The sequence below is a fragment of the Oryx dammah genome, unplaced genomic scaffold (genome assembly GCF_014754425.2).
Source record: "Oryx dammah isolate SB20612 unplaced genomic scaffold, SCBI_Odam_1.1 HiC_scaffold_2, whole genome shotgun sequence".
NCBI lineage: Eukaryota > Metazoa > Chordata > Mammalia > Artiodactyla > Bovidae > Oryx > Oryx dammah.
Genome location: NW_024070186.1, coordinates 79,623,302 through 79,695,390, shown reverse-complemented (window position 1 = coordinate 79,695,390; position 72,089 = coordinate 79,623,302). Strand labels below are relative to the sequence as shown.

Genomic DNA, 72,089 nt, shown 5'->3' with positions numbered 1-72,089 from the left:
GGTATGCATCTAACAGAAGCAGAAGATATTAAGAAGAGGTGGCAAGAATACACAGAAGAACTACTAAAAAAGATCTTCATGACCCAGATAGCCAGGATGGTATGATCACTCACCTAGAGCCAGACATCCTGGAATGCAAAGTCAAGTGGGCCTTAGGAAGTATCACTACAAAAAAACCTAGTGGAGGTGATGGAATTCCAGGTGAGCTATTTCTAATCCTAAAAGATTCTGTGAAAGTGCTGTACTCAATATGTCAGCAAACTTGGAAAACTCAGTGGTAGCCACAGGACTGGAAACAATCTGTTTACATTCCAATCCCAAAGAAAGGCAATGCCAAAGATTGCTCAAACTACCGCACAATTGCACTCATCTCACACATTAGCAAAGTAATGCTCAAAATTCTCCAAGCCAGGTTTCAACAGTATGTGAATTGTGAACTTCCAGATGTTCAAGGTGGATTTAGAAAAGGCAGAAGAACCAGAGATTAAATTGTCAACATTCACTGGATCATCAAAAAAGCAAAAGAGTTCCAGGAAAACATCTGCTTTATTGACTGTGCCAAAGCCTTTGACTGTGTGGATCACAACAAACTGTGGAAAATTCTGAAAGAGATGGGAATACCAGACCACCTGATCTGCCTCCTGAGAAATCTGTATGCAGGTCAAGAAACAATAGTTAAAACTGGACATGGAACCACAGACTGGTTCCAAATCGGGAAAGGGATAAGTCAAGGCTGTATTTTGTCACCCTACTTATTTAACTTATATGCAGAGTACATCATGAGAAATTCTGGGCTGGATGAAGCACTAGCTGGAATCAGGACTGCCGAGAGAAATATCAATAACCTCAGATATGTAGATGACACCACCCTTATGGCAGAAAGCAAAGAACTAAAGAGCCTCTTGATGAACGTGAAACTGGAGAGTGACAAAGTTGGCTTAAAGCTCAACATTCAGAAAACTAAAATCATGGCATCCAGTCCCATCACTTCATGGCAAAAGATGGGGAAACAATGGAAACAGTGAGAGACTTTATTTTTAGGGGTCCAAAATCACTGTAGATGGTGACTGCAGCCATGAAATTAAAAGATGCTTACTCCTTGGAAGAAAAGCTTTGACCAACCTAGACAGCATATTAAAAAGCAGAGACATTACTTTGCCAACAAAGGTCCGTCTAGTCAAGGCTATGGTTTTTCCAGTAGTCATGTTTGGATGTGAGAGTTGGACTATAAAGAAAGCTAAGTGCCGAAGAACTGATGCTTTTCAACTGTGGTGTTGGAGAAGACTCTTGAGAGTCCCTTGGACTGCAAGGAGATCCACCCAGTCAATCCTAAAGAAGTCAGTCCTGAGTATTCATTGGAAGGACTGATGCTGAAGCTGAAACTCTAATACTTTGGCCACCTGATGTGAAGAACTGACTCACTGGAAAAGACCCTGATGCTGGGAAAGATTGAAGGCAGGAGGAGATGAGGATGACAGAGGATGAGATGGTTGAAAGACATCACGAACTTGATGGACATGAGTTTGAGCAGGCTCCGGGATTTGGTGATGGACAGGGAAGCCTGGCATGCTGCAGTCCATGGGGTCACCAAGAGACAGACAGGACTGAGCGGCTGAACTGAACTGAACTGAGTGCATATGATTAAGAGGGTGGGAGGGGGGAGTTGAAATTTCTTCACTACAATATTTCAATTTTTCCCTTAATTTGATAGCTAACTGGTGTAAGCATGCCAATGAACTAATCCCATCATACATTTTCAACCAGTTATTCCCATTTAATTTGGATCCTCCAAGTCCTGGCCTCCAGCATTTATCCACATCACAGTCACATTCTTTGAACTGGAATGTACTGCAGTACCCTACTCACAATTCCCCTCCATCATCCATCCCTTACTCTTCAGAGTAACATTGTTAAAAACATTATCAAACAAACTGGACCAGGTCTCGCTCCTGCTTAAAACCTTGTCATGTCTTGCTATTGTCCTCAAGAAAAAAACCCAAATAATCCCAAGTAAAATTAATCATTCACATCTATATATTCATTGGAAGTAATCATTAATACCTATTCTTCCTCATCAATTCTCCCTTTCCGAAATCCTATTCCTCTACAACAAGCAGAGTTGCAATTTACAGTTTACAGTCATGCATAATATAATTGTCCTTGAAAATCTCTTAGGAAGGAGCCATAGTAAAGACTTATTCTGTGTCAATCCAAAATGTTCAGCTTCTCCTCCATCTTTGAAATGATTAAAACTTAGGAAATCAGAGTTCTGTTTCCCATTGAATGCTAGGACATATATAATATTTCTGCCCTGTGTTGATGGATAAAACCATCCAGCATTTTCAAAAATTATCACTCTTGGCTCAGCATAAACATTTTAAATCACATAAAGGCATACAAGATTCATTTCAACTCATCACTGGCAGGTACACACTACTTTCTGCCTCCCAAGTTGCTGTTTTTGACACTGACCAAACTCTCTCACCAACCTATTCTTGCACTATTTCCACAGCCTTTCATTAACTGACTTCTATCTCTGGCTTCTGCAGCCCAGAAAAATCTTTCTAAAATACAAATCTGCTCAAGTCTGTGATTAAAATTCTGTGACTGCTTCTGATTGCCTAGGATATGATAAACCCCACATTCCTTAGCATACAAGTCCTGTCAGTTCAGCTACTTAGTACATGTACTTCCTATGTGCACACTGGCATCAAGAGCCTACAGTATCCAGAGAAGTAACATAAACATATGAAGAAAGAATAGCAGACATTGTGGAGAAATAGGAAACCAGAGAGCCTATCTAGAGCTATGCAGTATGGCCATCTCTTTTTGATCAGACTCTAGACTTTTTAAAGAGGAATCTTCTAATTTCTCAAAGTTAAAACAAATTTAATTTTTGGAAAAGTCCTAGGCACTTCAAAAAAAAAAAGATCCACAACTTTTGTTTCAGGCCAAATCTGAAATGCTGCTCACCATTCTGTAACTCTGCTCTACATTTTGGCATAAATTCTTGGGAATTTAGTTCAAATATTTAGTTCAGCCTGATAAAGTCAGCCTACCACTCTATTCTTTGGCCTTGGGACATTCACCAAGGTTTTTACAATATAGCTGTCATTGATTAAATGTTGTCCACATTCTGGGTACAGGGCTCAGCATACAATAGACACAATCTCAATCAATCTGTTTCCTTTCCACAACTCTCTGCTTTACCTCTATTTATTTTATTTTACATATGGGAAAGAATAAGCATGGAGAGACAAACTAACTTATCTAGTGTTATGTCTAATGAAGAAAGAAAGCAGTCTCACATTAATTTAGTCTTATCCCAAAGACTAAGGTATTAAAAATTACAATCTTTATCACATTGCAATTTCTTTTTGTTTTGATCTCCCACCAACACCACGAAAAATCTGGATCTCTTCAAGAGTCAAAACTGATTTTACTCACCATTGCATGGTAATGCTTCGGATCCCTAATCATCAGGATCACAGATCCTTCCTCCATCAGTCTGTTCATCTGTTCATTCACTTACTTAATTATCCAACACTTTCTGAGCACCAACAATTCACTCTGATATGACTTTGACTTGGAGACTTGTTGAGGGCTCAGTCTGTGGATGTCCCTGTATGGGTGGCTGGAAGAGTCACAAAAGAGATAAATATAAACATGTGCTTCAGGTTAATGCAGGCCACCGCCTAAGCCCTCTGCCTCAGAAGCCAGATCTACTGAGTTTGGATGCCAATTCTGCCCTTACCAGCTGTGTAACTTGGGGCAAACTATTTTGCTTATCTGGGCCTCAGTTTCCTTATCTGTTGTGATCAAAACTTAACTTACTGGCTTTTTTGAGTACTAAGTGAGTTCAAACAAATAAAGCTCTTAGGATCCAAATAAATTAGTAAGTATTATTTAGTGTGATGATTAACCTTATGTCTCCACATGGCTAGACTGTAGCGGCCAGTTGTTTGGTCAAGTACCAGTATAGATGTTGATGTTAAGGTCTTTTTTAAAGATGTGAAAGTCATTCAGTCATGTTCTGACTCTTTGAGAACCCATGGGTTATAGTGTGCCAGGCTCCTCTGTCCATGGAATTCTCCAGGCCACAATATTGGAGTGGGTAGTCATTCCCATCTCCAGGGGATCTTTCCAACTCAGGAATCGAACCCAGGTCTCCCACATTACAAGCAGATTCTTTATTGTCTGAGCCACCAGGGAAACACAAGAATACTGGAGTGGGTAGCCTATCCCTTCTACAGTGGATCTTCCCAACCCAGGGATTGGACTGGGATCTCCTGCATTGCAGGCAGATTCTTTACCAGCTGAGCTACCAGGGGAGCTCCTTTTTAGAAACGACTGAGCGACTTCATTTTCACTTTTCACTTTCATGCGTTGGAGAAGGAAATGGCAACCCACTCCAGTGTTCTTGCCTGAAGAATTCCAGGGATGGGGGAGCCTGGTGGACTGCCGTCTATGGGGTAGCACAGAGTCGGACACGACTGAAGTGACTTAGCAGCAGCAGCAGCAGAGAGACTGAACTGAACTGAACATTTAAATCACTAAACTTTGAGTAAAGCAGATTGCTCTCTATAATGTGGGCAGGCCTCATCTAATCAGTTGAAAGCCTTCAGAACAGAACTGATGTTTCAGGGGATAAAAAAGGAATCCTCAAGACTGCAAGATTTTGAACTCAAGAATTCAACATCAACTTTTATCTGAGTCTCCAGTTTGCTGGCCTAACTCTACAAATTTTGGTCTTGGCAGCTTTCACAGTTTCAGGAGTCACCTCTAAAATAAAGAATAATTAGAATGAATAAAGGATAAATAAATAATTATTTTAAATACATCTATCCTTATCTCTATATATACATATAATATTATAATATATATAAGATATTATTAATATCTTGCCTGCTTCCAAGTTAGAACAGTTGGTAAAGAATCCACCTGCCAACGCAGGAGACACAAGAGACACAACTTCAATCCTTGGATCGGGAAGATCCATCCCCTGGAGAAGGAAATGGCAATCCACTCCAGTATTCTTGCCTGGAAAATTCCATAGATAGAAGAGCCTGATGGGCTACCGTCCACAGGGTCACAAAGAGTCAGATACAAGTCAACACACATGAGCATGTTATAACTTGTCAAACGTTATGTTCAATATAAGGATAGTCTATCTACCTATATCTATATTTCCTATCGATTCTGTTTCTCTGGAGAACATTGCCTTATACAGTTAGTGTTACATTAAAGAGATTTAAAGTACAATATCACAATTTGACCTTGATTGTTGATTATCAAACTAGGGGGTTATTTCTAACATCCCTGATGTTTAAAAGGAAACCTTCCCCCAAACAGAACATAAACAAAATAAAGTAAGTGAACAGTCCTTCACCAACTTGCTTCAAAGTAAGTTTTTTATGATTCAAAAAGTCAATTTTATAGCAGAATTCCATCTTTTTTTCACTCTCCCTCTCTTTTTCTCTAAGGAGATAGATCTTTGAGGCTGGGAGCTTATGGGGGAAACTAAGAAAGAAATTTAAGTCCGCATAACAAGACAAAGACTTGTTACAACTCACAAACTAAGGATTTTCCCACTTAACTCTTGAAGAACTATGCTGATCTGCAGTAATTTGGTACCATGACTCCATCCTCCCACTGCTCCTGGCTCACCCCATTGTAGAAAAAGCCCCTTGGCCTTTAGTACTTGCCAAGGACTTGGAGGTGAAAACTGTCCAGGGCCACGAGACGGAGCTTAGACATCTCATCTAAAATCCCCAGCCCTCTCATTGTTGCCTTTTCAACTTCTGAACATAAAATTATATCTGCCTGCTAGAAACAGTTCATATCCTGTCACCATGACTCAACTATGAATGACATTAAGTGAGATTCTAATAGAATGAAGGCAAGAAAAAGAGTCTTTCTTAACAAATGTATCATTTGTAAGTGGCTGGGTTAATAAATATATCTGTTCTACCTGATATAATAACCATCATTCCATGTGCTTACTATGTACTAACTACTGTCAGAAGTAATGTATACATATTAGCTTACTTGACATCACAACACAATAAAGTTTTACTTCTTCATCTGAAAGAGGAAAAATTTAATGCTCAAACATGTTGCCTAAATTTTCTGAAGTTACTCTGCTCCTAAGTGATAGAACTAGGATTCAAATGTTTGTGTTTTAAACCATACACCTTGCTACCTCCTCTAAAACCCCAAGGGGATTCAAAGGACTGTTTTAAGTAGTGGTTATGACAGGAAAGCACCAACATTCTTAGTATTGGTAACCTTCATGTTCCAATACTACAATTCATGTTAAACTTTCACACTTGTGCTCTGATTCTTCTCATGAGTCCTAAATAATTCTACAGTCAATTGTTTACTTAGAAATATGTTCATCCACTTTGCTTTTATGATCTGAGAAGCCCTGAAAAGTCAATAGTAACACACATTGTCCCTAAGTGAAACAATTACCTTCCAACAACTTTTGCATTTCTCATCATTCACCATTTCTGGGATGCTACCTCTTGGGATTGTGTTTCTTTGTCTCTTCTATCACCCATAGTCTCACCTTTACTTCCATCTCTCTGTGTATGTCTTGTACGAATTCCTGTTCTCAGGATCATGGTTGAGCTCAAGTACTAGTCATATATGGAGTAAACCAGCAGACTACTTACTGTTTTCACTCATATTTCCCTCTTTGACAGCAACACTCTCCCCACATGCTTCCAGATCCCCAAAGTGGAGAATCTAAAGTGGGCAGCAGGAGAGATTAAGAAGAGACAGGAAGAAGCAGGAAGTCAGTCACAGTTGGGAGAAAAACACATGATAAGGATGCCTAATCCTTAAAAGCCAAGGACCCTTAGTTGATTTGATTGACAAGGGAACTCCTGTAGGACAGTGTTTAAAGGTGCAAGCTTTAGGGTCAAAGTGTATAGTCTGGAACCCCAGCATTTACCAAATCCAGTCCTGGGAACATGATCTGACATCTCTTTGTCTCCGTCACCTCACATCGGTTCAGTTCAGTCGCTCAGTCGTGTCTGACTCTTTGTGACCCCATGAACCACAGCACGCCAGGCCTCCCTGTCCATCACCAACTCCTAGACTCACCCAAACCCATGTCCATCGAGTTGGTGATACCATCCAACCATCTCATCCTCTGTCATCCCCTTCTCCTCCTGCCCCCAATCTTTCCCAGTATCAGGGTCTTTTCAAATGAGTCAGTTCTTCCCATGAGGTGGCCAAAGTATTGGAGTTTCAGCTTTAGCATCAGTCCTTCCAGTGAGCACCCAGGACTGATCTCCTTTAGGATGGACTGGTTGGATCTCCTTGCAGGCCAAGAGACTCTCAAGAGTCTTCTCCAACACCACAGTTCAAAAACATCAGTTCTTCGGTGCTCAGCCTTCTTCACAGTACAACTCTCACATCCATACATGACCACTGGAAAAACCATAGCCTTGACTAGACGGACCTTTGTCGGCAAAGTAATGTCTCTGCTTTTTAATATGCTATCTAGGTTGGTCATAACTTCCTTCCAAGGAGTAAGCATCTTTTAATTACATGGCTGCAGTCACCATCTGCAGTGATTTTGGAGCCCAGAAAAATAAGGTCTGACACTGTTTCCACTCTTTCCCCATCTATTTCCCATGAAGTGATGGGACTGGATGCCATTCTCTTCATTTTCTGAATGTTAAGCTTTAAGCCAACTTCTTCACTCTCCTCTTTCACTTTCATCAAGAGGCTCTTTAGTTCTTCTCCACTTTCTGCCTTAAGGGTGGTGTCATCTGCATATCTGAGGTTATTGATATTTCTCTCGGCAGTCCTGATTCCAGCTAGTGCTTCATCCAGCCCAGCATTTCTCATGATGTACTCTGTATATAAGTTAAATAAGCAGGGTGACAATATACAGCCTTGACATAATCCTTTTCCTATTTGGAACCAGTCTGTTGTTCCATATCCAGTGCTAACTGTTGCTTCCTGACCTGCATACAGATTTCTCAAGAGCCAGGTCAGGTGGTCTGGTATTCCCATCTCTCTCAGAATTTTCCACAGTTTATTGTGATCCACACAAAGGCTTTGGCATAGTCAATAAAGCAGAAATAGATGTTTTTCTGGAACTCTCTTGCTTTTTCGATGAACCAACGAATGTTGGCAATTTGCCCTCTGGTTCCTCTGCCTTTTCTAAAACCAGCTTGAACATCTGGAAATTCGCAGTTCACGTATTGCTGAAGCCTGGCTTGGAGAGTTTTAAGCATTACTTTACTAGCATGTGAGATGAGTGCAATTGTGTGGTAGTTTGATCCTTCTTTGGCATTGCCTTTCTTTGGGATTGGAATGAAAATTGACCTTTTCCAGTCCTGTGGCCACTGCTGAGTTTTCAAAATTTGTTGGCATATTGAGTGCAGCACTTTCACAGCGTCATCTTTCAGAATTTGAAATAGCTCAACGGGAATTCCATCACCTCCACTAGCTTTGTTTGTAGTGATGCTTCCTAAGGCCCACTTGACTTCACATTCTAGGATGTCTGGCTCTAGGTGAGTGATCACACCATCGTGATTATCTTGGTCGTGAAGATCTTTTTTGTATAGTTCTTCTGTGTATTCTTGCCACCTCTTCTTAATATCTTCTGCTTCTGTTAGGTCCCTCCCATTTTTGTCCTTTATTGAGCCCATCTTTGCATGAAATATTCCCTTGGTATCTCTAATTTTCTTGAAGAGATCTCTAGTCTTTCCCATTCTATTGTTTTCTTCTATTTCTTTTCATTGATCACTGAAAAAGGCTTTCTTATCTCTCCTTGCTATTCTTTGGAACTCTGCATTCAGATGCCTGTATCTTTCCTTTTCTCCTTTGCTTTTCACTTCCTTCTTTTCACAGCTATTTGTAAGGCCTCCTTAGACAGCCATTTTGCTCTTTTGCATTTCTTTTTTTGGGGATGGTCTTGACCCCTGTATCCTGTACAATGTCACGAACCTCCATCCATAGTTCATCAGGCACTCTATCAGATCTAGTCCCTTAAATCTATTTCTCACTTCCACTGTATAGTCATTAGGGATTTGATTTAGGTCATACCTGAATGGTCACCTCACATAGGAGATGGTATATATAAACCTCTGTTTATACTTCATATTTAAAGACCAATGTCTGTAAGTTGTTTTCCTCTTTAAGTTGATGGATTTCTGGTGAACCATTATCTCACTATCTGCTCTGAGGGAAGGACAAAAAAACTAGACAGGATTAGATATGCCAGAGATGGCATGGATCACAGTGGAGTAAACAGCATCAACCACAGCCTCACAAATATGCCGTGGGTAATGAAGTAATCAGTCTAACACAGACCTGGACTAAAAAAACAAAAAACATGGGGCCTACTGACCACAGAGTTCATCCCTCTAATTCCCTGACAACTGTAGGTTGATAAAAACAGGTCCTAATGTACATTAAAAGCCTGTGGACAAATACATTCACTGAATTAAAATCATGTCTTTATTACTCTAATCTAAAAAACAAAGACAAAAATTTAATAGTCTTAATTCTGAATTGACTGGAACAAAAAGATAAGACTATTTGATTCACATGATGGTGGTCTAGTCCTAAGCAAAGTCTGAGAACCTCCTCTGAGCTTAACAGTCCTGGGGAATAAATAAATCAAATGTGATTGATATCTCTTACAGGACCCTACAGAACATTCATCTGGGTATAGAAAGAATTAATAACTGTGGGCCCAGACTCTGAGGACTTAGCCTGGATGTGGTCCTGCACTACAGGTCAGCCTGAGAGCCTTCCCAGGGTCTGAGGAGGCTTTTAGATAAGGAGGGACACCACTTGCTTAATTCCTGCTTATCCCAAATTAAATCTCTTCATCTAGCTTATGCGTTACCCTTTTCATTGGTGGTGGTGGTGGTTTAGTTGCTAAGTTGTGTCCAATCCTACTGAGACCCCAAGGACTGTAGCCTACCAAGCTCCTCTGTCCATGTGATTTACCAGGCAAGAATACTGTAATGGGTTGCCATTTCCTTCTCCAAGGGATCTGCCCGACCCAGGGATCAAACCTGCATTTCCTACATTGCAAGATGATTCTTTACTACTAAGCCACCAAGGAAGTCCGCCCTCTTCATTGCTAGTCCTTAAATCTCCATGCAGACTTGTCTTTTGGATTTAAACCTTCCTAAGGTATGTGACGATAGCCAGGTGAAAATGAGGGTGGTGGAGCTTGGGGGTTTTTGCTTTTCTATATTTTTTTTTTTTGAGTGTAGTTTTAGTCTCACAGCAAAATTGAGCAGAAGGTGCAGAGATTCGCATATTCTGTCTCACCTCACACACGCATAGCTTCCCCTCCTGCACCACCAACATTCCCCCAAGTGGCAGAGTTCTCTTCACCCCTCTCAATCACACTATGAAAAATTTTTTAACTCCCTCTTTAATGCAAACTGGCAGTTGCCATAGGAAATATTGAAACATATCTTGTTTTCTCTTTTGCAAGTTTATTTTTGCCTGGGAGGTGCTTCTGTTTTTATTAAAACCATAAAAGTTTCTCCTCCCACCACACTGGCACCACACACACAAAGAGGTTGGGAAAACATTTTAATTATTCCAAACCACAGCATCTGAGGGACACTTCTGAGTAACTACAAAGAAGGAAGCTTTAGAGATCCACAGAGCAAGACTAAAGGCTGACTAAACTAAAATCTGAGATTCTGGCCACAGACAGTCACACTGCAAAAGCCAGAACTTGGACTTCTAATCCCAGGACAGGTCTCTTTCTACATGGGGGGGATTTTTTAGATGTTGTCACCTCTGATGAATAACATCCAAGAAACACCCTTTGGAGGGGCAGGGGCCGGGGTGGCCAGGTCCCTCTGAGAATGAATCACTGCTCTAAGACAAAGTGCTGTGAGAAAGAGGGTGATGATGATGATGTGTGTGTGTGTTCAAGTGTAGGAATGGTGGAAGGTAGGCTGGGTGTGGGTGTGGGTGTGTACAAGTGTAGGGGTAGGGGAGGGTAGGCTGTATTTCCATAAGGATGGGTGTGTGTGTTCAGTCAAGTCCTACTCACTGAGGTACTTTTTGAGACCCCATAGACTGTAACTAACTCAGCTCCTCTGTCCATACAATTTCCCAAGCAAGAAAGCCGGAGTGAGTTGCCATTTCCTTCTCCAGGGGATCTTCCAGACCCAGGGACTGAACCCGTGCCTCTTGCCTTTCTTGCATTGCCAGGCTCAAAGGACGTATATTTCGGTCAAGCTGAGATGCAGTTGGGCAGAGTGGGCTGAGAGCCAGAGTACTACATATGCTACCAACTTGCTGTATGGTCTTAACGGAAATCACGTTTCCTCTCTGGTCTCAGTTTCCTAATAAATAAAGTATCAACATTTCTTTTATGATTCTAAGAGAGATCTCGAAGGGAAGAAAGGGCATTGGGAGGAAAGGAAAATGGGGAGGAGGCTGAACGGAAAGGGAGGAAAGTGTGTGAGGGAGGTTAGAGGGGTGGTGAGCCATAGAAATGTCTTTTAATCAGCGAGGAAAAAGTCGAAAATGAAACTGTGCGTCTCTTGAGGTCTTACTTTTTCATCTTGGCATTTTTTAGTGTTTAGTCATCCGTAGTCATTTTTGGATAAATGTGGATTGAATGAACGGAAAGCCTGGGAAGGCTCACAGAGGAAACGGGCAAGAGGAGAAAAGAGAGGATACGAGCAGCACCGGGACACGATGCGTACCTGATCCTCCTCGTGTCCCCACTTGGCTGGCAGGACCTTCCCACCAGAGTTCGGGCCCCATCTCGGGCTCCCGCGCTCCCTCTCGCTTTCCAGCAACCCGCCCGGAAACCGCCAGAGGGCGCTGCGCGGAGGCCGGGTCAGGCCAGGGGCGGAGCTGCTTTAAATCGCGGCGCCCAGCGGGTCTGCATCTCAGTCGCGGTCTGGGAGCAGCCTTAGCTTCTCGCCTCCGAACCGCAGCGCCGACCAAGACCCGGACCCGGACCCGGACCCGGTCCCAGAGCTTCTCCGACGTCAGCGCAGGGGGCAGGATTCCCTGCAATAACTTCCTCCGCTAGGCTCCGTCACCCCCGGGAGTCCCGGGTGAGCACCTGCAAACTCCGCCTTGTGCACCTGCTGCCCCTGAGCCAGCGCGGGCGCCCGAGCGAGTCATGGCCAACGCGGGGTTGCAGCTGCTGGGCTTCATCCTGGCGTTTCTGGGCTGGATCGGCTCCATCGTCAGCACGGCGCTGCCCCAGTGGAAGGTTTACTCCTATGCTAGTGACAACATCGTGACGGCCCAGGCCATCTACGAGGGGCTGTGGATGTCCTGCGTGTCGCAGAGCACCGGGCAGATCCAGTGCAAAGTCTTCGACTCCTTGCTGAATCTGAACAGTGAGTGCCTTCCCCACTCCCCAGATGTGACTCAGGGTGGGGTAATGTTAATCGTTCAGTCGTGTCCGACTCTTTGCAACCCCACAGACTGTAGCCCGCTAGGTTCCTCTGTCCATGGGTTTCTCCAGGCAAGAATACTGGAGTGCGTCGCCATTTCCTCCTCCAGGGGATCTTCCCGACCCAGAGATCGAACCCGGGCCTCCTTCATTGCCGGTAGATTCTTTACTCTCTGAGCTACAGGGACCCAACCCCAAATGGCCCCCTTTTGGAGTAGTAGCTATCAAAAGGTCCTGCTGTGTGATTACATGTCTGTCAACCTTCAGTGGATCGAGTCTTCCGATCATGTGCCCCGCCATAAGGTAGTAGAGGGAACCCTGGTTTGGGGAAAGGGACAACCAGACCTAAGCTCTGTTTCCTCTAACTCCCTAGGTGACACTGTTCTCAAGGTGTGAGTTTCATCTTACATACCCATGAGTGGGGTGGCAATTGAGCGAGAGGGAGCCAAGCTCGAATTTGAGCTCTTAGGCCTTTCCTGGACATCCTCAGATTCTGTGAAAATTGAAGAACTGTAGGGTTAGGACAAGAAAATGATGTGCCTTGAAAAGTCTGGAGTCTGAAAGCTTCTCCAGTTTCTAAAATTAAATAGATAATGCCAGTTATTAGATAAAACTTTTTTCTCTATCTTTACTATGAGTTATCATGAGAAGAAATCAGAGTCCTACACAGACTGTCTCAACCTAGTGTCTTCTCACACTTGAGTTTGAATCTTCTGATTCTGTTGACTTCTAAGATCCAGTTAGTGTGAAGGGGGCTTCCCCAGTGGCTCAGTGGTAAAGAATCCGCCTGCAATGCAGGAGACCTGGGTTCTATCCCCAGGTCAGGAAGATCCTCTGGAGAAGGAAATGGCAACCCACTCCAGTATTCTTGCCTGGAGAATCCCATGGACAGAGGAGCCTGGCAGCCTACAGTCCATGGGGATGCAGACTCTCAGATATGACTGAGGGACTAAACAAGTGTGAGGAAGTCTTTCCCTCCAGTGACTCCTTGAAGAAGTAAGTCTCTAAACATTCCCCAGAAGTTTAGCTCTCAGACCAGGAGTCTTCAGAGGAGGAGATTGTATAGTCTTATTTTGGAAAGTGAGGGTGGGTGGCAGGTGGAAAAAGGATGGGAAGAAAGAGAAGTTCAAAATTACCTCCCGCCATTATATAAAGGGGAAAATGAAGCTACTAAGGAGATACAGCTGATGAATGCAGAGATTGGGAGAGAGAGGGCGGGTCTTCTCTGAGTTTCTGTCTTCCACAGAGGAATTTCTATGTAACAAATGTTGGCTTCTTTCTTTCATAAGTTTGGACAGGGTTATGTAGAGAGAAATAGTCCTAGATATGGTGGAGAGAAGAGTGACAGGATGGATTTTTTTTTAATTGTTTTTTAAAACAAAAACTTCTGAGTGTTTTGTCAGAAATTCATTAAATTCCTGCTTACTTAGGTAATAACAATTCATGGCTAGAGTAGCTTCCTTGAGATATGACATTAGTTGTCCTGAACTTGTGTCTGTCATGCACTTGAACTAACTTGAATAAAAGCTTCCTTAGCCTTTGCCTAGACAAACAAGCCTGCCCACCAGTCCCCTTTGTGTGCTGACGGTAAGCAGTGTTCAAGTCGTCGCTCAAGTTTACTTCAGTTGCTTTGTCCACCTCCTGTGTGTGGTTTTGTCAAAAGCCATGCCCTTTAGAGTTGTTCACTCTGTTTCGAATCTGTTTAAAACTCTCAAGTACCTGTGGAATTTGTGAGTCAGTGTACACATGGCGGTTTTTAGTGTTGCCATTTCAGCTTCTCAGAGTTCCCATATTAGGATTCTTTTATGCCAAATATAAGGAGTACATTAAGTATATGACTTTATATAATCATTGAATCTCCTCATGGATGGATAAATACGTGTAAGGAATTGTATGGCATTTGGCATGTCAAATTGAAGCACTGGCAGATGGAAATGGTTGTAAGGACAATTCCAGATAGATCTCTGATTCCTCTGATCAAAATGATTCATTTTCTTATTTTTAAGTATCTTTCAAATTATGTTCATTCAGTTGCCCTGGATCTCAGTTGTGCCACTCAGGATCTTCAGTCTTTTGGGGGGTATCTTGGATCTTTTACTTGTGGTATGCGGAATCTAGTTCCCTGACCAGGAATCGAACCTGGCTCCCCTGCACTGGGAGTGCAGAGTCTTGGCCACTGGACCACCAGGGAAATACTAGTAGTTCATTTTCAACATGTGCAAATAGACTTTCTTTTACCTTCCTTAAACAGCCAAATGAAATCAGATCAATCCATGCTGTAAATACCAAAATAGGTTATTCCTACACATGAAGATGTATTAAAATGTTTTATTTTCATTTATACCTAACATAACTGTTATGATTTTTAAAGCTATGGTGGAAGATCTGAACACTACCTTTCCTCTACCCATTTTGGAGATTCCTTTCTGATGATTTTTTTTTTTTTAACTCCATGTCTGTTCCTATTTTCCTTTTGGTTAATGCCAGAGTTTATCAAAGGTGGGGCTGAGGCCTTTCTCTCAAAACTGACTCTCAGAAGAGAGAGCCTTGACTCACAGGTATACTTCCCAACCTGCCAGTGACTCACTAGATGCCTTTGGATGGAGCCCAGAGAACCTACCTGTCTCTGTTTCTCCACCTGGACAGTTGTGCTCGCGCTCACCTGATGTAGAGACCTGGGAGGTGATTCATTGGCTGTTTTTGGTTTAGTACCGTGATATCCAGAGGTGAACAGGCTTATCTGTGCTTATAATTAGTGTTCCTTGAAACAAGTTGCACTCCACAAAGTGCTTTTAGGTGAAAAAGTTAGAAGTTGCTTAAAATTGTAGCTTGTCTCTTTGCCAGTGGAGCCCACTTGGCAATTTAGGGCTCAGATTCTGGGATTATAAAGGTTATAGCACTAGATGTGTTAAAATCCCTGGTTCCCCTTCTCTAACTAGTATCAGCTGCAAAGAGCTCATGGCAGTGTCTAAAAGGATACAGTGCACGTAAGGCAATGTCAAAAGTGAGATGCAGCAAGGCTTCTTTACATGGTTCTTGCAAAGCAGTTTATGAAAATGTAACTGGGGAACTTCCTGGGTAAACAAATAATACACCGTGGATTGTGGTTTTACTATGGCTAAGACAGTTTCACTTCCATCCAAGAATGGATGTTTATTGACTCTGATGACTGATAGTTGGAATATGCAAAAGAGAGTGCCAGACAGAGTTGATTTTCTTGATTAAACTGTACGTCTTGCCTTGTTTTGATTTATTTTTCAAACTTTTGGCAAGCTAGTTCCTATTTCATGCGCTTAGTTAATTGCTTCTCCTGGCTTGACTTTAATAGCTAGAGCTGTCCAAAGACTGGGTTGCCCCAGGAGGTTGCATGGTGGGAGGTGTGCAGGCAGAGGAATAAATAAGTATTTTGCAGGAATGCTGTAGGGAAAATCCAAGTCCCAGACAAATGGGAGGTTAGCCTAGACTCTCTGTAAGTCTCATCTAACCTTAGGATTCTGTAATTTGTTTATAAGCTCCTCTGGCCTGTTCAACTTGCTTTACATGAATCCACATGTGTGTAGGTGTGCTTTAATGAGTATTGGTTGTCGGTGAAGTTTCCCAGAACTCTCACCATGATGTCAGGCTCAATCAAAGAATAAAATCACTGACTTGGACGGTCTTTGACGCAGAGGCAGAGATGAGGGCACCTCCTTACACTTCTCTAGACTGCATTAGGCCTGCTGAACCACTAGTGTTTAAGGGGCCATTTGTGTTCAGATCTGTTTTGAGAATTAGTTCTGATTTTTGGAATGATGAAAGTCAAAACCCAAACGCAAAGTTGAATACTCAGTTCTACACTAACTAGCCATGTTTATAATGGTGAGCCACTTGATCTCTCTGGACTGTAGTTTCCCCACTTGCAAAGTAGGGCAGAGTGGGTGGAACAGGGAGATGAATCCATGACTCATTCATCCATTCAACCAGCATGAGCCAGGCCCTATCCTTGTTCCTAGAAATGCAGCTAAGATGATTGATAATGTGCAAATGTTGATTCCTTTCAGTGCCAACAGTCTTTTTTACTAACTGCAGTGATGCAAAGGACATAGGCAAGTGGCAGAGTTTAGGCTTCCTTGATTGGAGTGATGACTAAGTGGCACAGAAGTAACAGAGAAGTGTACATTTAATCATGAGACAATTTGTCTTAAGAAACAAAGATAGCAAAAATGTTTGGAACATCCTGAAAAGCGGTTAAGTCCTGCCTTATCCCAGACCACAGTTATTGACTGTGCTGGAGTCTTGAGATCACACCCAGTGGCCACCAGTTCATGTATCAATCAAATGGAAATGCTAACAGTGAAGACTCTTGAGAAAATTTGAACTTGACTAAAAGTGAACAATTTAATAAGTGAAGATGTCATGGTAGTATAGCTCTGTGACAGTCTGTGATGAGTTCATTTAATTGCAGAAGAGAAAAGAGGGTTTTTGTTCTAGTCATCCAGTGGTCAGTTTATCTGCTTAATACTTAAGCAACTACTGATGCTAAGAGGGACTGCATGAAGATAGAGATATAATTAAAATCTTCTTTATTTATGACATATAATAGCATAATAATATAGTAATATGGCTAGTAAATAGCATGAACAATGACAGGTATTTAAAGAAGTTCTGCTGCTTGTGTAGTAAGACATTAGAAATGCTTTAGGAAAAAAAAATTCCACTGACTTGTCTCTGCTTGTCTTTCTATGCTTATGTTGATTAACCTCACTGTAGTAGATCAGTAACTTCTAACGCATTTCTTGTCTCGTAAGTAGAGATCTTTGTAAGTATGTTTTCAAATTATACTTTCAGGTTGCAAGTGTTAAGAACTCCTTAGGGAGTCTTTAATCTCAAGATTATCAGTCTGGCTAAGTGTAATTAAAAGACCGCCTTCTCCGTGTACTGCTGAATAATTATGAGAAACAATAAACAGTGTACCTTTTTGAATGTTTGCTAACCATTTTCTCCAAAGACAGCTTTAATCGGTGGTAATAATATTGTAGAGGCAAATTTAATGGGCCAGAAAGGAACATATTTGCTTCAGATTGTGGAGCCACTCAGGTCAACTCAGAGTTAATAGTTCAGGACTTTATCTCTCTGGCCTAAAATATTTGGTGGCTTTCAAATATTTCTCAACTTCTCTGCCCTGCTGGCCATTGTTCCACCAGAAAAAAACTTCATCTTGGAAGCTCATTAGATGCATAATTTAGAAAAAAATTTTTCAATTAGATTTGGTTAAACAAAAAGTATGATTTTTTTCTCTGTAGGTGAATTTCTAGCTTTTAATAATCTAAACTAGAGCTGCCTTTATGTAGCAAGATTTTAGTATCTTGAGGCTTTCTAAGAGGTGTTTCTCAGTGTAATTTCAAAAATTAAGCTTAACACAAAAGGTATTTTTACCAATTATATATGAATTTTTAAAAGATAAAGACATATTCAAATTTAAATTAATTGATTCCAGATTGAATAATCCATGAAACTTGCCAGGTACTAAGTGCTTTGAATAGAAATATGAACAAATATTTGGCCAAGTTATCAAGGAGCCCACAATTACATATTTTAGCTCTCTGACTTAAAAGACTTTTTCTCTCAAAGACGTTAATTTGAAGGATTCATCTGGTTCCAGCTTAAAACTGTGCAATTTAGATTCTATCTGCATGTAAAACCCTCATAACTTGTAACGCTTGCTTACTTTGATTTCTAATCCACTATTACATGTGCCCAACTAGTGAGTTTTGATGCTGTTATGATTCTCAGCCTTTTTTCCCTATGTTTACATTTCTCCCCACATATCACTATAGTTAAGAATTCGTCCAAATATCTCCAGTGATGCAAGATGAGATTTTGTGTTTGATGCCCATCTAGTATTATAAAATACAGACATTTCCTAAGCCAGTGGATGTCAGGACATAAATGAAAAAATACTGCTTCACGAAATAACACTATTGCTTTATCAGATTTTTAAAAATGAAACATGATCTCCTTGCAATATATGGTTTATATGATTCCTGAGTATAGGTTTTCCCCCATTTTCTCTGTTATTTTTGTGCATTATGCATATAATTCTTTATACTGTAAGACTTACTAGGGTTTGTAGCACACAGAACAAAATATCTGTTCCTTTCCCCTTAGAATTTTGTAAAGTAGTGGAAAGAATAAAATGGGGTGTGAATTAAATGTGTTTTCTTTGAGAACTGAAAGAACAAACTCAGAGATGAAGACTATGGAAACGAGATAATCCCAGGCAAGTGCAGGTGGAGTCCGGAAGTGGTTGATCCATGTACGCTCTCTGCCTGGGTGGTTTTATATACAGGCCTGACTCAGGAGCTTGAGGCCTAGCAGACTCCTCGGAAGAGTACCTTGTGATCCAAATGCTCAGACCTGCTGGGCTGGTGGCCTGCTGTTTATACATGAAGTACAGATCAGAATGATTATAGAAACTGGATCTGGTTTGAAGCCCTACAACTCAAAGTAGAAAACTTAAGACATCAGAGAAAGCAACCAAAGTGGTGAATAAAGGTTGGAAAATTGAGCTTAATGGACAGATACAGCAAAAGGTGGTTGAGAGAAGTAAAACACTGTACATATTTGAAGGGCTGTCAGAGGAAGACAGAGGGTAAAAAATCTTTTCATTCCTCCTTTAAGACCCTAAATGGCTTCTGCTACATTTAGAATAAACTCCAAACCCCTTTCCCTAGCTTGCAAAATCATACATGATAAATGCCTTCTGCTTACCTTGCTAACCCTTTTCATTTTACTTTCCACATCCAAACATCCTCCAATAGTGGCTAGCTTTCCCAGTTTGTCCAGGATTGAAGACCTTCTCAGAAGGCAGGACTTGTAGTTTTAAAACCTAGGGAGTCAGGCAAAATGGATGAGTGGTCACCCTGTCCTCCATGTGAATCATCTCTGTGACTTTCAGCATCTCCTTTTCCAGTGTTCCTTTGATTGAAACGCTTTCTTTCTGAGTGGCACTTAGGACCAGATCAGAAATCTCTGTTATGTAGAACAGGTTATTTATTTTATTTTTTATTTTCCTTCTGAGCATGATTGCCTTTGCAAAACGGTTGGCAAACCAGAAGGAAGGACACACCATAATTTATGGAGTCCTTGGTACTTTTCTCTTCATACCACAGTATAATTTGTGATTCCAAGGGAGGTTTCACAATAATCTTATAAGCAGGTATAGTTCCTGGACATGGAACAACAGACTGGTTCCAAATAGGGAAAGGAGTACGTCAAGGCTGTATATTGTCACCCTGCTTATTTAACTTATATACAGAGTACATCATGAGAAACGCTGGGCTGGAAGAAGCACAAGCTGGAATCAAGAGTGCTGGGAGAAATATCAAGAACCTCAGATATGCAGATGACACCACCCTTATGGCAGAAAGTGAAGAGGAACTCAAAAGCCTCTTGATGAAAGTGAAAGAGGAGAGTGAAAAAGTTGGCTTAAAGCTCAACATTCAGAAAACTAAGATCATGGTATCCAGTCCCATCACTTCATGGCAAATAAATGGGGAAACAGTGGAAACAGTGGCTGACTTTATTTTTCTGGGCTCCAAAATCACTGCAGATGGTGATTGCTGCCATGAAATTAAAACATGCTTACTCCTTGGAAGGAAAGTTATGACCAACCTAGACAGCATATGAAAAAGCAGAGACATTACTTTGCCAACAAAGGTCCGTCTAGTCAAGGCTATGGTTTTTCCAGTGGTCATGTATGGATGTGAGAGTTGGACTATAAAGAAAGCTGAGCATAGAAGAATTGATGCTTCTGAACTGTGGTGTTGGAGAAGACTCTTGAGAGTTTCTTGGCCTGCAAGGAGATCCAACCAGTCCATCCTAAAGGAGATCAGTTCTGGGTGTTCTTTGGAAGAACTGATGCTAAAGCTGAAACTCCAATCCTTTGGCCCCCTGATGTGAGGGGCTGATTTATTTGAAAAGACCCTGATGCTGGGAAAGATTGAGGGCAGGAGGAGAAGGGGACGACAGAGGATGAGATGGTTAGATGGCATCATGGACTCGATGGACATGGGTTTGGGTGGACTCCAGGAGTTGGTGATGGACAGGGAGGCCTGGCATGCTGCGGTTCATGGGGTCACAAAGATTCAGACAAGACTTGAGCTACTGAACTGAACTGAGCTGATAGTTCCTGGTAACCCATGATCCATGAAACATGTTTTGATTCAGAAGTTCTTGGGCCAACCTTCAATCTTCAAATAAGTGTATAAGTTGGGTACATACTTGCCCACATGCATTCATGGGGAAGTGAATCTATGAGGGGAGCATGAGAGTGCCTTTGGTTTGCTTTGTAATTAAATCAAGTAAAAAGTTATCTTGGCTTCCCAAATATCTCTCATATACAGTCAGAAAATGTCTTTAATACTTTCAGAAAGAGATCACTATGATTTTATCATAGATTACCTGGTTACGGCAAGGATGGAAATATTTAAAAAATTAAATAAATTGATGTTTTAAAAATCTTTAGTGTTAATTATGACTTGTAGCCTAAATTCTCAACCCTAAAAATACTGACACTGAGCCTAAGTCTAAATTAGATACTGAGATATAAAACCTTTCTATCATGTCATCCAGTTTTGAGACCATTAGGAAGTCAGTTGTTCCAACTTCCTGGTTACAGATATCATCATTCATACTTTACATAATAAAAACATGATCCCAAAGAACAGTAACTGGCTTACCCATAAGATAGCACACTTTGTTATTATAATATAAATAATTTTTATATTTGCAAAAAGACATCATATGTTAACATTGTCAAAGAGATAATGATCTTTATTTGATGGATGAAATAAATCTAAAGTCAAACTCATCTAACCAGTGTAGTTACAACTCACTTTTCTTTGAGAATCTGCCTCAGATATTTTTGAGAATTTCTTTGAGAATTTATGCCGTAGGGATAGCATCACGTTTTTACTCTTTAATATACTTACTGGCATATCTCAAACCTAGCCCTATATATTTGATCATGACTTAGTATACCAATGACAAGAACAAGAAATTAGAAAATTAGTGGAATCCTAAGAAGTGCTACATCGAATTTTCAGCCATTTTACAATGTAGTAATTTAAATAGTTTTAAACACCAGTGATATTTCTGAATATAAACCTACTATGTTCCAAAATCAAAGGCTATTATGTTTTGTTCTGAAAAAATGGTTTTCAGATCCCCACCCCACCCCCATCACTGGATTTATGTGTTGCTTATCCAGCCAAGACAATCTATGAGAAATTCATTTCTTGTCTTCCAAATTCACCCACCCAATTTTCCCCAGCTTGATGACTGGAGTATAAAGCTGTTGACTGCTACCAAGATATATTGTAAACCATTTAAAGTATAAATGGTTTAACATTAAGGATAACGTGTGATTGTTATTTCAGAATTAACATTCTCCAATAGTAAGAATTAACAATGTGTTATAAGCCTATTCAACCAGATCATTAATTATTTTTCAGCAGATTTTGAATTTAATGTTAGAAACATAAACTGTTAGAGCTGGAGGAATTCTTATTCATCATTCAGCCAGATATTTGTTTTTCTGGAGGAGAAACTATGTTGGGTTCCTGCAAAGGCATCACTAGGACTGGGGTCTCCTGACTCCTGGTTATGTTTTCTGTCTTCCATACAACATTGAAATGTACTTGGTCTTCCACCACTCTTCTCTCATTGGTCTAGGCATGATTGTTACATGTTATAAAATGGTTTTTGTCAGGCACTCTGCAAGCAACCCGTGCCTTGATGGTGATTGGCATCCTGCTGGGACTAATAGCCATCTTTGTGGCCACCGTTGGCATGAAGTGTATGAAGTGCATGGAAGACAACGAGGCACAGAAGATGCGGATGGCTGTCTTTGGGGGCGTGATCTTTCTTATTTCAGGTAAGAGAGGCCCTGTCCTTCTTAGACCTTATTAAACTCTTTCTGACATTTTTTAAGGTCTAGTTTTTTGCTTCCTTAGATCATGTTGGTTTTATTGCTCTTGAATCAATTGAATTCAGTTCCTTTAAAATATGAAGCATAGAAACTTTAAACCCAATTGACTTCACTTTCTCAAATGGGAACTGAATAAAAATCTGAGATCTATGTTCACAGTTGACAGGTCTATTCCCTGAGGTTTCAGGTGCCAACTGATTCATTAGAAACAGTCTCCTCAAGTGAAGGGAGATATTTTTTCTATCTAGCAAATACTGAGGACCAATTCTGTGTAATTCAGAAAATTTCTGTGGTGTCTCTACTGATACTACATGGGAAAGATGGGGAATGGTGAGAGAGAACATGAGGAAGGTGTAATCATACAGTTATAAATGAATGGAATGAATAGGGCTGGGATTATTGGAGGAAGAGGAGGACATTATTCCATGTAAGCAGTACTGATTCTGGAATGAACAGGTTTTACCCATAGATCAATGAAGAGAAAGGGCATTTGGAGTTCAGGTGGAATGTTGGAATGGTAGGAAATGAGAAAAAATGAGTTAAAAAAAGAAAATAATACAGAAAAGTCTTGGAATAAAAACCTTGACGAAAGAGTAAGATTACATTCTCCATAGAAAATAAATATGTATTTATTGCTTTATTCAAATCTTATGTGACCTTTGAGAAAATGAGAGTCAGAAGAGGACAAGGACAGTTCATTTGTAAAGTCTTATAATAAAGTTAATATTAAATAAGATAATGTCTCACATACAGGGTTATCATTATCATCTTTCTAAATTCCATATATATCCGTTAGTATACTGTAATGGTGTTTCTGGATGCCTGGGGCTGGTGCACTGAGACAACCCAGAGGGATGGTACGGAGAGGGAGGAGGGAGGGAGTTTGAGGAGGGAGGGGGGTTCAGGATGCGGAACACGTGTATACCTGTGGCAGATTCGTGTTGATGTATGGCAAAACCAATACAATATTGTAAAGTAATTAACCCCGAATTAAAATAAATAAATTAAAAAATAAATAAGATAATATGTGCATATAAAAATGTGTATGTATATAAAATAATAGACTATTATATGTCATATATTGTAGGTGTCTATTGTTTTGAAATAGACTATTACATACGCTTTCCTGATGGCCAAATGATAAAGAAGCTGCTTGCCAATGCAGGAGATATGGATTTGATCCCTGGGATGAGAAGATTGCTTGGAGAAGGAAATGGAAACCCACTCCAGTATTCTTGCCTGGGAAATCCCATGGACAGGGGAGCTTGACAAGCTACAGTCCATGGGGTCACAAAGAGTCAGACATGACTTAGAGACTAAACAGCAACAATAAGACTATTACATAAACTATATATGGTAGTCTATTGTTTTTGGAAATGACATTAGTAGTATAATCTACCACTAGGAAAAACTAGAATTAGATTTTTTCCTCATTTTCTCTTTAAGAAAAGTATGTGGATTTCATGAACAATGAAGGAAGAATGCCTGTGGCTTTACTAAACATTTGGTTACAGATTATTCAAATTACTACTGCAGAGCATTTTATTCCCAATACTTAGGTTTTACACCAAAGGCTAAGAATACCCTTACTGAGTAGAACCTGTCCTCTGCTGATCTTCTAGTAACTCCCGTCCATCACTCCTGCAGTCTCACGGACTTCTAAGAGTGAGGGTTGCAAGTTCCAGAGTATTCATATTTTCTACTTGAGCAGCCAAAAGCCACAGTGTTTTCTTTCAAGTATTAGAGGCAGTTAGGTTGGACCACTTTTTTTGTAGGAGGAAGAGGGCAATGGGTATAGCATAGAAATATTAATCTGTCTAAATTGATGAATTTTTAGACTGACTGTGTGCTAAGTCACTTCAGTCATGTCTGACTCTTTGCAACCCTATATACTATAACTTGCCAGGCTCCTCTGTGCATGGGATTCTCCAGGCAAGAATACTGGAGTGGGTTGCCATGCCCTCCTCCAGGGGTTCTTCCTGACCCAGGGATCGAAACCTGTGTCTCTTACATCTCCTACACTGGCAGGCATTTTCCTTAACACTAGTGCCACCTAAGCCCAGACTATAAAAAGAAATTATTTAAGTTCTTTGGATAAGAAAAATTGAGGTACTATGTACTTATTTTAATAAATGATAGAGTAGATTATTTTGACTAAGTGGTTTCTGTGGGGCTGCCCAGGTGTCTCAATGGTAGAGAATCCACCTGCTAATACAGGACATGCAGGTTCAATTACTGGGTCTGGAAGATCTCCTAGAGGAGGAAATGGCAACCCACTCCAGTATTCTTGCCTGGAAAATCCCATGGATAGAGGAACCTGCAGGCTACAGTCCAGTCAAAGACTGAGCATGCACACATGCACTGAAATGCGAGAGGCATGAGAAACTGAGAGCGCGCTGCATACAGTGATCTGATGTGGCGCCTCAGAGGATCGCATGGCCAGACCGGGAACATCCGGCCAATAGGGGGTAGGGATTTAGGTGATAGGTGTACCCTGAGCCAGGTCCAATGTGTTCCTGCTATCTAGCTATTTACATTCATTTTGATCCTTCAGAAATGTGAATTTCGCATTTTGGCCAAGAAGAATGTAGAAGAGTTTTCATCTTCCCTTTTTTAAGTGACAAGCTTTACTAATAAGGACTTTGGTTTTATCAAAAGTAGTCTAGCACACTAATTTATAACAATCTATTTTAAAGAGATCTTAAATGACATGAATCTCCTGAATGTTTCCAAAAGAATGTTATTTGTGCCAGGGACCTTAAACTGTAAGTGAATAAGATGACATGAACAGTCATGTGCCTAACTCCAACCTAGTATTTTTGTCTGTCTTAAGAGAACACTTATACAAAATCATGTTTGAACCTCTATTCATCCTAAATTAATGTCGTCTGAATTAAAAGAGACTAAATTTAAAATGTCAGCATTATTGATGAAAGTTCATTCTTGTAAAATACTTATAAATTTAATGAGCCATGCATTTATGCTCAGTGTTCCATGGTGATTAACAGTGTTTTGGTTTGAATTTCCATAGGTTTGGCTATTTTAGTTGCCACAGCATGGTATGGCAATAGAATTGTTCAAGAATTCTATGACCCCATGACCCCAGTCAATGCCAGGTAATGATAGTCACATATAAACTTGTTTGTTTTCTGAGAAAATACCCTTTCATGTTCTGCAAAGTCCAGTTAGTATGGTGACTTCCCAGACTTGCTATCCAGAATTTTATGGAATTTTCGCCAAAATTGAAAATAACTTCAATGGCCTGTGACATGTTAAAAATAGTTCGATAATTACTTTAACAGCATGTATTGATGACAAAATAAACTTCAAAGTAGAAAAGCTGTATACTTTCCAAATGTATGCTGGACCTTTTTTCATTTTTTTTTAATTTTTTTAATATTAATAAAGATACCAATATATTTGAAATTTCATTTTTAAAGTATATTCTGATACAATACTTGTGATTATTCGTAACTAAACACAGTTTATGACTGATCAAAAAAACAGTTCTATTGTAGAGGTTAATCACCTCTAACAGAAACTTCATTCCTAATAATTTTCTTTATGGAAAAACTACTTTATTTATGAAAAGGATGAGTTACCACTATGAATTTTGTGTTTCATCACATCCATAAAATAATTTTAGAAAGATCATCCTTCTTAATATTGCAAGTTTTGGAAGTTAAAGAGCTGACTCTTGGCTCTCATGTAATGACACCCTTTGATCAGAGACAAGGTTCTTTGTCTCACTGTGTTCACTTCTTTAAAGCCTAATAACTATATTCAGAGTTGGGATGTTAAGATGTAATTATTGTTTGTTGAGTGCGAAGATGAATGGATGAAAAATGCTAGTGGTTGCGAGATACGGTGTGCTTCTTTGTTTATAGTCACCCATGTATAAGAAAACACATATTGCCATGATGTTGTTGGAACCTATCCCATAAAACTACAAAGTAGGGACAGAAACTGCTGGAGGTCAATAGGCTAAAATTTTACCAGTAATGGATATGAAAGCACTTTATAAATTGCCGGGCACTGTATACTTACTTACACTGTCTCACATGATCCTAAAAGCAGTACAGTGAGGAAGATGGGATCATTGTGCTTTAAGAGAAGCAGCCTCTGAGATTGAGACATGGAGTTCATGGCCCACAGTTCAGCAGCTGAGAGTTTGCATCAGAATTCAAACTCAGGCCTTATCATTCTAGATCCAACCCTTCTCTTTCCTTATTGTCGACCATCAGTCACAGATCTTCTCCCAGAAGTACGGCTTAATACATCCACCTGGATCAACTTAACCTAGAACAATCTATGGGTTGTTTAGGAGTTTTTTCCGCAAAACCATAGATCAGATTTCAGTGTTTATCAGGGGTTAACTGTTGAAAAGTCTAATAGTCTCCAAAACACTCTGGCAGTCTTTTTGTTTTGTTTTGTTTTTTTTATAGAATACTGTTGTTACTTGGTGATAGCATGGCTTGTTAAGTTCTAGTCTAGGAACCATATTCCAAACCTGACTTTTAAGGTATGTAGCATACTTTAAAAGTCTCCTACACATGGAAAAGTCTTTGGAAATATTTGTATAATTAACCTGGTGTTACATGCCACATTGCCTGATCTACCGTTGCAAATTGTCAACAACTGCAATGTGAACGTTTCCGTGCGTGTGTCCACAAACCTTAAAGTACTTCATAAAACTTAAAGGGATCACAGGGGATTTTTTTCCAGTGGAAACTAATATGAGTATGATATCGATTTCATTCTTTAGTTACATTAGAGAAGTTTCCATTGGTTCATTGATTAAGCAAATGAATCACCTTTTCTTTTTTAGGTATGAATTTGGTCAGGCTCTCTTCATTGGCTGGGCTGCTGCTTCTCTCTGCCTTCTGGGAGGCGCCCTGCTGTGCTGCTCCTGTCCCCGGAAAACAACATCTTACCCAACACCCAGGCCCTATCCCAAGCCAGCACCTTCCAGTGGGAAAGACTATGTGTGACATAGAAGCGAAAGCTGACAACGCTGTTGGAACCAACAAGAAATGGACATTGAAATACTGGCATTGACCTTAAGATCTTAGCTTTTGACTCTTGCAGTCTGAACTGTGGTATTACAGCAAAAACATATATTTTTTAAAATATCCATTGCTAAAAATGACTTAGCCTTATCTCCTCTCCTCAATACAGAAGGGAAGCCTTTTCCATTTGTATTACTGCTTCCCACTGAGTAATCATCTCAAATGAGAGGAGAGAGCATTCCTTAAATACATATAGATATGTACATAAACATGTTTTTTTCTATAAAAAAATTAGTAAGAATCCTAATTCCCATTGTATTGGTACCAGCATTCTTAAAATATATCTAAAAAGTGAAAAAAATATTTAATTCTTTATTAAGTCATTTATTTGGTATTTTTCAAATTCTTCTTTCTTTATGTATACATATATAATAGGTCAAGTATCATTTACCCTCCTTCATCAGCTTCTAGGGTCTTCCACAGAAGACCTGACCTGCTTTACCAAGTATGAATTATTTCAGTTCTTCACATGTGCCCTCTTTAAATGTTTGTATCATATTTTTTTTTATTACCATGATCTTTTAGCACTTGCTGTTTCAGCATTCAGTCATTCTTCATGCCTTTGTTTTTTGTGAGGTTGAGCTTAACTCTTGAATCTGATAATACATTTTATATGCCTATAGTTTAATTCCTAAAGTCAATAAGAGTCTCTTGCAGACCAGAGCTTTGGGAGCAAATCTTTCTGTGTGTGGCTGGATGATATGTTCCTGTTGACCTTCCCATACACCTCCTGTACCCTGACCTCTAACACACTTATTTGCTTTGAAAATATTTGTCCCATTGAGGAACTGTGCACTGCTTTTCCAAGTATTGTAACACAATTCCATTGATTAAATTTTTCGAGCTACTTATTCACAGTTATATACCCTCCCAAACTACCTTATTCTTGTCCCCTTCCTTAACTGTATTGTTTTCTTATATAGCTTACCTCTTCCCAGAGAGGAACAGACTGTTTGAATGAAGTACTCGAATTTCTATAGTGATACTCTGATGACATATATTCTCTCTGTAGCTTATAGGCAGGTCACTTAATCTTTCTCCTCTTTTCCCATCTGTCAAATTGAGATAATGCTACTTAACCAGTTGGTAGAGTGGTATAAATATTAATTAGTTGATATTATGCTCATTCTTTGAACATGAAACATGCCTAAGTAGTGTTTCTATTTGCTAAATTGGCTGTTAAGAAGTCACTGAACCAAACCTACACACAGGCCTTCTCGTGGTTAGGCACCTTCCTCTCTCCTCAGGCCTGTTTCCTTCCTTTCAGCGGTGGCCACCATTTTGTTGGCACTCTGTTCCATTTTAACAATTGCTCTTAGTTTTCCAGTTTGTGGAAAATAACTCCTTCACTTCAGCAAGATGTTGTAATGGAAAGGGTGTTGACTCAGTGTCTGGAGACTTGATTTGAGTCTTGGTGCTATCAATTACAGTGTGAGTTTGGGCAAGGCACAGGTTGCCCTAGATTTATTGCTTCATTTCTAAAGAGAGGATTGTAATGCCTGACCTGCCTACCTCACAGGGCTATTGAGGGGATCCAGTGAGACAGGATACACATAAATGTGATTTTGTAAGGTGAAAAGTATTGTACTAGGGGAAAGAATCAAGGAATTTAAGTACATAGCTTTTAGACTATTTTTCAAATGACTGAAAAGAGAAATTTTAAGAAATGGATTTCCTGTCTTAACCAACCTCTCAAGTGAGGAGGCAAGTGAATTTCAGCTTGCTAAGTGAAAAAAAAAAAAAAATTAAGGAAGTCAGTTTTCTTTGATCAGTGTGGCCTAATGCTATTTGTGTGGCTAAGATTTTCTCCTTTCAGGAATGCAGACTTGACCTAGCACAAGTTTGTAGATGTAATGGGTAAAACGGAAGTGTTAAGTGTTGAAGATTTTTTGAGTTTTAATAACTTGTAAGGGTATACAAGATGGATATTGGTTAGGTGATGTCATCAGAGGTATCGCTACTAGCTGGCAGCTAACATGGCTAGGATAGGTAGTTTAGAAATGTAACTCATAGTGAAACCACGTAGGGGAAGTTATCCAAAGGACTGAATCATAGGACTTGAACCTAGTAAATTTTAGTGTGTCTTTCAAACCTGAAAGTCTGAGCTCCTAGAATGTATAATTCAAAGAATCTCTGCTACCTTCATAGATCCTAATGATGGGCAAGTATTAATACATGTGGTTACTAGTTGGTAAACTCTGAAAAGAAATCCATAGTACAAAATGGCCAACAGAATTGTGACACCAGAATCTGTCTGACTTTGATATTTTTGTACTCTACTACCTTACTTGGAAATGGATAGATATTTCAGGGGTTTGTAATGGGAATTTGTATAAAGCATTACTCTTTTTCAATAAATTGTTTTTTTAATATAAATCTTTAGTCAGTTTATTATTTTTTTAATCATTTATTTCAAGATTGCCTTGCATGGAAGATGAGATGGCTCAGGATAGGATCCAACTTACCATATATTCCTGGGAAATAGCTATGGTGCCTCTGGGCCACTTGTCAAGTATTTGAGTGACTCCACCCACTGGAATGCCCTATTGCTCTCCAACTGTGCTTCTTCTTCATCAAGGGTGGTGATAGAAGAGAATGTCAGGAGAGATAACTTCATTTCTCTCATCCATAGGAAGGAGACATACTACAATAAATGACTAAGTGATAAAGTAGTCAACTGTAAAGCACTGTGAAAACTTAAGTTGGTTGTGTTTCCTACAAGTTGGCAGAGTGAAAGACAGCTAGAAATCCATTATTGTTTTTGTAATAATTTCCAGGTGGTACAATGGTAAAGAATCTGCCTGCCAGTGAAGGAAATATAGAAGATGTAGGTTCAATCCCTGGGCTAGGAGGATCCCCTGGAGGCGAAAATAGTAACCCACTCCAGTATTCTTGCTGGGGAAATCCCATGAACAGAGAAGTCTGTCGGACTACAGACCATAGGGCTGCAGAGAGTTGGATAGGATTGAGCACATGAACATGCACACATTACCAAAACTACTTCTTAGGAAAGTAAGTGATGAAACTTATTCACTCACTATCTAAAAATATCAATGATTGATACAGCCTTAGTTGTAACCACTTCTTAAGCAATTTACATAGTACAGAGACAGGCTAGTCAACAAAGGATTGAGCTCTATGTGGAGCTCTATGGGGACATTAGCCTTAAGGGTGAGAGATGAAGATTATTGTCAGTCTCTTTAAATTACACAGATGTGTCAGATCTCCACTCTTTCTACAGAATTGAAATCTTCTCCTGGATGGGTCTAGGCCCATGAAATTTGAGAGGAAATAAAATCCCTAAGTGCTGATAAGAACTCTGAAGAGAAAAGCTGGGTTGTCAATCATACCAAGTAGACACCGCCTCTGTGTAGGCTCCTCCTTCTGGATGCCACTGTCCTGCAAACCAAGCTGTCTCTCCTCCTCATCAACTAGTACTTTCTATGTGGATCTGTGTCCAAGTCCAGGAAAAACTCCATGCCATCCCCAGATTCCCACCTTTGAAAGCCTGCTGTTGGTCCTAGTAAACTCTGGTAATGGATTTTTCATTTTTATTTTTCCTTCTTTTTGAGTGTGGCTCAGGTGTAAGATTTCTGTGGTCTCCTTTGCAACCCCAGATATACCCTTAGGTATCCCCAACCTGCCCTAAAATCTCTACAATTAGCTGGTACCATGGAAACTGGCAGAAGTCACTGCAGTTTCCAGGGTTATGTAGGGACAGCTTGTTGGATTTAAAAACACAATAAGAAACATTCTCAATGCTCTGAAACTCTGGGGAACTCATGGTATTTTGAATATTCATCTTCCATTTACAGGTTTTTCCCATATGGCCAGTATCAGTAATTAGCAAGAGCTATGGATTTATTCAACTAATATTTATTAAACACCTACCATAGACTAGTGCCATTAAATGCAGACAAGGCTAAAGGGTATAGAAAATAAATAAGACTCTTTCCTAGGCCCCAGCAGGGTGAAAAGTGTTAAGTCGGAAGAAAAATGAACTTGAAATCTAGCAGTGGTTCTGCCAATAATCAGCCTCAGTGAGCTATAGAGATCTCTATTCACTATTTTTTCATTTGTAAAAGGAAGAGCTTGGCCCCACTCAGTGGTTCTTATCCATAACAACGTGGAAGCTTTTGACCATTAGAGGCTTTTGAAACCTCTGACTTCCAAGGACTTAAATCCAGATTAAGGGAATCTGAATTTCTGAGAAAAGTGTATTAGGTATGAGTTTCCCAGGGGATTCCAATGCACATTCTGAATTGCAAACCACTGGGCTATGTTATCTCTCAAGGCCAAGTGTGCTAAAAAAATTTTCTGTGTAAACACACATCCAGGCACTTAGTAGATGACAGAGTTGTTCATTTACCTTTTCTCTCAGGTCACGGTTCTATTTCATGATTCTAGGTGTTTTTGTTTGTTCTGGTGAGAGTATTCGTGCAAGTTCAGTAAGGTCAGACAAGCTGAAACATCAGAGTTTGGAGCAGAGCATGTTTTATTGTAGGGCCATGCGAGGGTGACTCCTGTCCTAAAAAACCTGAGTTCCCTGAAGGGCTTCAGCAAAGCACTTTTAAAAGCCAGATGAGGGACTAGGGGTCACAGGGTATGTGATCAGCTTGTACACAATTCTCTGATTGGCTGATGGTGGGGTAACAGGGTGGTGTAATAGAGGTTAATATTGACAGTCTTTAGGCTTCAGAAGGCCTGGGGTTATTATGTGCTTTTGGTCATCTAGTAATTAACATTTTCTATTTGGTGAGGGGTTTTCTCATCTGCAAAACAACTCCAGAAATCACATCAAAAACTAGGTTCTTCAGAGAGGAGCTAAAGCAGAGGGTATGGGGAAGGACCTGTCCCTGTCCCCCACAAGGCCCCAAGGGGTCCTGCTCACTTAAGAAGGGAAGGAGTTAAAAGGAGGTAGTTTTCAGAAGCTATTGTCATATTTCTTTGGTAAATAACCTTCTTTCTTGTCATTTTCTATTATTTTTAAATCATTCACCATAATAGTCATTCAGTTCAGTCACTCAGTCATGTCCGACTCTTTGTGACCCCATGAATTGCAGCACGCCAGGCCTCCCTGTCCATCACCAACTTCTGGAGTTTACTCAAACTCATATAATAGTCATTAATGCAAAGCAAATTCTCGTTTAAAGAAAACCTTCTGTTTAACGAATAATATTAGTTCAAGGAGGTAAGTGTTTATTGCATTATAATCACTGAGTTATTTTCCTTTGTTATATGAAAATTTCAGAAAAGCCCTTAGCCTAAGCATAATCTTGCTACAATTATTTTTAATTGTATAACATTTCTGTGGCTTTATTTATGTCATAATTTCTTTAACTTATTGTTTTGATTGTCTGTTTCCCCCAAAAGAAAAAAGTAAACACACACACAAACCAATTGCAGGAAGAAAGTTTGAAAACTGTACAAATATTTCTTAAATGAGATGTCCTGAACTAGAGTACTTTCTTCTCCCAAAGGGGCGTTTTCTTCTTTTAATCGTTTTGTCCATTAACTTTCCTGTTTCCATTAATGTTATGGTTTCCTCAGGTAGTTACTGATGCTGCTTAATTAAAAAAAAAATCCAATAACCTAAGAGAGATCTGAAACAAGCAGACATCTGAAACAAGGGTCGGGGTAGCAGAGAACATTTCCTTCTAGATGAGAGTGGAATACAAGTAGAAAAATGACCTCTGATAGAGTGAGGACAAATGAATTATTTTGAGGATTATTTTCACCACAAAATTTATTTTTCCTGATAATAAAATTAAAACTAATACAAATTAAAACTAATACTAATAATAAAGTAGAAAAATATAGAAAGGTAGAAATAATTATCTTAAATATTGTAATAGCCATACTGTGCTGTGCTACTCAAAAGCAAAATTATTAATAATTTGATGCAATCTTCTCTAATCATATTTTCTTTCCCAGAGATAAGCTTTGGAGGTTGTTATCTTTTCACTGTTTTCATAGTATCACAAAGTAAAAATAATTTTGATTTCTTTTTCTTCTTCCATTCAAGTGTATGGTAATATACTGTTACCATACAGAGTTCATAAACATTCATTCACTCATTCTGATAATAATTTTAAGAAGCCAAGTATTTTCTGCCACAAAAGAAACAGTGGACCTGGATTTGTACAATGTAACCAACCATGAATAAAATAGACAAAAACAAACCTTTACTTCTAGAACTTACATTCTATACGGGGAATACAGACAATAAGATAAACATGCTAAAGATATGGTATAAGAAATGGTAATAGACTATATAGATAAAAACTAAAGTCGGCAAGAACTGGGAAGCTTGGACAAGTGTTACAAATATTCAGAGGGCTCATGCAGCTTAATATCAGAAAAACAAACAACCCAATGAATAAACGGACAAAAAGACCTTTAGAAATTTCTCCAAAGAAGACATACAGATGGCCAGCAAACACAAGAAAAGATGCTCAGAATCACTAATTTTTAGAGAAATGCAAATCAAAACTACAGTGAGGTACCACCTCACACTGGTCAGAATGACTCTGATCAAAAAGTCTACAAATAAATGCTGAAGAGGGTGTGGAAAGAAGGGAACACTCCTATACTGTTGGTGGGAATGTAAATCGGAACAGCCTTTGTGGAGAACAGTATGGAGGTTCCTCAAAACACTAAAAATAAAACTGCCATATAGCCCAGCAATCCCACTCTGGGCATATACCCAGTTCAGTTCAGTTTAGTTCAGTTCAGTCTCTCAGTCGTGTCCGACTCTTTGTGACCCCATGAATCGCAGCACGCCAGACCTCCCTGTCCATCACCATCTCCCGGAGTTCACTCAGACTCACGTCCATCGACTCCGTGATGCCATCCAGCCATCTCATCCTCGGTCGTCCCCATCTCCTCCTGTCCCCAATCCCTCCCAGCATCAGAGTTTTTTCCAATGAGTCAATACTTCACATGAAGTGGCCAAAGTACTGGAGTTTCAGCTTTAGCATCATTCCTTCCAAAGAAATCCCAGGGTTGATCTCCTTCAGAATGGACTGGTTGGATCTCCTTGCAGTCCAAGGGACTCTCAAGAGTCTTCTCCAACACCGCAGTTCAAAAGCATCAATTCTTCGGTGCTCAGTCTTCTTCACAGTCCAACTCTCACATCCATACATGACCACTGGGAAAACCATAGCCTTGACTAGACGGACCTTAGTTGGCAAAGTAATGTCTCTGCTTTTGAATATGCTATCTAGGTTGGTCATAACTTTTCTTCCAAGGAGTAAGCATCTTTTAATTTCATGGCTGCAGTCACCATCTGCAGTGATTTTGGACCCCCAAAAAATAAAGCCTGACACTGTTTCCACTGTTTCCCCATCTATTTCCCATGAAGTGATGGGACCGGATGCCATGATCTTCGTTTTCTGAATGTTGAGCTTTAAGGCAACTTTTTCGCTCCCCTCTTTCACTTTTCTCAAGAGGCTTTTTAGTTCCTCTTCACTTTCTGCCATAAGGGTGGTGTCATCTGCATATCTGAGGTTATTGATATTTCTCCCGGCAATCTTGATTCCAGCTTGTGTTTCTTCCAGTCCAGCTTTTCTCATGATATACTCTGCATATAAGTTAAATAAGCAGGGTGACAATATACAGCCTTGATGTACTCCTTTTCCTATTTGGAACCAGTCTGTTGTTCCATGTCCAGTTCTAACTGTTGCTTCCTGACCTGCATACAGATTTCTCAAGAAGCAAGTCAGGTGGTCTGGTATTCCCATCTCTCTCAGAATTTTCCACAGTTTATTGTGATCTACACAGCCAAAGCTTTGGCATAGTCAATAAAGTAGAAGCAGATGTTTTTCTGGAACTCTCTTGCTTCTTCAATGATCCAGCAGATGTTGGCAATTTGATCTCTGGTTCCTCTGCCTTTTCTAAAACCAGCTTGAACATCAGAAAGTTCACGGTTCACTTATTGCTATACCCAGAGAAAACCATAATTCAAAAGGATACATGCACCCCAGTGTTCACTGCAGCACTAGTTACAATAGCCAGAACATGGAAGTAACCTAAAAATCTCATCAATAGAGGAATGGATAAAGAAGATGTGATACATACATACAGTGGGATATCCCTCAGTCATTAAAAGGAACAAAACAGTGCCATTTTCAGAGACATAGATAGACCTAGAGACTGCCTCGCAGAGTGAAATAAGTCAGGAAGAGAAATACAAACACTGTATAATATCACTTATATGTGGAATTTATAAAAATGATACAGATTAACTTATTTGCAAAGCTGAAATAGAAACACAGATGTAGAGAACAAACTTATGGACACCAAGGGAGGAAGAGGAAGTGGAATGAATTGGAAGATTGGGATTGACATATATACACAGTGCTAAGTCCCTGCAGTTGAGTCCGACTCTTTGCAACCCTATGGACTGTATCCCATCAGGCTCCTCTGTCCATAGGATTCTCCAGGCAAGAATATTGGAGTGGGTTGCCATGCTACTCACTACTGGTATGTACACTACTATGTGTAAAATAGATAACTAATGGAAGCCTGCTGTATAGCACAAGGACCTCTATTCAATGCTCCGTGGTGACCTAAATGGGAAGGAAATCTAAAAGAAGTGGGGACATATGTATATGTATAGATGATTCACTTTTCTATATAGCAGAAGCGCAACATTGTAAAGCAACTATACTCCAATAAATCTTTTTTGAAATAAAATAATTAAAGTCACAGAAGTCCTCAATGAAAAGGTTATTTTTAAGAAACAATATATAGGAGAATAAGAAAAAAATCAATTATATAGGGGAAAGATCTTTCCATTTGAATGCTCTAAGTTGGTGCTGTTCTTACTCACTCAGTTGTTTCCAACTCTTTGTGACCCCATGGACTGCAGCTGGCCAGGCTCCTCTGTCCATGGGGATTCTCCAGGCAAAAATACTGGGGTGGGTTGCCATGCCCTCCTCAAGGGGATCTTCCCAACCAGGGATTGAACCCAGGCAAATTCTTTACCAATTGAGCTACCAGGGATGAAAGAATAAGGACACCACTGTAGTCTGAATGCTTTAAGCTAGGAAGAGACTGATAGGAGACGAAGGCTTGAAGGGAAGGGGAATTTAAACTATAGGGCATGGTGGACTACTATAAGGACTTCATCTGTCATTAAATAAAAGGAAGGGATAATGTTAGGTTTTGAGCAGAGAAGACATGAGATCTAAAATAAGATGTATCTTTTTTTTCTATTGTGTTGAGAATAAGGAGGGTAAGGAGAAAAGCATGAGTTCAGATAGAAAGTTATTACCAATAATCCTGCAAGATATGGCTTGGTGATAGCCATGTAGTAAGAAGTGATTATAATCTGGATAATATTTGAAAGTAGAGCCAGCTGGTTTTGCTAATTGACTGAATGTGAGATGGCAAGTTTAAATCAGAGTTAAAAATGACTCCAAGATTTTTGGCCTGGGCAACTGATAGGATGGAGCTGCTAAAAATCAGAGATGGGAGGCTGCAGGAAAGCAGATTTGGAAGAGAATATGAGACGTTTTATTTTGGACATGTTAAGATTATGATGCCTATTGCACATTCAAGTAGAGATGATCAGGAGGCAGTGGGAGAAGGCAGGGGTGTGGAACTCTAAAATGAAGAAAGGACTTTAAAAAGAAGAGTGTGATCAATCATTATTTTCATATGACTTAACAAGTTGAAAATATGCCCCAAACTTTAGACACTTAAGTTGATACCTATAATCACTAGGTTTAAAAGTCAACAAAAGTAGAAACCAAATCTATTTTACCTATTATTGAATCCGTTATTACCTTCTAAATATTTCATTCTAGTATTCTCAAAAGTATCCTCGTGGAAGTCTGGTGTATTAGAATCATAGGACTGCCCTGGATTTTAGTCCCAATTTTGCCCTTTACTAATCTTTTTAATGATTACATTTTAATAATTTCATGTAGTAGCAAAGACTAATTGTTTCAGTGTAAGTATTCTGGGGAGCAAGATGTCAAGATGGAGTTAGAATTGCAAGAGATGGAATGTTAATTCCTGTTGGAAAGGGTAAAGAAAGCACGAAAAGACAGGAAAGGCTTTACAGGGGCAGGCAATCTTTCTGTAAAGATCCAGATAGTAAATATTTTAGGCTTTATGGGATACATATATTCTCTGTCACATATTCTTCCTTGTTTTTTTTTTCTTTTTTTAACTGTCTACAATGCAAAAACTATTCTTTGCTTATAGACCATAGAGATTTAAAAAAAAAAAAAAAAGGCTGTGGTCCAAATTTGGTCCCTGGACCATAACTAGTCAACACAGCCTGGTCTAACACCGATGAAAGAGGAACATTAAGGGGAAATTCTGTAGGAAAAGCCTCAATCTCCTGTGTAGCTTTGAGAAAGCCTTGGAGCCAGCCCTTGGGGAGCTGTGGTTTAAAGGAAGTCCATAGAAGAGTCTTGAATTGGGCAGAAACGGCCAGGCTCTAGTACCCCTGCTGCACTTAGTCTTCATCTGAGAGCTGTCCAGCAAGAGTCTGGCTTCAACTGGAAGGAAGCAGCAGATCCCAATGGCACTGCAGCTGAAAGCTGTTGGCAAACTGTTCCCACTAGGGCAAATTCCTATTTGAAGAGAAATATAAATAGTGCATCTCCTGGATTTCACATCAAAATACAGAGAGTTAACCAAATAGAGTTTTGTTCATCTCATGTAACAAGTCATCAGAAGTAGATAATCCCAGGATGGCTTGACGAATATGTAATATAGCCAAATAACCATGAATATTCTGTCTTTTTATCATTCTTAGCATGTGGCTTCCATTCTCATAGCTACTTTATGGCTTCAAGAATGCCTCTCTTCTTTCATCCTTATTACCGTATTCAACATACACAGATGAAGAAGAAAAAGAGGAAGAAATCAGAAAGAAGAAACAATAGCAAGCATATTAGAAAACTAAAACTTTCTCAGAAATCCCCACTACAAGGAGCAACTGACTAGTGGGATGGGAATAATGGGATGAATAGTCCAATAGAGTCCAAGCATATAAAAAACGGAACTGTGATATAAGACACGGAGGTATAGCAGATCAGTGAAGAAATGAGAGATTCTACAATAATATGTTGTGGAGAAACTGCGTATCCACATGGAGGGATGAATTACGGCAATTTTTCTTATTAGATAAAACACAAACAAACCATATTTTTTAAAAAGGATGTATATAACTACTTTAAATGCCAGTCTATGTCTGATGCAGGATATGACACGCTTGGGGCTGACGCGCGGGGATGACCCAGAGAGATGTTGTGGGGAGGGGGGTGGGAGGGGGGTTCATGTTTGGGAACGCATGTACACCTGTGGTGGATTCATGTCAATCTATGCCAAAACCAATACAGAATTGTAAAGTAAAAATTAAAAATAAATAAATAAATTAAAAAAAATAAAAATAAAAAAAAAATAAAATGAAGAATATCTGTTCATCAAAGACATAATAAAAATATGAAAAGACAATCTATAATGGGGAGGAGATAACCATCATGTAGTATATAATAAGCAAGGATGTAATATCCCGAATATAAAAAGAACCCCAATAAATCAATCAAAAACTACAACCTAATAGAAATAGAAAAATAGAAAAATAAGCAAAAATCATGCAAAGTTGTTTCAAAAAGATAAATATTACAATGTCTCTTAAGTATGAAAATATGCTTAATTTTATTAATGACCTAAAGTATGAAATATGCTTAATCTTATTAATGACCTTAATAATAAAAGATTGTTAATAAAATTAATAAAAATGCAAATTTAGACCCAACCATATTTCCTAGATTGGCAACATTTAAGAAGTCTGATAATACCAGTGTTGAAGGGAATGTGGATCAATGGTGGCAGGTTTCTTTCAATTTCTCCAACAAATTTTGAAATAATGCATTATCCTGTAAACATCCAAATTCATATAAAAATTCACTACTGGAGAAACTCTTACACACATACAAGGAAAACAACTGAGAACAATGGAATCATTTCAAATGTCTGTTGGTAGGGGAATGGTAAATAATCTGGTGTATTCACACGCTGGAATATCTTATGACTATAAAATTAACAGAATATAGTTACACATAAAATGAATGTTTTAAGAAATGATTTTGAGTGAAAGTCTCAGAAAAACACATTAAGCATAACATTATTTTTATAAAAATCAAAGCTAGCAAAACTGTAATATATTGTTAAGGCATTAAATCTAAGAAAGAAAACTATGGAAAAAGAAAACCAGAAATGATAAACACAAAATTCAATATAATGTTACTTCTGGAAGAAGACAAGCAGTGGAATGGATGAAGAACTTACAGGTAATTGGAGGTTGTTGGTTATACTCTAATCTTTGAATTACGTAGTGAGCAGTTTCATTACATAATTATTATTCCTGTTGGAGAAGACTCTTGAGAGTCCCTTGGACTGCAAGGAGATCCAACCAGTCCATTCTGAAGGAGATCAACCCTGGGATTTCTTTGGAAGGAATGATGCTAAAGCTGAAACTCCAGTACTTTGGCCACCTCATGCGAAGAGTTGACTCATTGGAAAAGATTTTGATGCTGGGAGGGAATGGGGGCAGGAGGAGAAGGGGACGACCCAGGATGAGATGGCTGGATGGCATCACCGACTAGATGGACGCGAGTCTGAGTGAACTCCGGGAGTTGGTGATGGACAGGGAGGCCTGGCGTGCTGCGATTCATGGAGTCGCAAAGAGTCAGACACGACTGAGAGACTGAACTGAACTGAACTGAAAACTTACATATATTGCATATGTATTCTTTGGATTGTAACAAATAGTGCTTTAGAAAATATAATAAATAAATATACTATAAAATAAATAAATCCTTGCCAATTTCCATTTTTATGTCTCATTGGATTAAAGTGATGTTTCTATGGTCACATCCAGCAACCAGTGAAGTCAAGATATTTATTTTCACAGGTAGGCACACTCCTGCCCATGAAAACCAGATTTTGCATGCCTCATTAACTACATCACTCTGACCAAGTTGCTAACATCTCTTCAGTTCAGTCCAGTTCAGTCGCTCAGTCGTATCTGACTCTTTGCAACCCCATGAACTGCAGCACGCCAGGCCTCCCTGTCCATCACCAACTCCCAGAGTCCACTCAAACTCATGTTCATTGAGTCAGTGATGCCATCCAACCATCTCATCCTCTGTCGTCCCCTTCTCCTCCTGCCCTCAATCTTTCCTAGCATCAGGGTCTTTTTCAAATGAGTCAGCTCTTCACATCAGGTGGCCAAAGTATTGGAGTTTCAGCTTCAACAGCAATCCTTCCAATGAAAACCCAGGACTGATCTCCTTTAGGATGGACTGGTTGGATCTCCTTGCAGTCCAAGGAACTCTCAAGAGTCTTCTCCAACACCTCAGTTCAAAAGCATCAATTCTTCGGTGCTCAGCTTTCTTTATAGTCCAACTCTCACATCCATACATGACCACTGGAAAAACCATAGCCTTGACTAGATGGACCTTTGTTGGCAAAGTAATGTCCCTGCTTTTTAATATGCTGTCTTAACTTGGTCTTAACTCTCCTTCCAAGGAGTAAGCATCTTTAACATCTCTTAGGCTCAGTAATATGAATCCCCCTTAACCTTTTTCATTTTAGTGTATCCAATACACTAAACTTGAATTAGATACACTATCCAATTGGATACACTATCCATAAATATACATGAATGTTTTGTAAACTAAAAATACTAAAAAAAAAAATGTAAAGGACTATGATCCTCAAGCATAATTGTTTTGGGAAAATGAAAATCTTAATCTTGATAATTTCAAGTACACAGTTGATTGGGTAGAGTCTCTGATTTCATATATGAACCTATCTCAGTGTTTGTCTTCCAGAATAATATAGAGACTCAACATTGAGAACTCCATATTATAGAATTAAGAAGGCAGTTTATTATAATGCATCATGAGTGTGTGCATGATAAGTCTCTTCATTTATGTCTGATTGTGCAACTTTATGGACTGTAGCCTGTCAGGCTACTCTGTCCATGGGATTCTTCAGGCAAGAATACTGGAGTGGGTTGCCCTGACCTACTCCAGGGGATCTTCCCAACCAAGGGATCAAACCCCTATGTCTCCTGCAATCGCAGGTGGGTTCTTTACCAGGAGCGTGACCTGGAAAGCTCAACACATCATACAGACAAGCACATTTTCTGATAATGTGCCTTAAAAATAAATAAATAAATAAAACAGAAAAAAATAGATACAATAAAAATAATGTCTAGATGCAGTCACATTACTACATATTTTGTTGGAATCAAAGTAATTGTGCCGAAATGTTCAGTGAAACTATTCTTTACTCAATTCAACATTTATTTAGCGCCTAGTCTATGCCAAATTCTGACCTAAACAGAACTGTTTAGAGATAAGTAAAATATTGTCTTTGCTCAGGGCCAACTTTTTGCAGAAACCCAAACTGTAACCAGGGTAGTTTGCATAAATGATGCCCCCTGTGGGCAGTGCCTACACACAGGGACCTTAAAAACAGAAATAATGAAAAAAAATAAAGTAAGGAAGAAACATAAGTCAAATAGGATACAAATCAGGATTGTGAGAAGAACCTTGAATGACCACTCAAGAGGAAAATCATTCATTTCATATTCTTTGGATTGGAAAAAGTCTTAAAATCTACATGCCAAGATTTGGCTTGGATACAAACAAGGGGTTCTCACCCTCATTTAAAAGAGTAACTTGCTAAATCACTTTAGAGAGCCAATTTTAAAATATCTAGTAAAAGCGGATCCTTCCACTGTGATTCAGCAATGTCAACCTGAGATCTATATCCTTGAGAAACTAATGCACGTGCATAATATGATCATGTATAACAGAGGTGAAACTATTGATACTGAAGTGCTAAGGGGAGCCCAGAGGAGGGAGGAGCTTTAGAGAGTCTGAGAAAGTTGATAGAGCAGGAAACATTGAGGAATCAAGAAGCTACCAGGTGGACAAAAGAAGCACTGGCATTCCCAGTAGAGACAAGGGTGTACAGAGGTGTGGGGGCAAACAATGAAGTGAACAAAATGTGTAAGTTATGGAAAGTGACTCAGTTTACTTGAAGCAAAAGTGGAAGAGAAAGTGTAATAGAGATGAGACACATGCGAGGATTCAAATTTCAGATTCAGGAATTTGAGTAAATGCTGCACTATCAAAATTAAAACAACTTTTTTCTGAGAATTAATGGAAATATGGCATAAGCACTAGAGTTTAAGAAAAGTTTGCACCAAACATCTTTTATACTAGAAATCTTCTGTGATTTCTGTGTGTGTGTCCAACATCCACTCTCCCTTAGTAACAGCACGATGTCTAGTTTCAGAGAATATCCTACATGACTCTAAGTAGGTGTGGTTCAAATAATTGCCCTACCACCCACTCCCAGTGGGGGAGAGAAACAACAATATATTCCATATCCGTAACAGAGTTGTAAATATCATTATGAATGTTATTATAGAATGTGGAAAAATATTCAAGAATCACTTAAAGAAGTATATTCAATCTCATACCTGCATTACGTGCCAAGGAAGATGGGCGAGTCTGATGAATAATATTCATGATTCTTGGTCTCGCAATTAAGGAAGATTTTTAAAATCCATCTGTGAACTCTGTTACCTTCAAAATTAATCCTGAATCTTACCATTTCTTTCCACCTGCTGCTGTATCTTAAATCACAATCATCTTCTACCAAAACTAGTAAGTCCCTACATTCCAGTCCTGTGTACCAGAGTTTATTCTCAAAATAGTCCCAAATGGTCCCTACATTCCAGTATTGTGTACCAGAGTTTATTCTCAAAATAGTAACAGGAGTGATCCTTTGAAGATATAAGTTGGATAATTCTCTTGTCTCTCTGCTGTTATCAGTCTTCCAGAATGTCTAACTAAGAATAAAACCTGACAATACCTTCCTATCCTCATACTGCCACTTTCCTCCTAAATCATCCTGCTCCAACCACCCTAGTCCCTTTGCGATTCCCAGAGCACAGTAAGTTTCTTGATTTGTTTTCTCCCAGCATCACTTTTTTCCCAGAAGAATCACAGATATCACCATATCAGAAAAGACCTGTCTGATCACTATATGCAAAATAGACCCTATCACTCTCTTTCCTTGTCCTGCTTTGTCCCACTCTATTATGGAGGCGGGGTATTTATATATTTTAAGTTTGTTCACATTTTATCACAGATATCTAAAACCCCATAGTAACTGTCTCATTGTAAAGTTCAAATAATAATTATTTGTGTAATCAATTAAACCAATAAATTGTGGTTCATTTAAGGCAGAGCACACAAACCAAGTGGACTAAAGAGACTCCATTCTTTTACTGTAATTATTATTAGGAAAGGAAAACCTCTTTCTTTAGAAGTTGCTAGATTAAAAGAGAAAAGTCTAGAGCCAAAAATAAATGAACAAAAAAGCCAACTCTATGAAGTAGGCTGGGGGCAGTATGTAGAAAAACAGCCGGACAGCATAATTCCAGCCCCTAGATCTAGCCAGACCTAGATCTAGCTGTAACTCTGGACTTTTTTTCAGTTAAGTGCACTGATAATTGTCTCATTTTCTTTATGCACTTTGACTTGAATTTCTGACATTTGCTTCTAAAAGAGTCCTGATCAATATAATAATCAATCTCCTCACATAAATATAGGTAAATTGAGATCTGGAAAAAGGAAAAATTTTGACCAACTCACAAATATGTTCAAGCCAAGACAACTTTGGATCTTCTGAGCCCAAGTCCTGGTCTTTTCCCACTTTATTAACTGCTGCAAAATAGCTTTAAATCCTCCCATGATCTCAGGTTGTTGTATATTTACAAAACTGCCTAGTGTTCAGGCCAGGAATCCTAGGAAATTAAGTAGGTTGAGATGAAGTTTATGAGTTATTTAATCTTTTTAAATTTAAACTGCCACCTCACCGTGGGGGAGTCCAGCTCAGGAAAAAAAAAAAAAAAGGAAAAAAAAATTCCTTAAGGAAAATATCAGGGTTAATCCTCTAAATCTAACTTAAGCTATACGTTGGCTAGAGAAAGAAAAATTGCCTTTATAAAGACTTGGTTTTTTTCTCATAAAACTTGTAACATTCATACTTTTTCTCCCACAGTTTATTGCAAGTCACAAATCTTTTAATTCCCTGCAACCACTTTAATGTAACCCAATCATTGTTTTTGTGCACTACTGTGGATCTGACAAAACCCACAAGCTCAATTGTGAAACTGTCAGATAATTATAAGAAAATGTTTAGCTCAGTACCTGGAACACAGTAGATATTTGATATCTTCTATTCTTTACATGCAAACATACATGTGTCTTGTGTAGAATACTGTAAAACTGTGCAGGATAGTTTGCTTAATTTTTACGTCCTTAAGATCTGAGACAATCACTTCTATCAGAAAAAACATCCTAGACAAGTGGCCATCTCTCCTGCCTCTGAAGACAAAAGTAAAAGTAATAGTTGTTCAGTCATGTCTGAATCTTCATGACCCCATGGACGATAATACAGTCCATGGAATTCTCCAGGCCAGAATACTGGAGTGGGTAGCCTTTCCCTTCTCCAGGGGATCTTCCCAAGCCAGGGATGTAACCCAGGTCTTCCGAAGACAAGATACCAAGATACTTACTGAAATACAGGGTCACAGATAGCATAAATCAGATTCTCCCAAATAATCACCATTCCCCGGAGTATTTTTCAGAGGTTATCTTCCATTTATCGCTAGAGACTTTTCCTTATAAAGTATCCCCAAAGAACTAACTTCCAGATCCTCTTTCAGTCTGGATCATAATCCAGTGTAAAATCTGTTGTAACTTTTAAGCTCAGTATCAGGTACTGCTTCCTCTGCCAGCCTCAAGGCCTTTAGGCAATATTGTCAGACTTTCTGTAACTGTGACTCAGCTTACAGATCACAGCAAGAGACACTAAGAAACTTCCAAGAGAAGTTCTTTTGTTATGAACCTACACCAAGGGTAGATTATGTGAGAGTCTTGTCAGTGCTCATGAATAGTCAAACCACTTACAGTTCCAAGAATGAGGAGCCCTACTTTGACATGAGATTCTTGACTAACAAGTCAGGAATTCACAATGACACTTAAATAGCTTCACGATTATGTTCTCTTCCACTTACTACCTCTGTTTACCTTAGTGAGGCCCTTAATCCTCTCTAAGACTCAATTTCCTCGGCTTTACTTGAGAGTAATAACTACTTAATTCATGGGTTGTTGTTAGTATTCAATAAATAATTCTATTTCTTAGTTCTGGTAGTCAGTGACACTGCCTACTATCACTTATGCTTTGTGCAGCTTCTTGGGTAGCACAGTGGTAAAGAATCTGCCTGCCAGATGCAGGAGACAAGAAACATTGGTTCAATCCCTGGGTCTGGAAGATTCCCCTAGAGTAGCAAATGGTAACCCATGTCAGTATTCTTGCCTGGAAAATTCTATGGACAGAGGAGCTTGGCAGGCTACAGTCTATGGGATTGCATAACAGTTATTATTTATCCAAAGTTCTCACTTAAAAGTAAAAGTAACTGAAAGGTAAGACATTTCATAGTATAACATTTTGAATTATTAATACTTTAAATAGAATTTTTATAAAATATTTTTCAAATGTATGTTTCTAGTAAAAGGTAATCAGGTACTTGAAGACATTCCACTTAATAAGAATAACACAAGATCTAGACAATTTGATAACTTCGATATTAATATAAACATTTACCCTTATGGTAACACTGGTTATCTAAGATATGAGATTGAATTTTTGGACAAATGGGTTGCGTCTTGTCAATGTTATAAAAGGAATCATACAGGTAGTCTTTTACGGTTCTGCAGTACAACCACCCAAATTTAGAGGTTATCAAAGTTATATGCTGTCTTCTAAGGAAGCCTAACACTTACTCAGGAGTTTTCTGAAGTAAAAACTGTTTTCATAATACTTCTCAGATTTCATGTGCCATTTCCACTGAAGGAGCAAACACACTGGCTGGGGAAACTTCTGGTATCTAAAAATGAATTAAGGCTTTGACATCAAAATGCATTTGTAGTCTTTATATTTTTCTCTGCCACATATTAACTCAAAAAGTAAGATATTCCATTTTGTGTGTATACCACATGTTCTTTATCCATCCACTGATGGGTGTTTTGCTTGTTTCTATATCTTAAGTATAATGAGTAATGCTACCACAAACATGGAAGTGCAGCTATCTCTTTGAGATCTTGATTTCTATTTCTTGGATAACTACTGAACTGTAGGATTCCTTGATGAAACTCAATATTTGGTCAATTTTCCCCTCATTTATTTTCTATAAAGTTATTTGCATCCTGCTTTTAGAAGCAACAACAACTTCAGAGTCCCAGCTCTGGCTGATCTGATTGTTTCCTAAATGGTATTTAATTATTTTCCTATGTAGAACACTTGGTTCTTTTTTCCTAAACTGTTATTTTATTACTCATTCCATTATTTTCTTATTTCTGGTTCAAGAATATATCTCCTAATAGTTTACTTATCAGTTTTCAGAGACTGTATACAGGTCAAGATGACATTTAGGGACTTCTCTGTATATTGTCACCCTGCTTATTTAACTTCTATGCAGAGTACATCCTGAGAAACGCTGGGCTGAAGGAAGTACAGGCTGGAATCAAGATTGCCGGGAGAAATGTCAATAACCTCAGATAGGCAGATGACACCACTCTTATGGCAGAAAGTGAAGACAAACTAAAGAGCCTCTTGATGAAAGTAAAAGAGGAGAGTGAAAAGATTGGCTTAAAGCTCAACATTCAGAAAACTAAGATCATAGCATCTGGTCCCATCACTTCATGGCAAATAGATGGGGAAACAGTGGCTGACTTTATTTTGGGGGGGCTCCAAAATCACTGCAGATTGTGATAGCAGCCATGAAATTAAAAGACGCTTACTCCTGGTAGGCTGCAGTCTGTGGGGTCACTAAGAGTCGGACACAACAGAGCGATTTCACTTTCACTTTTCACTATCCTGCATTGGAAAAGGAAATGGCAACCCACTCCAATGTTCTTGCCTGGAGAATCCCAGGGACGGCAGAGTCTGGTGGGCTGCCGTCTATGGGGTTGCACAGAGTTGGACACGACTAAAGTGACTTAGCAGCAACAGCAGCCTTGGAAGGAAAGTTATGACCAACCTAGACAGCATATTAAAAAGCAGAGACATTACTTTGTCAACAAAGGTCTGTCTAGTCAAGGCTATGGTTTTTCCAGTGGTCATGTGTGGATGTGAGAGTTGGACTATAAAGAAAGCTGAGCTGCTTTTGAACTGTGGTGTTGGAGAAGACTCTTGAGAGTCCCTTGGACTGCAAGGAGATCCAACCAGTCTATGCTAAAGATCAGTCCTGGGTGTTCATTGGAAAGACGGATGTTGAAGCTGAAGCTCCAAAATTTGGCCACCTGATGTGAAGAGCTGACTCATTTGAAAAGACCCTGATGCTGGGAAAGATTGAGGGCAGGAGGAGAAGGGAACGACAGAAGATGAGATGGTTGGATGGCATCACTGACTCGATGGACATGGGCTTGGGTAGACTCCGGGAGTTGGTGATGGACAGGGAGGCCTGGCGTGCTGCGGTTCATGGGGTCACAAATAGTCAAACACAACTGAGCAACTGAACTGAACTGAACTGGTACAAACTGTTTAGTAACACTGTTGCACTTGTTCAGTCACTTAGTTGTGTCTGACTCTTTGCCACCCCATGGGTTACAGCACAACAGGCTTCCTTGCCCATCACCAACTACTGGAGCTTACTCAAACTCATGTCAGCCAAGTCAGTGATGCCATCCAACCATCTAATCCTCTGTCATCCCCTTCTCCTCCTGCCTACATTCTTTCCTAACATCAGGGTCTTTTCCAATAAGTCAGCTCTTCCCAACAGGTGGCCAAAATATTGGAGTTTCAGCTTCAGAATCATTCTTTCCAAAGCATATTCAGGGTTGATTGCCTTTAGGATTGACTGGTTTGATCTCCTGGCTATCCAAGGAACTCTCAAGAGTCTTCTCCAGCACCACATTTTGAAAGCATCATTTCTTCAGCCTTCAACTTTCTTTAAAGTCCAACTCTCACATCCATACATAACTACTGGAAAAACCATAGCTTTGACTAGATGGACCTTTGTAGGCAAAGTGATGTCTCCACTTTTTAATACTCTGTCTAGGTTTGTCATAGCTTTTTTTTCCTCAAGGAGCATCATTTAATTTCATGGCTACAGTCACCATCTGCTGTAATTTTGGAGCCCAAGAAAATAAAGTCTGTCACTATTTCCATTGTTTTCCCATCTGTTTGCCATGAAGCGATGAGACCTGATGCCATGATGCGATGAGACCTGATGCCATGATCTCAGATTTTTGAATGTTGAGTTTTAAGCCAACTTTTGAAATCTTCTCTCTCACTTTCATCAAGAGGCTCTTTAGTTCCTCTTCACTTTCTGCCATTAGGGTGATGTCATCTACATATCTGACGTTATTGATATTTCTCCTAGCAATCTTTATTCAAGTGTGAGCCTCATCCGACCTTGCATTTCACGTGATGTACTCTGCATTTAAGTTAAATAAACAGGATGACAATATACACCCGTGACATACTCCATTCCCAATTTTGAACCAGTTCATTCTTCCATGTCCACTTCTAACTGTTGCTTTTTTAAAAATTAATTTATTTTTTATTGAAGGACAATTGCTTTACAAAATTTTGCTGTTTTCTGTCAAACCTCAACATGAATCGGCCATATATATATATATATATATATATATATATATATTTCTCCTTCCCTTTTGAAACTCCCTCCCACCCCCACTCCCCATCCCACCCCTCTAGGTTGATGCAGAGCCCCTATTTGAGTTTCCTGAGCCATAGGGCAAATTCCTGTTGTGTATCTACTCTACATATAGCAACTTCCCATGTTACTCTTTCCATACATCTTGACCTGCATGCATAACTCGGTAGTCTGTATCAAACTCTCATTCCATTTTAGTTTGAGAATGTTCACTTTACAATTATCTATTCAGATCCTGGGATGTATATGCTGCTGCTACTGCTGCTAAGTTGTTTCAGTCGTGTCCGACTCTGTGCGACCCCATAGACAGCCGCCCACCAGGCTCTGCCATCCCTGGGATTCTTCAGGCAAGAACACTGGAGTAGGTTGCCATTTCCTTCTCCAATGCAGGAAAGTGAAAGTGAAGTCACTCAGTCATGTCTGACATTTCGCGACCCCATGGACTGCAGCCTACCAGGCTCCTCTGTCCATGGGATTTTCCAGGCAAGAGTACTAGAGTGGATTGCCATTGCCTTCTCCTTTATATATTAACTTTTTCTGGTTCTTGATATGGACATTTCCCCCATGAATTTAGAGATTTTTGTATATGCAAAATGTCAGTATATACCAGGAAAGTAAATTTGCTTGGAATTCAGTGTTGCTGGAGCTAATTAATTGTGCTACTAAAATTAAAAATGAAAGGATCCTGTGATTGTGCTACAACATGCCCTGTATGTCTCTGTAGTCTTTCCAAGAACTAGCACAAAGCCTTACATATGGTAAACACTTAAGTAATTCTTCTTTATTGGGCCAAAGAGATACTTTATCATTATGGAGTTGGATTATTACTAATAACTTTGATCTCTTTTTCTCTTTCTTACATTATTACTAAAGTTAAAATTTTACAAACTAATGGTAACCAAGGCATTTGATGTCAAGCTTCTAGCTCTTTGCTGATGGTTTACAGCAATAGCTGCCAAGGGCAAGCCTAGTGACTACGGGTCCCTCATGTCCCCCCTTAAATGCAGTGGCAACTGCATGAGATGAGTCTGTAGTCATTCATGTGTTGGCTCATGGATTCCTCTATACCACATCTTAGTCCCTACATTTGTTCTGATACACCACATCTTAGTCTCCATCTTTGTTCTAATAGGTCGAATTTAAAATCTTATATTTAGACTGGCTAATTGGCTTATTGTAGAAATTCTCAAAGTATTTTTCACATACTATACATCCACATCTGGCAGTTATTACCAGAACTGCTTGCTATAGTAGCCTTCTCATTTCTCCAGAGAGTTGGTCTTTGTAATTCAATATTGTCAAACAATACTTCTTTTCAGCCTCAAATGCTATCCAGAGGCTGTATTATCCTGTAAATCCTCTGTTCCTTGGTTATCTAACTTTCTGTTCTTCTCTCCTGTGCCTCCCGATGACAATAACCAACAACAATAACCATGGCAACCCACGGCAGCAGCCAATCTCCTTCCTTCTCTGTCATATGACTTCTAGCCAACTGCTGACGACTCTTTCTTACTTATTAATAACTGGAGGAACAGTTTGATTAAACACACAGGGATTATTTTAAGTGGCAGACTTACCGTTCTGCAGAAATTATAAAACTAACCCAAACTATGAAAATGGTTGAAATTGTTCACAGCACTTTCTTTTTCCCTTAATTCTCAAACCTAATCTGTCACTAAGCCATGCTGTTTTATTTCTTTTTAATCTAAATATACTTCAAATCATTCTATTTTCTCTGCCGCTACTTTGATCTAAGCCACTAAACAATCTCAGTGCCTCCAAACCCCTCCTTTTCCATCTATTTCTACTTCCTTTGCCACTTCTGGGTCTGTTATCCTTTGATCAGTCCCTCACTCTTCCCATAGGCTGTTTGACATTGAAACGAGGCTAACCCTTGCAGACTGTAATAACTAGGTTATGTGTCTGCTGGCTTTTTGCTAATGGGAGATAGTGACAGGAGATGGAAGAATGAAGCCAGCTATTTCCCTCTTCCTTCCTTACCCTGTAAACCATCTCTGGCTCTGTCTGCATCTCTGCCTTGATCTCGCTCCCTTCTCTCATGATTCCAGCTTCTGCTAGGAGACCCTGAACCCCGGGCACCAGTGTACTACCTTCTTGGCCCCTCCAACCTAGGTGCATTAGAGAACCCCAGCTGTTTTTAACTCTGGGTTACCTGACTGTTATTTATTGACTTTTTTCAGTCCACTTCATCTGCCGTTAACTGTCAGCTGACTCTTTCCAGACTGGAAATTACCAGGGAGAAAAATTATGCCACTATAATCAAAGAGTTTTAGGGCCCAGCACTGCTCTCCTACTTAAGACCAAGACCCATTCCAGGGGCACAAAAGAACAAAGCTATTATTATACTTTTGCTGCTTAATGTTTTTTTGCAAGAGCTAAGAAGACAAGCATAACACTGAAACTGAAAAAGGCGTGTTTCGAAGGAAAATCAGCAACATACACCAAAGACAAACAAATAAAAGCTCTGACTATGAATATTACCTACCCACATAGACCACTAATGATTGTTTATCATGTGGATTCTCTCTGGCTGTTTAACTCTTTCTTTTTGAATATGGTGATGGGTGGGAACATCTGTACTGGCTAGACGGATGATGTAAGGGTAGGTGCAGATACAGCAAATGCTATTAAGATGAAAGTCTCTTGGGAGAGGACTCCTTTTCTGTTCTGTGATTGTGCAATCACTCAGCAATGGGTCCCAGTAAGTGCTTCATCTTTAATTGCCAGATTTCTCTGCAGTACACACAATTCCCTTTCTGCAGTCTTAGCAATTTCTCAACAATGCTGGTGGTCAAAAATCCACATACATTTCCAAACATTTTGAACCACAGCATAATTTTAAAATATACAGGTTTTTATATTATATCCTGTGGAAACCATACTTTGGGTCTGGCTAGGTCTCATTTCCTTATAGATTGAATTTGCTATACACTCATTACAACTAAATTGGAAAGAAGCAAAAGGGTCCTGAACTGTATTCAATTAGATTTACCATAATGTTTATAATTGGATACTTAAGAGGGGAAAATAGTCTTTTTTAACCTGGGCTCTGATTCTACTAACTACCTTCATTTGAAGCTGAGTTTTTCAGAGAAAGAAATGTTTTTTCCAAGAAGTATTTTCACCATAACTTTTCTAGGTAAAAGTAGATTCATCTCAGTGTTGCCTCTGGTGAGGTAATGCCAGAAAGTGAGTGGTTATAGCATCACCTCTAAGCTTGAGAGCCCAGTACCTCAGTTTGAATTACTAGTACCTCAGTTTCTTCCTCTCTACAGTAGGAATAAAATAGAATTATTATGAGAATTAATGGCATATTTGTGTGAAAACCTTACTACCATGTTTGACACTTGAGTTTGATAGTTTGATAATATACTCATTATTTTTATTCATAATATGTCTACTTATATTGTATGCCTTTTATTAGAAAATGTCTCCCCCCCCCACATCAAATATATTCCTCCTTCAACCACCAGACAAAAAAATTAAAATCAAGATTTCTATAACAATTAACTGAACATTTTTATGTAATTATTTCATTAAGGTCATATATACAGAATTAAATAAAGAAGATGACTTCCCTGATGGTTCAGTCAGAAAGCGTCTGTCTACAATGTGGGAGACTTGGGTTCGATCCCTGGGTCAGGAAGTTCCCTGGAGAAGGAAATGGCAACCCACTCCAGTACTCTTGCCTAGACAATCCCATGGACGGAGGAGCCTGGTGTCCATGGGGTCGCAAAGAACTGGACACGACTGAGCAACTTCACTTTCTACAAATACAGAAACCAAGTTTTCAGGAAGATACATTGTTCAAGCCAATATTCTGTGACTCCAAAATTCAGGTTCTTTCAATTCCCTTTTTACATTTGGTATGTGTGAGAGAAGCCAGAAAACAGCTAAGGTTCTCCTTCACAGCAGGCAAACTCCATCCTCCTTTCAACCAGCCAGTATGTTTTTTTCAAAGCTTTTCTTCCTCATCATCTCCCATTTTCTCAGTTCTTATTTACTATCTCTTTAGTTCCAAACAACTTGATTAAATTCAATGAAAGTCAGGAAAATAAATATGTAAATATCCTAAAAATACAGTTCAGTCCTTAAGAAATTAAAAATTAGAGAATTCTCAATGATGCTGTCTAATTTTCAAAATAGCAAACAGTTACACAAGAAATACAAGAAAGATTTTACGGTGTTGCTAAGCTGGAAAATTATATCTTGTTAAGGAATTAAGAAGAGAGATTATGGAGAAGAATTGGAAGATAATAAAGTTTCATCATGACCTATCTGAGCAAAGATATCCCAGGAATGTTCAAGATAGTATATGTCGGGAACATGGAATAGTCTGATTGTTGTTAAGATTCTTGTAACTGGAAGTAGTAGCTAAGAGTCAGAAAGGGGTTAGGAATATTTTGTGGAATGTTTGGAACATCAGAATGATAATGTACACCTGATTTTATAAGCCAATAAGGAAGCCTTTAAGGTTCGCTAACAGTGTTTATTTTACTATTGTATTTTTGTCTTTCCGTCTCTTTTACTGCCCAGTTTCAGAGTCTAGAATATTTGGACATAAAACACAACACTCAAAATTCAAGCATAAGATCTATCCAGTTCCTTTACATAAAATACAAATATTTGGGGATAGATATACAGATATTTGGGTTATTAATTAAAGACTTTAGAAATCATTGTTTCTTTAAATTCATTGAGCACAAAAGTAAACATATTCATACTAGTGTGTTTCCATATTTGCTTGATTTCATTACAAACTACAAGACATATGAGAAAAAATAACTCAAATCACATTCTCCTCCCTATTGTAAACATAGAGAGAAATTCAAGTGTTTTGGGTCAATTCACTTGACAGAGAGTTAAGGAATTTTTGTCCATCTTTCTATAGAACTTCAAGGAGGAAAAGAAGCTATGTTTTGCATTGTGTTAGTACATTAGTTGTTATTGTTCAATTGCTCAGTAATGTCTGACTCTTTTTGACCCCGTGGACTATAGCACGCCAGGCTTCCCTGTCCATCACCAACTCTAAGAACTTGCTCAAACTCATGTCCACTGAATCAGTGATGCCATCCAATCATCTCATCCTCTGTCGTCCCCTTCTCTGTCTGCCTTCGTTCTTCCCCAGCATCAGGGTCTTTTCTAAGAGTCGGTTCTTCACATCAGGTGCCCATTAGAGCTTCAGCTGCAGCGTCAACCCTTTCAATGAATATTCACGACTGATTTCCTTTAGGATTGACTGGTTTGATCTCCTTGCAGTCCCAGGGATTTGCAAGAGTCTTCTCCAGCACCACAGTTCAAAAGCTTCAGTTCTTCAATGCTCAGCTTTCTTTATGGTCCTCCATACACGACTACTGGAAAAACCATAGCTTTGACTATATGGATCTTTGTTGGCAAAGTAATGTGTCTGCTTTTTAATACGCTATCTAGGTTGGTCATAACTTTTCTTCCAAGGAGCAATTGTCTTTTAATTTCATGGCTGCAGTCACCATCTGCAGTGATTTTGGAGCTCAAGAAAATTAAAAGAAGATAAAATACCTATTTTCTTATCAGCAATTGAGAGTTTTATAAATAGTCTCAAAGGAAAAATCCATCTGGAATAGTAAATCCCTGTGGAAAAAAGTAGATCATTTCTAAACCACTCCTTTGCAAAGTGCAAACACTTGCTAAGCCACACTTGCAGAGATGCTGCCCATGGTAAAAATCTCTTTTATTCACTCTACCCGTATTTCATCTTTGCAATCATTAAAGTGAAACAAGTCTATTTTCCTTCTTGCTTTTTTGTTTCCTTGTTAATTGCAGCAAGGATTAACAATTTTATTTAGCCTCCTCCAACAATAAACATTTGACTATTTAGGGGTCTTTGGTACAGTAGATTTATTTCATTGGTATCCATATTTTCTATGTTTTTCATTCTACTTTATTTGAAATTAACTTGCTGTTATTAAATAAAACTTTCTGAGACAGATGAGCTAAAATTCATTTATTTTTCTGTCTCATTTGTTTTCTCTTGCATGAATTTAAAGATAAAAATTTCTCTCTAAGAACAGCTTTCTCTGTATTCCATAGATTTTGAAATGTCATGCTTGTGTTAGCATTCAGTTAAACATATGCTTTAACTTCCATGTTTATTTTATTGGTCAATAGATTATATTAAAATACATTTCTTAATTTAAAAAAGTGAAGATTTTTGTTCTAGCTATCTTTTTATAAATCTTTGATTTCTATTTTAATTGTATTTTGGTTAAAAGACACACACTTCATGCTAGTCCATTGAAATGTGCTAAGGTTTGCCTTATGATATAGAATTGATAAGTTATTGTAAATGCTCCTTCACATTCAGTCACTCAGATGTGTCTGACTGTGACCCTTTGGACTGTAGCCTGCCAGGTTCCTCTGTCAGTGGGATTTACCAGGCAAGAATACTGGAATGGGTTACCATTTCCTCCCCTAAGGGATCTTCCCAACCCACTGTTCAAACCCACATATCCTGTGTCTCCTGCATTGCAGGCAGATAGATTCTTTTTATTTATTTATTTATTTATTTATTTTATTTTAGTTGGAGGCTAATTACTTTACAATATTGTAGTGGTTTTTACCATACATTGATAGATTCTTTATCTGCTGTCCTTCAGCGACTGAAAAAACCATATATTCTAAAGTTTGTTATAGTATTTTATATGTCAATTAGATCAAGTTTTCATTTATATTTTTCAAATATTCATTGAGAATTTGGCTTTTATTGTTTTGTTAAATAACTTTTATTTTATCTTAGTTTGAGTCTGTGTTATTAGCTAAATCTTCATTACTATTTGTATAAAAATTGGAATTATATCTTCTTCAAAAATTAAATCTTTAATCATTTTGAGATGACTCTTTTCCTAGAAATTCTTTTGTTAAATATCTTGTCTGATATTACAATAACTACACTGATTTTCTTTCGGATAGTATTTGCATGGTATATTTGTTTCTATACATTTACTCTCATTCTTTCTATACCCTTATGTTGTAAATGTGTTTCTTATAACAGTATAAAACTTTTTGAGCTGTAGCCTTTGCTAGGTTTTTTAAGGAAGTGACTGGAACAAGGCCAGCCTGATTCCACAGGTCTGGACAGGAGCTAGCCTAAACTTTTCTGAAAAGACAGTAATAAGGTGGCAAGTTTTACTAAGCTATATAAAGGAGTCCATAATTCCATGCCTTATAATTTCCATGGATCAGCTATTCACACAACTATTTTCTAAAAGTGGAGGTGGAGAAAACCCTCCATGATAAATATCAGCTAACTTCAGCACTATGCTATGTTGAATGTATAAATAAGTCAATGTTCCAGTTGGAATATTTTCAAATATTGAATGCCTCTTTCTGTATAATTTAGTGCTATTTTAAAAACCCAACTTCTCAGAGACAACTAGTCAGATAATAGGAGAGTGAAATCTTAGCTATGAAAAGCATGGCAAAGCTGGGAAATTTCAATGCATCCTAACTGTCACTTTTGCTGAGTGCTTAGTCCCTGTAGTTTTAATATAATAGTATTTCCTAAAAGGTCCTTGAGGAAATGCTAATAATGTTCTTATGAAAAGAATAACAAAAGAAATATTTCCATTCATAATTTAATTTTAATATTATCCTAAGAAATATTTATTATTAAAATGCAATGACATTTTGAATGACTGAGTTATGAAAAAACAGATTCTATGGCTAAAAGAGAAAACAGAATCTTGAGGTTCTTAAATTATAACTGAGTGAAATAAGCAGAGTTAGATTTCTTCAAAGTAAATTAAACAATCACAGCCTTTATTTTTAAAAAAAGTGATACTCTTTCCAAGATGTAAGCATTAGTGATGTTTGGAATAGTTTAATTCAAGACTATCAACATATTACTGGGTGGTTCATCTTCTTCTCCTTATTACAATGGGTATATATAAAATAGGATTTTCATGTTAAATGATGCTCAAAATAAAATATAAAATAACTTGAATTATCTATTTTCATTGGTTATAAAATTGAAAACAACTCATCAGAAATACAAATGTTTATCATTGCTAAAAACAATTCAGTTGTGAAATCATTTTTAGCTACTTACATATTCAAATTGCTTATTATAGTTTATAATTCTTTGATGAGTTTCTATCAACATATTATAATCTTACAAGTATTCCTGTGATCTAACAAGGTAAGAAAATATCTAAAATATTGGGAGACATTTATATATAGGAAAAAAATTGTGCATATACTTTGGAATCAGAACTAGGTATAAATGTTAGTTCTGCATAGTAGCTATATGACCTTAGGTCAAGGTCCTTGGTCCACATCCAAGAACCTTTATCCTTACAAGGAAGGCAAGGATACTACAGCACTACCATGGATGCATGAAGTTGGAAAGAATATCAAAATAACCATTCCAGTACTTTAATGCTTGAATTTTTTTATAACATTTTCATTTCATGCAACGCTGCTTGATGGTCACTGGTAGACAGTGTCAAACACCTGCTGAATTGAAAGAGATGTAAAGAAGAGAGAATATTCATATGTGTTAAAGAGCAACATAGTTATTCAACATATTATTCCACTTTAACAAAAATGATATGAAATGTATTTTCATTATGCTGTGAAGCTCTAGAAAACCAGATAACTTGACAGAAAGCACAAAAGTGTGAGATAAAATATACAAGTAAACAATAACCAGACCATATATAAAAGTAGAACTCAGTTCACCTGCAGTGAACTGCCCAGAAAATCAACTTCCTATCTACAAGAACCAGTCCAGAAAGCCAGCCTTCTATAATGGGGCCTTGTAGGAAGCCAGGTTTCTATCTCTAGTAACAATCTAGGGAGCTAAGCAGTGATTCCTGTAATAATTGACCCCAAATGATCAGGACTTGATTGTTAACTGATGGCTTCCCTAATACTCTCCAGTTTCAACTTTGGACCAACAAGAAAAAGTCAGATACACACCCCTTTAGCTTCCCCACACCAACAGCCTCTAATGGTACAGCTGTAGCCTGTCTTCTTTCTTCTACTATAACACTTTCCCATTTCTCTGCCTGCGCTTGAGTCTTTGCCAAAATGCAAGTAACAGTGGCCGACTCCCTTGCTATAGTAAGTTCTTGGTCAAACAGCTTTACTTTCCTCATTTAGTTGATTTTTATTTTCATAAAATCTAATAAAAAGTCAGATTTAGGAAATTGCTACATGTGTGCAATAAGCTACATGTAGGGCTTTCCTGGTGGCTCAGTGGTAAAGAACCTGCCTGCCAACGCAGGAAACACAGGTTCAATCCCTGGGTCAGGAAGGTCCCCTGGAGATGGAAATGACAAGCCACTCCATTATTCTTGCCTGGGGAAAACCCATGGACAGAGGAGCCTGTGGGGCTATAATCCATGGGATCACAACCTAGACTAAACAACAGCAACAAAAGAATATTACTTGTGACACAGTTTATGATAGACAAGTATCCATCAACAACGGGGAAATAAATTATGGTATTTGGACTAGTTTGAAGATCATATCAGTCAATCCTAAAGGAAATCAACCCTGAATTTTCATTGGAAGGACTGATGCTGAAGCTGAATCTCCAGTACTTTGGCCGCCTGAGGCAAAGAGCCAACTCATTGGAAAAGAAAGACCCTGATGCTGGGAAAGATTGAGGGCAAAACAAGAAGGGAGCAGCAGAGGATGAGATGGACATGAATTGAGCAAACTGGGAGACAGTGGAGGACAGAGGAGCCTGGTATACTGCAGTCCATGGGGTTGCAAAGAGTCATACACGACTTCATGACTGAACAATGGCAAAGAGTTATATATGGGAAACCTTGCATCAATTAATAATTAACACATGTAGCTATAGACAGCAATATGGATACATCTCCCTTTCAGAGAAAGGGTATTTGTGATTATTAGAAAGAGGTATATAAGGGGCATTGTAGCAAGCCACATCTGGTATTTATTGACCTGGTTGGAGGTTACATGGGTCTTTCTTGATTCTCAATTCAGACTCCTTTGCTATACTATATTCCTTTCTCAGGATAGATATCACAATTATTTACTAAACTTGAAGCCTGAGTGTAAGAGTTTGGGGATACTTGCAATTTCTATGTGACTGGTTCTTGATTTATGCTGAAAAAAATTATTTCTTGGAAGCATGAGCTCCTTTTAAAATCCATTCCTGTATTCCTGCCTCAAGGCAGGTTTGCTCATCTCCCACAACTATAACCAAGTTCTTCTCTCCACAGCTACTTGTAAAGAGTGATTACTTAGCATGCTTGCTCTGAGACCCAGTTGGATTTTTAGTGAAATTCTAGCCGATGAATGCAGCAGAGAAGGAATGAGGAGTTACTTCTTATAGTGTGATCAGATTTCTCCTCCACATCCAATATCCTTTCTTAATTCATTCCATTAGGAATAAGAAAAAATACCTCTAAAAAGAGATAGAGGCTTGAACCTCTATGATATAATTTTCCCCATAAATACTTATGGAGAAAGGAACAGATAACTTCTGAGGAGGTTTGTGAAGGTCATGCTGACTTAAACTTTAAATCACAATAAGCTTTTCAGTTTGTTAGAAACATTTTTACATGGCATATGAACTCAAAGCTTTTCCATTTTCCTTTCTTTCTTTATTTTGAAATAACTTTAAACTTACAGGAAAATTGCAAAAATAGTAAAGAGATTCCCCACATAACTCCATTGAGCATTTCCTAATGTTAACATCTGTGGAATATATGTGTATATACTGACAAAGTGTACATAAACATCTATATTTTCATTTCAGTATTATTTATCTCTGTGTATGTATGAAAACAAGTTTATACTGATATCCCTTATTCTAATCCACCACTATCAGGTTCATTCAGGTTCTTCCTGAAAAGATGGTAAGATTTTGACAACAGAGGAGCTCTTTGTATTAATGAAAACAGAAACAAAAAAGTTCAAAAGCCTTAGTGCTATTGAAGAAAATGAGCTGGTCTTGCATGGCTTGGATGGGAAAAGGAGAGCTAAGAAAGCCTTCCTCAGCTATCAATGCAAAGAAATAGAGGAAAACAACAGAATGGGAAAGACTAGAGATCTCTTCAGGAAAATTAGAGATAAAGGACAGAAATGGTATGGACCTAACAGAAGCAGAAGATATTAAGAAGAGGTAGCAAGAATACACAGAAGAACTGTACAAAAAAGATCTTCATGACCAAGATAATTACGATGGTGTGATCACTCACCTAGAGCCAGACATCCTGGAATGTGACCTCAAGTGGGCTTTAGAAAGCATCACTATAAACAAAGCTAGTGGAGGTGATGGAATTCCAGTTCAGCTATTTCAAATCCTGAAAGATGATGCTGTGAAAGTGCTGCATTCAATATGCCAGCAAATTTGGAAAACTCAGCAGTGGCCGCAGGACTGGAAAAGGTCAGTTTTTCATTCCAATCCCAAAGAAAGGCAATGCCAAAGAATGCTCAAACTACCACACAATTGTACTCATCTCACACGCTAGTAAAGTAATGCTCAAAATTCTCCAAGCCAGGCTTCAGCAATATGTGAACCGTGAACTTCCAGATGTTCAAGCTGATTTTAGAAAAGGCAGAGGAACCAGAGATGAAATTGCCAACATCCGCTGGATCATGGAAAAAGCAAGAGAGTTCCAGAAAAACATCTATTTCTGTTTTATTGACTATGCCAAAGTCTTTGACTGTGTGGATCACAATAAACTGGAAAATTCTGAAAGAGATGGGAATACCAGACCGACCAGCTGAGCTGCCTCTTGAGAAACCTATATGCAGGTCAGGAAGCAACAGTTAGAACTGGACATGGAACAACAGACTGGTTCCAAATAGGAAAAGGAGTACGTCAAGGCTCTGTGTTGTCACCTTGCTTATTTAACTTCTATGCAGAGTACATTATGAGAAATGCTGGGCTGGAAGAAGCACAAGCTGGAATCAAGATTGCCGGGAGAAATATCAATAACCTCAGATATGCAGATGACACCACCCTTATGGCAGAAAGTGAAGAAGAACTAAAGAGCCTCTTGATGAAAGTGAAAGAGGAGAGTGAAAAAGTTGGCCTAAAGCTCAACATTCAGAAAACAAAGATCATGGCATCTGGTCCCATCACTTCATGGGAAATGGATGGGGAAACAGTGGAAACAGTGTCAGACTTTATTTTTGGGGGGCTCCAGAATCACTGCAGATGGTGATTGCAGCCATGAAATTAAAAGATGCTTACTCCTTGGAAGGAAAGTCATGACCAACCTAGATAGCATATTCAAAAGCAGAGACATTACTTTGCCAACAAAGGTCCATCTAGTCAAGGCTATTGTTTTTCCAGTGGTCATGTATGGATGTGAAAGTTGGACTGTGAAGAAAGCTGAGCACTGAAGAATTGATGTTTTTGAACTGTGGTGTTGGAGAAGACTCTCGAGAGTCCCTTGGACTGCAAGGAGATTCAACCAGTCCATTCTAAAGGAGATCAGTCCTGGGTGTTCATTGGAAGGACTGATGCTAAAGCTGAAACTCCAATACTTTGGCCACCTCATGTTGACTCATTGGAAAAGACTTTGATGCTGGGAGGGATTGGGGGCAGGAGGAGAAGGGGACGACAGAGGATGAAATGGCTGGATGGCATCACTGACTCGATGGGTAAGAGTTTGGTTGAACTCCAAGAGCTGGTGATGAACAGGGAAGCCTGGCATGCTGCAATTGATGAAGTCGCAGACAGTCAGACACAACTGAGCGACTGAACTGAACTGATACTGAGACAAATGCTGCCAGTAGAAAAGGAAGAAAAGAGCTAAGTCTGAGTGTTTAGCTAATGTAGAATTGGAAAGTGAGAACAATGGATGAGGAGGAGAACATTTCTTTATGATTGAGACTAAAATTCCTATTAAGTACTCATGAGTAGAATGTAGCTTTAAGTTATAGTCTTAGGTTCAACAGTAAATCAACTAAATGTTTCATATGGGCTTAATTGTATGGTTCTGCTTTATATCAGTACATTTATTAGACTTAGTTCTTTTCTTCTTTTTCTACTGGCAGCATTTTTCACAGTATAACTCTCCTTTTCCCATCCAAGCCATGCAAGACCAGCCCTTTTCCTTCAGTAGCACTAAGCCTTTTGAACTTGTATGTTTCTGTTCACATTAATATAATGAGCTCCTCTGCTATCAAAATCTTACCATCTTTTCAGGAAGATAAGAATGAGCCTTGTGGGAGTGGATTAGTATCAGAGATACCAGTATAAACTCATTTTCATATAAAATATTTAGTTGATTTACTATTGAACATAGGACCATAACTTAAAGCTATATTCTATTCATGAGTACTTAATAGGAACTTAGTCTCAATCATAAAGAAATTTTCTCTTCCTCATCCATTGTTCTAACCTCCCAATTCTACATTTGCTAAACACTCAGAAACGTATAATCTTGCCTCCTAAAAGTTAGAAGCAGCTAGGTTAAGATTCATTTCCTCTCTCACAATCTTGGCAGCATCTGGGATATTTTCTGCCAAAATTTCAGGCAGCTGTGTAAAATCTGGTGCTTGGGAATGAGAAGACATGTGAATAAAGTACGTGGGTGCTATTGTTTGGTGAAAATTTATAGGTTTCTCTTTTAAGTTTCAGATTTATAAGCAGTATGAATAATAACTTGCTTGGTATAGGATTGTAACTTTATTCAAGAATGCATATCTATCACTGTAAAACATTATTATGCTTCTGTATTGGACATGTCTCTTTTATGATTTATGTAATTATTACACTTAGGAATATTCACTGATTCAGTTGATTAACTTAAGTGTACTAGGTTCCTGATGTGTGGGACAGTTTGTACTTTGCTGGTGACTCAACACTAATACTTCATAATCTGTTGAGCTTCCTACTCTCTTCTGCTGGGCCTAAGTCTTAAGGTAAATTTGAATAAGGTACAATATATATGTGTCTCTTACTTTTACCATTTCACAGCCAACTTTTGACTTTGGTTCCAACAGTGAAAAGTGCTTAGAAGTCATCACTCCTGTGCTTCCAAGAAGAAAAATATGAAAAAATTGCAAACCAATCCAATGACTTTTCTTTGACCCATCAGAGAAGTGACATTGCAGGGCAAACCACCATCCTGGAGAGACAGATGAATTCAGAGAGATACAGATGAGATCCACTTCCTTAGAGAAAAAGGTAGTGAAGTTATAAACTGATAAGAATAATTGAATGGTGATTTTGATGAATTGCTAGAGGCTGAATGCATATTATCATGAGAATGTGAAAAAATGAGGGATGCAGTTTTAAGAAAGATTCCCAGTTTTGTGGGTTTTACCTCCAGGAATCCCATCAGATTATAAAATTGAAGATCCAATAAAAGGGTTTCGTGTTTCTGGTGGGGAAAGGAATGAGGAGGGTATAATCATTGTGAAATGTACAAGCATCCTCCATGACAAAGACCTACTCACAAGGAAAAAAGACTACAGGAGCTTAATTCCAATTTCCCCAACTTCCGTCCCCTCTAGCCTTCCTGTATCACCTGAGGTGGTGATGGGATGGGCCACATCACTGAGGAAACTTGTGAAGGTCATCACCAGAGTAAAGATATGCTAGAAGACTGAGATTTAATCATAAGATTATAGGATTCTTCCTGTCCCCCACACTTTCCCACCATGCCAACAGCTTTCAGTGTTATAAAAGGATTACAGTTGAAAGAGCTGTAAGACACAGACATTCTCTGAGAAAGAGTACTACTAATGAAAATCCAAAGTCAAGGCAGGAGACAAACACAAGGATGGCACAGGAATTGGAAACCTGTGACACGTACAACTGCAGCAGATATAAAATTACCCAGCTCATTGATGCTTTTGAACTGTGGTGTTGGAGAAGACTCTTGAGAGTCCCTTGGACTGCAAGGAGATCCAACCAGTCCATTCTGAAGGAAATCAGCCCTGGGTGTTCTTTGGAAGGAGAAGCTAAAGCTGAAACTCCAGTACTTTGGCCACTTCATGCGAAGAGTTGACTCATTGGAAAAGACTCTAATGCTGGGAGGGATTGAGGGCAGGAGGAGAAGGGGACGACAGGATGATATGGCTGGATGGCATCACCGACTAGATGGACGTGAGTCTGAGTGAACTCCGGGAGTTGGTGATGGACAGGGAGGCCTGCTGTGCTACAATTCACGGAGTCACAAAGAGTCGGACGCAACTGAGCGACTGAACTGAACTTATGCAGATTAACATAAATCCTTACAATAAAGTCCTATTTGCCTCAGCTCCTATTATGTAATACATCATAAAAAAATGACATGCCACAATGAGAAAATGCACAGGCTAAAGAAACAAAGCAAGTATCAGAACCAGGCTCAGATATAACACAGATATTGAAAATATAAGAGAATTAAAATATTAATAACTGTGATTACTATGTTAGAAAAAGACAACATGAAAGAATAGATGGGTAATATAAGCAGAGATATGGAAATTCTAAGAAAGAATCAAAAGTAAACATGGGCATGCCTCAGTATTTGTGGGGGATTATTTTCAGGACTCCCCATGGATACCAAAATCTATAGATACTCAACTTTGTATGAAATGGCATAGTACAATCAGCCCACCATATCCATAGGTTCTGTCTTCACAGATTCTGCATTTGTGGATTCAACCAGCTGCTGATCAACTCATGGTTGGTTGAATCTATAGATGTAGAACCACAGTTATTGATGGCTAACTGTACTAAAAATAGGAAATGTTGTAATGGAAAAGAATAATGTCTTTGATAGGCATATCAGCAGACTGGACATGGCTGAGGAAAGAATCAGTGAACTTTTAAGAAGGATCAGTAAATAGAAATTTCCAAAACTGCAAAGAAAACAACCCCAGAATATCCAAGAACTGTGGAAATTTTTAAGGTCTACCATGTACTTTTAATACCAAAAGAAGAGGAAATGGAGGTGAAGGACTCAAATTATGCCCTGGCAGGAAAGGTACAAGTACTTTATGTCTGAGGAAGTACCTGAACATCCACAGTGGGGCCATGAAGTAACCATAGAACCTCAATGAAACAGAAATAAGATCTAACAGATCAGAAATGGGATCAAAGACTTGATCAGATTTCTTCATTTTTCAGTCTATTCCAAAATCTGAGTTTTCCTGCAGCTGGGTAGCTGTACAGGCTGCTATAGTAAGAGTCAGAAGCTCTCATCATGATATTTAATGGTCAGTCCAGGCAGGTTAGGTCCACAGCTTCTTAGCTTTCTTTGCGCTACCACCCCGTCACCCACAGCATTCTCCTTTGTTTCCTTTGACTTTTCTCTGTCAAACCAACCTTCTCCAGAGACAGAATCACAGCACAGAAGAGGGATAAAGGCAGCTATAGTAGCAAAACTTTGTTTACCCCTTTCTCAAGCACCTTTGATATCTTGTGCTTGGTTTATAACACAATCCTGTACCATACTGTCCAAAAGAAAACATATATTTTTCCAATATTTTTATATTCTATATAAAAATGTTCTGTATCCACTTCCTAGACTGGCTTTCAAGGCCCTATATATATATATATATTTTTTTTTTAATCTAAAAAGTTAGTATAATTTAAAAGTTTTTTATCAGCAGTTTTGAGCTGAGTGTGTCTTTTAGAGAGACAAGACCAGCAACAGAAAAAAAAAAAATACAGAATTAATTCATTTGGAGATAATGAGGGTCTGAACTAAGACTATGGTGATATCAAGTAGAAAAGTTTATTGATGAAAAGGTCAGAACATGGGGCCAAAATGAATGTTGTGGAGAGATAGAAAGAGACATCTGCATTTGAGGGCTATATAAACTGAATATGTTACCTAACAAGGACATATTAGTATTATTATTTCTAGGAAACAAAGTTCACAAATATAAGTAGAACAGTTATAAGTCTTATACAAATAGAGTCTATATTTCAAAGAGTCAAAGATGTTTGGAAAAGATAAGGAAGGCAAGTTGTGAAAAGTCACACAACTTTGACTTATTTAAACATGATGCCACAGACAAGAAGGAGCCAATGGAGATTCTTAAATGACATCATGCAGCAATTTGAAGGGTGAGTGGGAGGCAGGAGAGGTTAGATGTAGAGATAAAAAGTCTTTGCAGGAACTCAGGCATCAAGTGAGTGGCACTAGAACCAGGTAGGGACAACAGGGAAGTTGGAGAGGACCTCGTATTGATCAAAAGCACACAGCATATATCTTACATCTTAGTTCCTCATCAGTAAAGGAAAAGTAGCAATCCTCTGGTCACAGAGTTATTGTAACATTATAACTGTATAGTATAGTATAGTACAGCAGGATAGTATAATGGATATGAGTATAGAGTCAGACTGTGGGTTAAAGCCCCATCTCTTCTACTGACTAGCTGAATATCCTTATGCACAGGGCTGAATCACACGCATCTGAGTTTTCTCATCTGTAGAATGAAACCTACAATAATACCTACTTCATAGGTTTATGTGAAGATGTATGAAACACGTATACAAAAGAACTCTATCCAGCACATAGTAAATGCATTGCAAGTGTTGGCTATAATTATTTTAATATAATAAAAATCACCTTGTTCAGTACCTAACACAATGCTCAATAAATGATTTAGCTTGTATTTTTAAAATATAGTAATTGGAAAAAACATGTAATGGGTAAGGACTTAAAGGCCACCTGATTCAATTCTATTTGAGACTCAGTATGAAAGTTTCCCCTACAGCATACCTACCCCACAAGTGTCTAGCCTTGGCTTGAACAATTCTCACAGCAAGGAGCCCAGGAAGACATTTCATGGGATGTGCCAGGACTCCAGGTTAAGATTTGTTCTCTGCTTCAACCTCTCTCTTGCATCTGGCAAACAACCATGAGTCATTGCCCAGTTATTCTCAGCAAGGATGATAAAACCCAGGCAGGGAGCAAAAGGGCTCTGCCCTTCCATCAGTGGTTTCAGCCCTATTTTCTTAAGTCTGTGGCTTTCTCAGAAACTGAATAGAATCTCATTTTTTTGTTTTGATTTTCCTGTGCAAGTCTTAGGGACACTTGATCTTCCAGTCCTTATCATAACCCTATGGAAAGTATAGACCTCTGTATTCTTATCTGGATTAATCAACTTCCTGCTGTTCTAATTGGAGCAGTATATTTAAAGAGTCTAGAACTTGATAGTTGAAATAATTCAACAAATACTCATTGAGCATATAACAAATACCAGGCACTGAGTTAGAAGGTGAGACTAAAAATATACATATTCTTTTCTAGGACCTCAGATATAGTTGAAAGGATAGATTGACATGAATGAATAAAATGTAGGGCAGATAATTGCAAAGCATAGAGAGAACACAGAAGGAGGAGCCTAACTGCCTGAAGGTTTGTCAATAGAAATGATATTTTCCCCAGAGTAGCTCCCAGTCCTGGGCCTCTTACCTCCTCCACCTTCCCCTTTCTTATCCACATTAAGCTGCATTACTTTGTGGGTAGCAAGATTTGTTCCCATACAGGTAGAAAGACGTCATTTTATGACTGTGTCCCGATTCTCTCAACTTGCCAGTTAGTGCATGATCTGACTCATGGTACCACAGGCATTTATTGCTCAATGAGCCAGGTGTGATAGCTCTGAGATCCAAATCCCACAACCATAATAAAGGCTAGAATTTTCACTTAGTAAACAACTTGGTCTGTAATTTGGTTTTGTTTTCTTATTTGATTGAGGTATCGCCTCAAAACTATAGGCTTTTAAAAGTACACATTTTACTTAAATTTTTAATTTCTAAAAAGTGTGACAGCTTAACTGGCAATATTTGGAATTTCCCTTCTCTGTTTTCGTGAGTGTCTAATTAGATGTAGTGTTGTTTAGAATCTTCTAGTATCTGCACAGTCTGGAAGCTTGAAAACAGTTTAATCTAGGCCTCCTACCTGATTGTTAAATCAGCCCTTCACTATTCTAGCCATGTGAATGTCAGGCCTTCTGGTCACTCAGCGCTGGCCTGTGACTATACTTATCATCAGCCCATGACACTGGGCTTTCTTTATGAAAGATACTAGTACTTATTTTGTTAGTTATCTTTTCTGGTTTTTAGGGCAAAAGTATCGTCATAACAATCCTATCATCTTAGTGTTGCACAGTGTTCAACTTGTTTTCACTTGGATCTCCATGATTCTTACCTCTTTGTGAAGAAGACAAACCCTTACATTATCACCAGAACTGCCACCTGGATCCCCAGTCCTAGGTTATGTTTATTACCCCAAACCATGATGACTATGAAAATCTTTTTCAATACCCTCATGAGACTGTTTCAAAGCCATTTATCAGCACTTGACTTACAACATTACAGTTTCCCCAAGGATGAACATGTCAAGCCTTAATGTTCCAATGGACTTGTCATCTTCAGTGTGGTCTTCTGGAGTTGACCAGAAAAGAAAACATAAACTCACTGTACTATCATGCTGCACCATTATTGTGAAGAAAATGATGCCATTATTTTTTCCCACTCAAAAACAAATTGGAACCTTCAAGATATCAAACTTTTTAAAGAGTTGACAGAGTTTATTTAGGCTTAAAGTCATATCAAACAATATCCACAGTCGACAATGCCCACTATGTGGCAATTACTGAGCCAAGTTCTTTGTACACCCTTTCCATGAGTGTCATTCTTCTCATTTTATAGTTGAGAAAACTGAAGATTAAAAAGTTGAACAACCCACCCAATGGTAAATAGCAAGGAGCTTCAGGTTCTGGGATGTATAATTTTCTGACTTGAAATATTGAGCTCTTAGATCCTACATTGCCTGAATGTTTCAGTCATGTTTGACTTTTTGTGACCCTATGGACTGTAGCCTGCCAGGCTCCTCTGTACATGGGATTCTCCAAGCAAGTATACTGGAGTGGGTTGCCATGTCCTCCTCCAAGGGATCTTCCTGACCCAGGGATTGAACCCGTATCTCTTGCATCTCCTGCATTGCAGGAGGATTCTGTACCTCCTGAGACACCTAGGAAGCCCAGATCCTATGCTGGTATTTCTTAAAGTATAGTAGCCAGACCACCTTCATTAGGTTACCTGATGTATGAATCAATAAATCAGTTTCCTGAGCCTTTCCCCAAGATTGTGGAATGGGACTTCTGGAGATAAGGCCAAGCACCTTCGTTTGGAACTAGTTTTCATTTGGAACGCTGAGATTTGAGGACCTCTTAGCTCCTTAGTCCTTCCTCTCACACACGTGTATAGGAGGAAAGCAGGATGTGGAAAATCGTTAGCTTCGTTGCACACCATAAGTGCTGCCACATGGTAACAACTGCAACCAAAAATTACTGGGGCTAATAGTCATTAAGGGAGTTGTACTTGGCTACTTTGACACTGCAAGGAATGGTTTAAATCAAGTTTGGGGCACAATTTGGGGTTTCCCTGGTGGCTCAGTTGGTAAAGAATCTGTCTACAATGCAGGAGACCTGAGTTTGATGCCTGGGTTGGGACGATCCCTTGGAGAAGGGAATGGGCAGCCCACTCCAGTATTCTTGCCTGGAGAATCCCATGGACAGAGGAATCTGGTGGGTTACAGTTCATGGGGTCACAAAGAGGCGGACATGACTATGTGACTTTTACTTTCACTTTGGCATGATTGGAACATGAGTGTTTTTGCTGTTTTACATTTTTATAAAACAAAATCTCAGAACTTCATGTTTTGTAGAAAGCCTGCCCAAATTTCTTTTTGGCTGTTGTTGATTAAATATTTATGAATTTCAGTTTTCTCCCTTTCTCTTTCCCTTTTTTACTCTTTCATTTTATTTTATTTTTTAATTGGGATATCAAATTTCTAAATAGTATCACTTCTCTCTGTTCCAAAGTCTCTGTAGGTATATTGTTACCATCCTCTTGGGCTAATCCTTCCATAGTGCTTACTCCAAAACCAGATCAAGGGGAGCTAGTATACCTCACTGAGCCATTGATGAGTGTTTATTGACGAGAACAATGCCAGCAAGAAAATCATCATCTTGATCAGTGAAGAAGATGGTGCAATGTAGAAGCCACATATCCTCAAAAGCTCTCTGAAAGGTACAAAAGGAGCTGTCTATGGGGATGATATATGGCAAGCCATACGTATCTTCAGAGTTTAGAAATAAGTCCATTATCACACATGAGAGAGCTTCATCAATAAGATATTATTAATAGTAGGAGTTTGCACGTTAATGGGCTTCCCTGATGGCTCTGAAGGTAAAGAATCTGCCTGAAAAGCAGGAAACCTGCATTCGACCCCTGGGTTGGGAAGATTCCCTGAAAGAGGGAATGGCAACCCGCTCCAGTTTTCTTGCCTGGAGAATTCCATGGACAGAGGAACCTGGTAGGCTACAGTCTACAGGCTCATAAAGTCAGACACAACCTAGCGACTAACGCATGTACACACATACATTAATATTGTTCCTTCTTGTCTGATTTTTTGTGTAGGTCCTGCTTCTCCAGCTAAGGCGTCTGTCATTACGCTTTTGTGACTTCTCCAAGCTCTAGCGTAGTGAAGTACGCCAATCTGATTGCTTTATTACTGTTGATTATGAAAATCCAATTGCATTTTGGGTAAAGTGTACTTTAAAGTGGAGTCTTAATTTTGAAAAATTGAATCAACAGTGGGCTATATCTCTTGTTTCATAAAGTTCTCCAAGGCTTTTGCAAAATAAACATAGTAATAGTTGATAGTACAATGTATTTTTTATCAACTGCTTAGTTTATCATGTATATTTTTATAGACAGAGTATGCATATTTTATATATATATGCAATTAGCCCAGTCATGAGGGTTGCTTCATGTGGGCAGAATTCTCCTCATTTTATTGAAGAGACATTATGACTAAGATAAGTAAAGGTAATTGCAAAAGTAATAGAGCTAATGCCAGGGTCAAAACAGTAATTTAAATCATGTCAAAGCAAGGGCATTTTCTTCTTCAAGGAACCACCAAGGGAAAAAAAAAAATCTTCAAGGAAGAATAGAAAGTATAAATTACCATTGTTATTGTTATACAATATTGATATTATCATGCTTCATATGGACTTTAGGTTCCCTCCTTCTAAAATGCTGTTGCCTGTTCCAGGGACTTCATAATAATAAGTTGGAAAAGATTTCCTGTTTCTAAATGGTTTGAGATTAAAAGTGCAAAAGTAGCTTGAGGGGCTAGATATTGTTTTCATTTCTTTGCTGTGTGGGTGGTCTGCTGTGATTCCCAAGACCACCACCATTGTGGGACTGAAACACTGGCTGATGATACACCAGGGAATTCGGCTGTTGTTTTGCTTTCCAAAAGAACAGCTGAGCTAGCCAAGCCCAGGTCAGCATACACACAAACACACACACACACACACACCTGCACAAAGAGAAGAGCCTCCAACTTCAATTCCACCCACTCAGTCCCTTCATCAGAAAGAGATTTCCTTGCTTTTCCAAAGCACCCAGTCCCATCCACAGATATCTAGAGATACAGACCTGTAGATTTCAAGACCCCTGGGACAGTCTTATAAAAGGTATTCCCAATCCAGTGACCAGCTTTTCTCCAACAGCAGCCTGAGCATAAGTTTAGGGATATTACATTTCTCAATGTATGTCTCCTATCTTGAAAATACATCTACCCCAACATCAGCTTCTGCCTCTCTGACCTGGCGCAGCCTGTAAGCATTAAGTGCAAAAAACAATTCCGTCACCATAATGATATGCTTCTGTCTGACTGTTTGACACGTGTCAAATGTATTCAGCAAATCAGAAGCAAGTCTGGGACCAGCCCAGCCTCTGGACTCTAATTTTCATATTTTTAGATATAGTCTATATAGCAATTTTGAGAGAAATTCTACCTCTAAGTACCCATAGAACTT

General features: G+C 38.8%; 1 protein-coding gene and 1 non-coding gene across 2 annotated transcripts; one reads left to right on the top strand and one right to left on the bottom strand.

Moving 5' to 3' along the window:
* Window positions 1–11,850: 11,850 nt before the first annotated feature.
* On the top strand, window positions 11,851–29,836 carry CLDN1 (claudin 1). The gene is made up of 4 exons (XM_040253213.1): window positions 11,851–12,365; window positions 22,173–22,337; window positions 25,423–25,507; window positions 27,220–29,836. Exons 1-4 carry the CDS (start codon window positions 12,143–12,145, stop codon window positions 27,380–27,382), a joined length of 636 nt encoding a protein of 211 aa, XP_040109147.1. The 5' UTR covers window positions 11,851–12,142; the 3' UTR covers window positions 27,383–29,836.
* On the bottom strand, window positions 14,540–14,612 carry TRNAG-CCC. Its single transcript has one exon. It is a non-coding gene; the product is annotated as a tRNA-Gly (tRNA).
* Window positions 29,837–72,089: the final 42,253 nt, after the last annotated feature.

What these genes read in the sequence shown, in the direction of transcription:
- CLDN1 (XM_040253213.1), top strand. Translation starts at nt 12,143, where the DNA reads ATGGCCAACGCGGGGTTGCAGCTGCTGGGCTTCATCCTGGCGTTTCTG. An exon ending in CTCCTTGCTGAATCTGAACA is followed by an intron (nt 12,366 to 22,172) that starts GTGAGTGCCTTC and finishes GGTTTTTGTCAG; the next exon opens with GCACTCTGCAAGCAACCCGT. An exon ending in CGTGATCTTTCTTATTTCAG is followed by an intron (nt 22,338 to 25,422) that starts GTAAGAGAGGCC and finishes GAATTTCCATAG; the next exon opens with GTTTGGCTATTTTAGTTGCC.